This window comes from Elaeis guineensis, chromosome 1, assembly GCF_000442705.2.
Source record: "Elaeis guineensis isolate ETL-2024a chromosome 1, EG11, whole genome shotgun sequence".
NCBI lineage: Eukaryota > Viridiplantae > Streptophyta > Magnoliopsida > Arecales > Arecaceae > Elaeis > Elaeis guineensis.
In genome coordinates, this window is record NC_025993.2 from 176,121,727 (window position 1) to 176,193,815 (window position 72,089).

The 72,089-nt window shown below is 37.4% G+C and overlaps 4 protein-coding genes, 1 non-coding gene and 1 pseudogene across 10 annotated transcripts; 5 read left to right on the top strand and 1 right to left on the bottom strand.

Annotated features, from left to right (window-relative positions):
- Positions 1-5,951: 5,951 nt before the first annotated feature.
- On the top strand, positions 5,952-10,733 carry LOC105039774 (putative E3 ubiquitin-protein ligase RF298). Of its 4 annotated transcripts, none has more exons than XM_010916039.3 (4): positions 5,952-6,167; positions 6,472-6,507; positions 6,742-8,817; positions 10,057-10,733. In XM_010916039.3, the coding sequence occupies exons 1-4, from the start codon at positions 5,967-5,969 to the stop codon at positions 10,573-10,575; spliced, it is 2,832 nt and encodes a 943-aa protein (XP_010914341.2). In that variant the 5' UTR covers positions 5,952-5,966; the 3' UTR covers positions 10,576-10,733. The 4 variants fall into 4 exon arrangements, with proteins under 4 accessions (XP_010914341.2, XP_010914340.1, XP_010914339.1 ...); XM_010916038.3 differs by having other exon boundaries at positions 6,005-6,167; positions 6,472-6,512; XM_010916037.4 differs by having other exon boundaries at positions 6,043-6,167; positions 6,472-6,512; positions 6,738-8,817.
- A 3,980-nt stretch (positions 10,734-14,713) lies between these two features.
- On the top strand, positions 14,714-21,928 carry LOC105039772 (uncharacterized; annotated as a pseudogene).
- Positions 21,929-23,891: 1,963 nt separating this feature from the next.
- LOC105039771 (putative E3 ubiquitin-protein ligase RF298) lies at positions 23,892-28,783 on the top strand. 2 transcript variants are annotated; one of them, XM_073249580.1, is made up of 4 exons: positions 23,892-24,083; positions 24,386-24,425; positions 24,661-26,736; positions 28,102-28,783. In XM_073249580.1, exons 3-4 carry the CDS (start codon positions 24,688-24,690, stop codon positions 28,618-28,620), a joined length of 2,568 nt encoding a protein of 855 aa, XP_073105681.1. In that variant the 5' UTR covers positions 23,892-24,083; positions 24,386-24,425; positions 24,661-24,687; the 3' UTR covers positions 28,621-28,783. The 2 variants fall into 2 exon arrangements, with proteins under 2 accessions (XP_073105681.1, XP_073105676.1); XM_073249575.1 differs by having other exon boundaries at positions 23,893-24,083; positions 24,657-26,736.
- Positions 28,784-33,796: 5,013 nt separating this feature from the next.
- TRNAS-UGA (transfer RNA serine (anticodon UGA)) lies at positions 33,797-33,878 on the top strand. The gene has a single exon. It is a non-coding gene; the product is annotated as a tRNA-Ser (tRNA).
- A 49-nt stretch (positions 33,879-33,927) lies between these two features.
- Positions 33,928-42,045, top strand: LOC105039776 (uncharacterized). Of its 2 annotated transcripts, none has more exons than XM_019847977.2 (4): positions 33,928-34,257; positions 34,346-34,450; positions 34,561-34,687; positions 41,502-42,045. In XM_019847977.2, exons 1-4 carry the CDS (start codon positions 33,946-33,948, stop codon positions 41,534-41,536), a joined length of 579 nt encoding a protein of 192 aa, XP_019703536.2. In that variant the 5' UTR covers positions 33,928-33,945; the 3' UTR covers positions 41,537-42,045. The 2 variants fall into 2 exon arrangements, with proteins under 2 accessions (XP_019703536.2, XP_010914344.2); XM_010916042.2 differs by having other exon boundaries at positions 41,518-42,045.
- A 24,809-nt stretch (positions 42,046-66,854) lies between these two features.
- On the bottom strand, positions 66,855-70,461 carry LOC109505497 (uncharacterized). The gene has a single exon (XM_019848269.3). The coding sequence runs from the start codon at positions 68,110-68,112 to the stop codon at positions 67,309-67,311; it is 804 nt and encodes a 267-aa protein (XP_019703828.1). The 5' UTR covers positions 68,113-70,461; the 3' UTR covers positions 66,855-67,308.
- Between the last annotated feature and the right edge of the window lie 1,628 nt (positions 70,462-72,089).

Here is a 72,089-nt window from a genome sequence, read left to right on the forward strand (position 1 = left end):
AATCTAGAGAAAAATATTTTTAGAGAGAGAAAATAATTTTTTAGAGAGAGAAAGAGAGAGAGAAGAGAGACACTCTCTCTTCTTTTTTTTTCGTATTTTTCTTTCTTTCTTTTCTTCCTTTGTTGTTTCCTTTTTCTTTTTCTTTTTCTTCTTTCTCTCTTGGTGGAACAAGGGACTTTCCATTTCCCTTGTTGCTTGGAATAGAGGAGCTTCTCCCGGGCAATGGTGGTGGCTAGGGATGCAACCCACGATAGCACAAATGGAGAACCATAAATCGGTATTTGTTAGCAACGACTGCCATTGGAAAATCAAGAAGAATGGTGAAAATCAAAGTGAAAAATAAGAGAATCATTCTAAACCCCCTTTTTGACAAAATTTGGTAGTCTGTCGATCAGAATTCGGGCTCTAGCGACCATAGAGAAGAGAAAGAAAGGTAAGTCAAAGGATGTTAGGTTCTTACCATGCTTCCTGGTAATGCTTAGGCTATGATTCTGATGGAAATCATAGAGCGAAAAGCTCAATAATCTAGGTGAACTTCCATCTAATTTGGGATCTTCTGGTATGGAATCAAAGGAAGAAGTGGGGGGTGGGGAGGACATCAAAAATGCTTCTCAAACTCATCTTCTTCCGTCAAAGAAGAAGAAGAGTCCTGTTCGGACTCGCCCACCCTACTTTCCATCATATTTTCTAGTACATGCAATGCATGGGCTAGCTTATGTATTTTTATTTTTTCCATCATTTTTAGATTTGAACAATTGAGTTTGGGGGATCACAATCCCCTTGTCCTTTATCTGCAATGTGGGGTGGTGGTTAGCATCCGTGGTGTGAATCAGATGCTTAATATCGAATGACTTTTTTATATCCCGTGAACTCTATCGTGTCTCCTAGGTGAACCAACTACGAAATGATAAGATATTATAAATATTATATCAATTTGAATTAGACTTTTTCCTTTCTCTAAGGAAAAAAAAACTACGTACAGATATCCACTAGGAAGGACCTCACGTCCTAAAGCAATGGAGGGTGTGTGGGCTATTGCGACAAGGCTCATCTCCCCTAAGAGGAAGAAGAAGAATTTAGAGAAATTAAAGACAGAGTCCAATTCATTCCTGATACTCCTAACCATTCCTAAACAATCGCTAAAGAAATTAAGGATGAAACCCTATGGGTTCTCCTTCTCAAATGAGATAGCTGATGAAGTAATTAGATCCTTGCAAGAGTTAGAGAAGAAAGTTGAAGCCAGCACCTCTAATGCCTTGTTTGGGGGTTTGGGAGAGAAAGAAAAAGAAAAAAAAAATAGTAAGGAGAGAAAAAAAAAGAAAAAAAGTAAATATATCTCTTTCCTCTTGATTGAAAGTTTAAAGAAAGAAAAAAAAATAATTTCTTCGCTTCTTGATTGGAAACAAAGAAAAAAGAAAAAAAATGAAATATTACAATATTCTTTTACTATTATATCCTTGAAAGAAATCCAATAAACTCCAGAAAAAAATCAAGAAAAATCTTATTTTTTAATTTTTTTCATCTTTCTTTTTATTTTCATTGATTTTTTCCATCCACGGGAGTCTTAATCGGATGGAAGGCTTAGGTGGGATGCTTGAAATAAGTCTTAAGATTGAAATATAATATTAATTTTATTTTCTATCATTAAAAGGGTAAGATGGAAAAAAATTCACTAACTCTCAATTCCTTTCTCTCTAATTTTGCTTGATTTGGAGGGAAAAAATATTATAGATTTGCGGAGATTTGTATTTCCTCCATTTCTCTCTTTTTCTTTTCATTCTTTTATAAAAAAACTCCTAAGGAAAAGTAGTAACTTTCTCTCTCATTTTTTTCTTTTCTCTTTTATTCTTCTCTCTCAACCAAAGCGTAAGTGGTGTCTGTGCTTTGGCTCAGAAGCGCATCTGAGAAAACAATCTGATCCTCTTTTTTCTCTTATTGTCATCTTGTTGTTGTCTTCATGTTTGATCTCATTGCCTCAGTGATCGCCCGCTGTATTTATTTGTCTATGGTCCCTATACTTTTCTTTAGTGGTCGTTGAAATTAGGTGAGTAGCTAGGCTCTCTATCTGATCAATTGTGGTTGCTTTCTTGCCTATCATGTTAGTTCTTTCCTAGATGTCCGTAGCTTGGTGGTGCCAGCCAAGAGGTAGGAAATTGGAATTTGTCCTATCCTAGTAGAAACACTTAAGTGCACCCCGATGAAAGAAGATCATTGTGGATCTTGAACTAGACTAAGCAAGCCATAATATAATGAAATTTTGCAAAAATGGATTAAAGGAAACTCTTTCTCACAAGATTGCATTATAATATTTTAGCTTGATTTTACGCTTATACTGTCAAAGTTGGGAATTGATGAAACAACTTATCTTATCCATAGATGTAAAATAGTTATTGTGAAAAATGTAAGGGGTACAGAAAGCGCCAATCAGCCCAATCCTATCCTACCCATCACATATATCCATTTTTCCTACCTTACCCCCTTACCCATCCTACCTTGACTCAACCATTTTGATTGAATTAAATCCATCTTAAACCCATCCAAAGCTAAACTCCAAAATAAAATAATAATAAAATAAAATAAAATAAAGATAAAGATGTTTGGCTCACCTGACTTTATCTTACTATAATATAAATTTATATTTATGTGAGTGACTTTAATATCAACAATGATGCAATCATTATAATAGCAACCATAATTCTAGGATACCTCGACCCATCTTGTTTTGCTACTAGAACAATATGATATCAAGACAAGATAATGTGGATGGGACAAATTGGTAACAACAAATTTTTTTAGGAAAAGAAAGGTCTTGGTTTGTCCCAATGGACTGAGGATATCTCAAGTGTTCAGATGGTGAGGATGGATTAGAATAGATTGGACATCTCGGTTCAAGAAAATTTCATTATCTAGCATGATGAAGGTTACGTGCTAGTATATCGATATCCTATCAGTAAAAATTATACGTTGGTACTTTATTTATTCTGAGCTCATTCTGTCCTAGCCATGAGATAAAAGTATGGTTATAATTCATGGCTATTGAGGTGAATCAAATATTTTGAAAGAAATTAATTTATGAATGAAATAAATTTTGAAAGGACTGAATTTGCATAGATCTTATTTTAATTAGTGCTATATATTTTGATGTACCTTATATATTTATTTTTCAGTGTATTATTATTACTGAATTTATCTAGCCAAAAAATATATTGCTTACTATATTATCTAGCTCATTACTATATATTTTACTATTTTTATAAATTTAGAGAACTAGCTTGACTCGGAGATTCATTATGGAAGAGTGAACTAGAGGTAGATTTTGATATTTTTTTATTTTAAATTAAGATTTATTGAAATTTGATGCAAGACTATGGAATATTATTCATTAAGATATTTGATTTAGTTATTTGAACTAAAATTGAATATTAATTATTTAGATTTTGTTCGATTGTTGCTTTATGATATTGTGATGAGATGTCTTGCATACTTATGAAGAAAATTTTTTTAGAATATGTGACAGTTGCCATGACCCTTGACTCATGATCTTAAGTCGAAGATATAATACTTTCACATATAATAAAGTAATTTTTCATACAATATATATAGTGAAATAAAAATTAATAAAACATGTCCTAAACATATCAATGATTCCAAGCGCACTATGGATAGCACTCCTTTTAGAGTACAATTTGTCCTATACTAGCATAAATATTTGATGATAGACTCATTCAAAATTAGGGATGGCAAAATTAATCCGACCCGATGGGTATACACCCTACTCGAACCCGAACCTGGTCAAACCCGAAAAATAGGGTTTGATTGGGTTTGGGTAAAACCCGAAAACTATAGTACGGGTATGGGTAGTGCTATTTTCTACCCGAACCCGACCCAAACCTATGGATATGGGTAATATCCGAACCCATATTCGAATATATATATATATATATATATATATATATATATATACACACACACATATACATATTCATATATACATATCCGAATATATATATACATATACATATACATATATATATATACACACACACACACACACATATACACACACATATATATGATCTCTCTCTCTTTCTCTCTCTCTCTCTCTATATATATATAATTATATATATGTATGTATGTATATGTATGCATGCATATATGTATGCATATATGTATGTGTGTGTGTGTTAGAAGTGTGTATATGCGTATGTATGTATGTATATATATATAATTGGTAATTCTATTTTTGATTGATAATATGCATAAAATTATTTTACTTTTTTTTTGGTATAGAATGGATGGGTATGGGTTGGGTATGGGGCGGGTATGGATTGGGTATGGAGAAATAAGTTACCCACGGGTATCTCCGAACCCGTTGGGTATGGGGATGGGTATCTCTTTTCTTACCCGATTGGGTATCGGGTAGGGTTTGGGTATAGGGTATTAAGTTCGGGTTTGGGGATGGGTAGTATACTACCCGACCCAAACCCTACCCATTGCCATCCCTATCCAAAATACAATGGTCGGTTACATAATTATCTTTATGCACTCAAATTGTACGGCTCAAGGATGAATTTGAACTAGTCTAAACCTCAAAATTGCATCAATCTTCTTATGCTCTCACTTGAGCAACCTCATGAATCAATATTTACATGTTTTGAAAGGGTGTAAACAAAGAGACATGGTGCTTAGAAGCATCTGCCAATGCAACTCTTCTAATGGAGACCCTTGATAGAATAACTAATATTCACCAAGAGATGCATCTATTTGTTACATCCCAAAACAAAACTAATATAAAATATAAATAATTTTGAAGTGATAAAAGTTAAAAATCAAAAATATGAAAATTCCAACACCATAACTATCTCGATCCCATTTTCATGTCAGAATGGCACCATATCAAAGATGTCATCCTATTCTCCTGGGACCTAAATTCTGAATCACCTTGTCTAGTTTGGAGCTATAAAAGATCTGGCATAGAAGTTTTAGTGGGCAAATCTCTTGATTTGATGATCGGATCCGAGAGAAGAAGAAATCGAGCTGATTACATCTAACCATGATGGTTTTGACTTCATCGTGCTGAAACAAGCATAACTCTTTCATCCGGAGTCAGAATCGTATATAAGACCTCAATTTAGGAAGCTCTTTCCATGCTCTACGAGTCTAATATTTCACCATCATAATTCAGTTTTGAGATTAGATTCAATCATTTGATTGGTCAATGGGAGTCCGAAAAATTCTGGATGAATTAAAAGTCTTAATCTTTTTTCTATTTTATTTCGGATTGCTTAGGCATTGAGTTAGAATTTTTCTTCTATGAATACGGTCCTTTTGGCCAACGTTGTAGTCGGTCTATTTTCTTTAGTATAGAATCAAAACTCAAAAAGAGAATTTTTTCTTACTTTTATGGTTCTTTTTGTTTTGTGCATCTTCCTTCTCTTTTTTCCATCAAAATGTAGTCTTGGCTATATCAAAATCTAAATTGTTCGTGAATAGCTTAGGATCAATTGGCTAATAGACTTCTTTCAACTCAATTTAGCTAGAAAATTAGTAAGCTCAAATAGATTCTTAAGCTTGGCATATAATTGAGCTTGCAACCTAAAGGCTTGTAAAAACACATAGGAATTCAACTTGGCTAATCTAGATAGCTAGCATATTCAAGCTCAACTTAGATATTGTATAAGGAAGCTTGTGCTTGGCTTCAACTTGATTAGTTCTTCCACAAGAAGCCTGCTCCTTTGCAACCCCAGTGTGTGCCAACCCAACTTGAGCTATAAAACCTCTATTTTTATCCAGCTTAAGTCGTGCCCCAATGGAATTCTAAATCGTAAAAAGTTCCATTGGCACTTGACCCCAACCTAGCCAAAATAGATTAGGGTCGGGTCGGACATTTTGGGTCTGGCCAGTCCTAGGGCTTTGGTCACCTACACCACCACAAGCCCAACGTGGTTGTGAGCATCTGTTAACACATGACACCAAGCGGTGGCACGTATAGAATAGCACCCTTGACAACCAAACCCCAAGGCAGCGGAGTAAATACAGACAGAGAAAGGAAAAGGCGGAGGTGTTCTTCTCCGCGACCTCCAGCAGAACCCTCATCGCCCCCTCCGTCGGTACCTCCGCCTGCCGATCTATCGCCAATCGATCCAGTTTCCATTGTTCCGGAACGGGTGGGTGTCGATCGCTCTCAACCCGCTTTTCTCTGGATTTATTCCGATCTATATTCAATCCAATCCTATCCAGTAGATTCTTCTTCTTTCCTCATCGATTTCTTTCATGTATGTTGGATTTCCTCTTTCTCGAGTGCTTTTCTTGATTGATTTTTGCGTTTTATATTGGAAATTTTATGGTAGCTGTTCTTTTTTAGTAATATTGCAACGAATTCATCTTTTTCTCAAATTGATGCATGATTCTTTTATTTTTTTTATGTTTGGGTGTTGCCATTCTTGATGGAATCCGACTGTTTTGATGCAGGGATTTCACCCGGATTATGCAATAATCTCCACATCGGTAAGGTTGGCTCGTTGCCCATCCCTTGCTCTGAGTTATTTAATCACGATGATTCTTTTGATTGGATTTTCTTTTTTTTTTTAATAAAAAAAGAGAGATCTCTTGATAGGTTTTGAATTATAATCAATCGTTGGCACTTCTCTCTGATCATGTTCCTTTTTTGCTTTCTTTTTATATGTTTTTGTTTGTCTGGATTCTGGATTTGGGTTCTGCGTTGATGATGCATGTAGTTAGAGAGTTGTTGAGGGATCAGTTGTTAGAATGGCTACAATGGTGGCTAGGGGTAGCAGTCCTCTGTCTTCCTCGATCCCTATTCAAGAAAGGGGTAGGAGGAACAAGAGAAAGTTTCGAGCTGATCCACCCATAACTGATCCAATTACAGCCAATCTTCCATTGCAAACCGAATGCTCCAACTACGAAGAATTATTCCCTGTTGAGAGGAACTCGGATGATCCCAGCCTTGAGCACCATGCAGGTGCCTGCGAAACATGTGGGACGCTTATGTGTGGTCCTCTAGAAGGGCTAGGATTGGAGGAATTCCAAGACACAGACTGGAGTGAGCTCACAGAAACCCAACTTGAGGAGATCTTGTTGAGTAATTTGGATAGCATCTTTAAGAGTGCAATTAAGATTATCACTTCTTCTGGATACTCTGAGGAGGTGGCAACGAGTGTTGTCTTGAGGTCCGGGCTCTGTTATGGATGCAAAGATACAGTTTCTAACATTGTTGACAGTGCATTGGTATTTTTGAGGAGTGGGCAAGAGGTTGAATCTTCTAGAACAGAGAACTCATCAGAGGATTTGCGGACGTTGGCAAGGACTGTGTTGGTAGACATGATTAGCATGCTTAGGGAGGTCCGACCATTCTTTAGTATAGGTGATGCCATGTGGTGCTTGCTGATCTGTGACATGAATATTTCCCATGCTTGTGCATTGGAGGACAATCCCTTAAATGGTATGGAAAATGGTGAGGTCTCAGGCAATTCTGCTTCTCCCCGAGTGGAATCAGGCTCAAACTTCAATAATATTTCTTCTCCAGCCATTCCTGAATCAAATGCTCCCGGACCTGAGAAACTGAAAACTGTTTTACCTTATCCTAAGAATACTCCACAACCTGAAATGTCCACTGTGGTAGGGATCCCAAATTTACCTTATGGCAGGTTCTTGGCCTCAAGCAATGTGCACGAGATGGTTCCAAATCTTAATACAGGGAAGGAGAATCCAATTTCTTCATCTGGTCATATGGAGGAATCCTCTTCTTCAACCATTTCTCATTCTCTACAAGAAGGGAAGTCAGTAGGTAGTAGAAGGGTCCCTTTAGGTAGTTCAAAGAGGGAATTTATTCTCCGGCATAAGTCAATTCACTTTGAGAAAAGCTACAGAGCATTGGGATCTAAAGCAGCTTTTAGAGCAAGCAAACAGAGTAATTTGGGGGGTTTAATATTGGATAGGAAATGCAATCCCATTTCCAATTCTAAAATGATAAATATGAAGAGCACCTCCATTAAAGTAAGCAAGGCAATGGGAATAGAAAAGTCAAAAGCGGACATGACACTTGACCTTTCTTTTACTGCTGGACTCTCCTCTAGTGCATCATGCAGTGCAAAAACAGTTAGCAGTCCATCTCCAACACCTGCTGCAAACACTGAACTTTCTTTGTCTATTTCTTCTACAAGCGGCAGTGGTGTTGGTTTCAAACAAGACTGTAGTATTGAGGCTTCAAATTGCAGTAGTTTTGCAGGCATCCCCTCCGATAGGATATCTAGGGATTGGGTACCACAGGACAAGAAGGATGATATGCTGGTTAAATTAGTTCCCCGGCTACGGGAACTGCAGGCACAACTGCAGGACTGGACAGACTGGGCCCAGCAAAAGGTGATGCAGGCTGCCCGTAGACTGAGCAAAGACAAGCTTGAGCTGCAAACGTTGAGGCAGGAAAAGGAAGATGTCATTCGTCTCCAAAAAGAGAGGCAGAATTTGGAAGATAACACCAGGAAAAAGCTTGGAGAGATGGAAATCGCAATATCCAAGGCAAATGACCAGGTTGAGAGAGCCAGTGCTGCTGCTCACAGGCTCGAAGTTGAGAATGCCCGGCTGAGGCTGGAAATGGAAGCTGCAAAGTTACAGGCTGCAGAAGCGGCGGCTAGTTGCCATGAAGTTACGGGAAGGGAGATAAAGACTCATAAAATGTTCCAGTCATGGGAGAGAGAGAAGTCATTGTCTCAAGAGGAGCTTGTGAATGAAAAGCAGAAACTCTCTCTGCTGCTGCAGCAACTAGAACAAGCTAAAGAGCAGCAAGGTCAATCAGAGGTCTCTCTTTATCTCTCTCTCTCATGTTTATGTGCCTTGTGCTTGCTCACGTTTTTGTTTTGGTGCATTACTACATGTAACACCCTTTGAACATTCTAAATGCTTTTCATTAATTCATGTGATTATTATTCTCTAGCACATGTTTGAATGTTTCTTATTTTTCTCTAAGTGGATTAGTCTATATTTGTATTGTTTTTTCTTTTCCTCTGTGAAAGTATCTCAGGCTTGAGTCTCTCTCTCTCTGATGTTTATGTGCCTTGTGCTTTTGCAAATGAGTGGTGTGGTGTATGTGCCTCTCGCTTGTGCAGGTGAGTTGCATGGTGCATTACATGTAACTCCCTTTGAGCCATCAAAGTTCTTTTCTTTAATTGATGAGATTATTATGCTCTAGCACAGCATCTTTTTCAATCCTATATCTGAATATCTTGCTTTTCTGTGAGTGGGTTAGTTTATATTTGCAATGTTTTTTTTGCCTTTTCTTGTGTGAAAGTATCTTGGGTGTTAGTATGTCAAAAAGATGGACATTTTTTTGTGTGAAAATACAATGGAGGCTAAGTAAAGCTAAGAAAGGGTAGCAAATTAGATTGAAAGTACATTGCATTGGAGCATTTTTTACTCACAGACAGATGTTTTCTGAACATACGGAATTGAAATCATTCTTCAGTTTCTCTTTATGCCTTAAAGCAACTTTTATTGTTCAAGGGTGTTTGCGGTGATGAAGACTAAGAATGATTTATTCATAGTGATTAACCTTTTGAATAAAAGGATGCAGTAGTCAAGGATTTGGTAAAACATTTTGTAAGTTCACCTGTTTCTTCCACTGATAAAGGATAATTATTGATTTTCATACCCCAAGCTTTGATCTGATCTCAGCCTTATATTGAGCTGTTATTTTCTTGAATTGTTTCACTCTAGCGGTATTTGAAAAAGAGAAAAATCAACAACTATTTCAGGAAGGAAAAGACGGAACCTTTTTTTCTTTTTGATTGTTAAAAATATTTGAGCGAAAAAGAGCATATTGGGAAAATCCATGAAGAGTAGGCATGTATTTGGTATCTGATTTTCCAGTACCTTCTCTTTTTTATTTTTCAATCAGATTTCTTGAAGAGCTGCAATCTTTTATCTTGAATTGCTAAAATCCTTTTCACCATCCATAACCATCTCTCTGTTTTATACCACATTCTTTATATCAGAGTTATCTAATTTTTTTGTCTTTGTTACACATGAAAAATATTACAGGCTAGGTGGAGACAAGAAGAGAAAATGAAGGATGAAGCCCTCTCGCTGTCCAACTCTGAAAGAATTAAGCAAGAAAAAATTGAGAGTTCAGCAAAATTACAGGAAAATGCATTAATAGTGAAAGAAGAAAATGATTTACAAAAATACAAAAATGATATCCGGAGGCTTGAGCAACAGACTGCACAATTGCGGCTAATGACAGACTCCTCAAAGTTTGCAACATTAAAATGGGGCACGAATAAAAGTTATGCGTCATGCCTTTCTGATGGAAGAAAGAGCAGTAATGCACTTTATTTGACGAAGATTATTGTCCAGGACCTGGGATCTGATGATGTACAGCCTGAACGGGAGTGCGTGATGTGCTTGACCGAAGAGATGTCTGTTGTTTTCCTTCCTTGTGCCCACCAAGTTGTTTGCACCAAATGCAATGAGCTTCACGAGAAGCAGGGTATGAAGGATTGTCCTTCATGTAGGACACCCATTCAGCGCAGGATTTCTGTACGCTCTGCTGACTCTTAGCTTGCATATACATTCTGATCAGTTGAGTTAAAGAGTTCAGAAATAATGATATGTGAGACTTTAAAATGAATAACGCATCCTTGAACATTTTACATTGGATTTGGACAAACAATTTCTCAACAAATTGCAATCTTATGGTACATATATTGTTCCTTCTATATTCTGATGTTTATATTAAGTAGTTGATGCCTTGAAGAGGATAGAGATGCCAGTTACAAGTTTTCATCATATAGAAATGTCATGCAAAAAGCATGTCATGTGCTGGTAGTTTGTCATGATCAATTCTTTTCAATATTTTAATTCTAACATCATATTTGTTAGCAATACGATCAAACATCATCCAATTCTGGTTGTTCTTGTTTTGTGCTGTTATATTGACATTATTCCTCGATCTTGTTTTCCCTTCCTTCCCTTATTATTCATTGTTCGAACAGGTATCTGAAGACCTTTTTGGTAGCATGCTTCACTCATTCTGATTTGTTCTCTTGAGGATGTGGTAGTTCAACACTTGCATCTGCATTGACATGCAAGCAATTTTATATGACACTTAGCTAGCACTAGGCTACAAATGACCCCGGGAAAATTTATGTTCATATTATGATTAGCATGTGTTTGTTGTTTGAATGCAGACGTGGGTTTGAAAGTGCATAAGATCTACTTGTGCAATGCATCTGAATTTTTACATGGAGTTTAAACAATATTCTCGGTTGTTCCTGAACTTTGTTGCCTTTAATTCTTGTTTTCCAATACTAGGATTTAGGTGGGAATAGGAACTAGCATGGTTTGCCAAATCGTCCTGAACCGAATGGTTCAGAGAATTTCGAGCTATTTCGAGCTGTACTGGTTACAAACTGGTGCGGTTCGGCTTTTCGAATTGGAACATCGGAGAAGGAAGAGGAAAAAAGAGGAAGAGAGAGAGGAGAGGAAGGAAAGAGAGGATAATACCGTCGAAGGGCCATCGGTGGCCTATCAAGGCCGCCAGAGGACCACGAATGCCTTCGTGGCTTTATTTCGTACGGTAGGATATTTAATCGAGAGAGATAGAGAGAAAGAGAACAAAGATATCAAAAGGAGGCGTAGTCGGTAAAGAGGTCACCGAAGGGCGTTGGATGGCCATTGTGTCCACCGGGCAGTAGAAAGGCACGGAAGGGGTCACAGCCATGGAATAAGGGTGACTATCCTTGTTTATCATATTTTTGTTTATAACAATGATGAATAGTGTAACCAGCTTCATTTGTCGGTTTCACTATTGTCGGATTTTTTTAAAAACATCCTATAAAATAGGGGGTAATCTCTTGTTTCACGCCCGCGAAGTCATGAACCATGATTCATTGTTCAACGACCAATCGGAGGATCATGGTTCAGCGACCAGTCGGAGGTCCTCCGACGTCCTCTCTAACGGCTTCTCCTCTATTCTTTCTCTCTCTCTCTCTCTCTGTTTCTCTTTCTCGGCTATGATTTGGTAGAGGAAGCAAAGGCCTTGGTGGCCCTCCAAGCACATCCATTGGACCACCAGTCTGCTTGTGGCCATAGTTGGCATCTCCTTCAGGCATCCTCTCTCCTTCCCTCTGTCTCTCTTTTTCTCGTCATGAGTTTCTTTCTTCACTTTTGTGTCCGTTTGCTTTAGTTCGATACGGATCCGTGCCGACTCATACCGCCAACCGACTAGCATGGATCTCAATAACGGTTCATCGGTGATTTGAGAAATGGCATAATCAATTATATCCATCTAGAGAATAAAATAGAATTATGGATTCGTTATCCATATCTAGGTATAATCTAAATACTAATTGAATGTCTCAATAATTTTAGTCTATATATTGATTTTCGAAAAAAGGCCAGTAACTAGTAGAGATGAAATTGGCTAGTAGCAGTCACCTTGGTTTTTATTTAGTTATAAAAGAAATACTTGGAATTTTGGAAAATATGATGATAAATGGCCTGTAGGTTCTAGGGCTTAAGTAGCTCAAACCACGAGGGAGAGAAGACGAGAAGATTTAAGAAAGCAAGCCTTAGGTTCATGATAGTGCAAAGTCATCGGTTATGCTTTGCAGTTTCATTTTAGCTGACTTCTATGAGGAAAAATTGCCTAAAAATGAGAAACCTTGCAATATTTTTTTTTTTACGTTTTCTTTTAGATTTAGAGCTTTATATAGTAAGTGAATGGAAATAAGGGTGTGACAACGTATGCGGTTTGTATCATATAACATAGAAATGATTGTTATGAAAAGCAGCTCAAATAACCCATTAACATGTAATCTAGGATAGGATTTAAGTGTTTCTAATTAGATCAACTAGAGCATTGGGTAGATGTATGGCCAGCGGACTTGCATATACTCAGCCCTCTAACAAAAAGGGAAAAAATGTAAGGATCTAACTTGATCAAATTCACCAGCGACCATAGAAATGCTGAGATAATTAGGCGCCATACCGGAGCTGTGCTGAAAACTGAAATTTTGAAGTGACACCATTTGAAATTTAACCATGCTGGAGCTGTGCTGAAAACTAAAATTTTGTAGTGACATTATTTGAAATTTCACTGGGGATATAAATAGCAAATGAACAGCATCTTGTTTGGAAGTCATTAGTGCCGCGACATGCACCTTCAAAAGGTTCCTCACGAGGGAAAAAAAGTCCCATCCCATATAAGTCCAATTTTTTTTTAACTTACAATCAATATGAGACTAATGATGTCCTCCCTCCTATACTATAATATTAATAATTTAATATTTATGATTCATTTTTTTTATATTCTAACAATAATTTTACTCTATAAAGCATATTAATAATTTTATATCATACTAACAAAATATTTATTTTTAAATTTTCAATAAAAATGAAGAAAAATCCCTTGAAAAATGCTGGAACTCATCTAAGTCTTCAAGGACAAACTATGTGCCACGTATATTTTACTGAAATATACCTAAGGATGGGTTTGTGCCCTAAGTAAGCATCGTTGGACAAGGCAAGTACTGGTGAAGATTTGAAGCCCATGCATGGCTCTAGAGCAACATGATCATGGTTGCTGATCGATTTTGTTGCGGCCAAAGGCTCATAATTCAATATATAAGGTATTGTCCACTTTGGTCTAGGGACTTCATGATTTTATCCTTTAAAAAATATCTTATATAAAAAAAAACGATCCATTTTTATATAAGTCAGAGTCCTTTTTGACTCACAACCAATAAGGAGTTAATGATATCCTCCCTTCTACACCACAACATAGCTCCTCAATTAAAGAAGAGTGTGTATGGATGAAAGATGCCATCCTCTTTATCTAGCATACCACGGTTGCGATTAAAGACTTATAGCTCAGTACGTGAGGTATTATCCGTTCTAACTCATAGGTCTCACGATTTTATCCTTAAAAAGATATCTCACATGAGAAAAATGGTCTCTTCTTATGTAAGTCAGTATTTTTGACTAACAACAAATATGGGGCTAATGATATCCTTCCTTCTATACCACAACAGGTTTCATCTAGAAATGCTAAAATTAGTGAGATATAGAGGTTTGTGGCAATTTGTTTTTTTTGATGGAAGAAAAGGTTTGTTATTTGTTGATCTGTCCAAATGGCTAAGGAGATAGGCTTGAAATCTGTTGGGCTAGGCTCGCACAGGTTCGAACCCTGCTTTAAACATATCCCTTTTAAATTTAATTTTTTTATATATTTTTAAATTTTTTTAATAAATTTAATCTTTTTATATATTTTTAAAATTTTTTTAATAAATTTAATCTTTTTATATATTTTTAAAACTTTTTTTATTATTTTTTTAATTATAAAATAGAAAATATTGTCGAAACTTTTCACTCTGAAGTCGACCCTCCCCCCTTTCGCCTTGCCGATCGTGGCCGCGGCACCGACGGCCGCTGTGAAGAGCATGGTTCGAACCCTGCTTTTGACGAACATATCTTTTTTAAATTTAAATTTTTTATATATTTTCAAAATTCTTTTAATAAATTAAATTTTTTTATATATTTTTAATTTTTTTAATAAATTTAATCTTTTTATATATTTTTAAATTTTATTATTATTATTTTTTAAATTATAAAATAAAAAATATTGTTGAAACTTTTCACTCTGAAGTCGGCCCTCCCCCTTTCGCCTTGCGACCGTGGCCGCGGCGCCGACGGCCGCTGGGGAGAGCCTAATTCGAATTCTGCTTTCGACGATTGTATCTTTTTTTTAATTTAATTTTTTTATATATTTTTAAAACTTTTTAATAAATTAAATCTTTTTATACATTTTTAAAACTTTTTTATTATTTTTCCTAATTATAAAATAGAAAATATTGTCGAAACTTTTCACTCTGAAGTCGACCCTCCCCTTTCGCCTCGCCGACCATGGCCGCGGCGCCGACGGCCGCTGTGGAGAGCCTGGTAGTTGTACCCAACGTGGCGAAGCGGCACAACGTGTGGACGCTGGCCTGCAGCGCCACCGCCTTCGGCGTCTCCGAGATCGTCCTTGTCGGCCGCCGCGACTTCAACGCCTTCGGCAGCCACGGCTCCACCTCCCACCTCCGCTTCCGGCACTTCTTCTCCCTCTTCCCTCAAGGCATCTCTCTCGCTCCCTTCCCCCCAACCCCCGCGCCGTCCTTCTTTATGGTTTGTTTCTCCGTTCAATTCCCTTACCCTGTGCTTGTTTTGGGTTTCATTAAGAGGAGAGAGACTGCGACATTCGTGGGTGGAGATCACCGAAGGCACCATCTCAGTGACCCACGATCCGTTCAAGAAGAGCACTGCGTTCCTCCTCGGAAACGAGGTGCTTTCTTTCTTCTTGATTATTAGCATAAGGTTTGCCCTTTTTTTATAGTATTCATTTAGATAGATTTTTTTTAGCGCGGTTACTGTCTTGCTTCCGACAAGGTACGGGTTTATTGGAGAAGGAATGCGAGATACGTGACTTCTTTGTTTACATCCCGCAATGTGGTGGTGGGACTGCATCACTCAATGTTACGGCTGCTGCATCAATTGTTCTGCATCATTTCGGAGGTAGGCTTGATTCGTGATCTCATTCTTCTTTTTTTTTTTAATGCACATGGACAGAATTAAATTGTGTTCATGGCTTTTGATCTCAAGAGCTGGCAAGGGTTGTTAATCAATATTTGTTCTATGCAATTTCTGATGAAAATAAGAATTTTCCCCCGTTCTTTCGTTGCATCAAATGGAGGGAGGTTGGAAAAAGAAGCTGGTCCAAAACGATAAGAAGATTCCCTCTATGACATGAGGTTTTGCGGCTTAGATAGGAATTAATTTCTGATGACAAATAAGAATGCTTGTCCTCTTTTTTACCTTATACCAAATGAGTTTGGAAGAAGAAGCTGGTACCATGAGATAAGAAGATCCTTTTTATGGCATGAGATTTTGTGAATGTAATGGGAAGAAACAACAACCAGTGTATACAATCATGAGAAAAGTGATGGTTGCTCGATTGCCGAAATAAATGCACAAGGAAAATCTGATGGGATTACTCATTGCTTCAATCTAACGTGTATAGGGTGAAAGCAAAATTATACTAGAACTAGAATGGAGCAATGCAAATCTGATTCCATAATCAAATCTTAACATGCTAGTGATTGGAAGTAATCACATTCTGGCAAAATCTTTCTAGTGATTCCCAGCTTCTCTGTCAGTCTCTTCATTTTTGGGGTTTTTCATGTTCTCCCTCTTGGTGATGGACATTCATAGAATGACAAGTGGCAGCTTTAGAACCATATCTGCCGCATCAGGATCATTCAACTTTTCCTTTTGAGATCCCGCTATAGGAAGCTTTTTTTTTTTTATCAGCATTAAGGACAAACGGCTCAGGACTGTCCTTAAAGATGTTGCTGTTTAGGGGTTTTGGTAGACAATTATAGATTGTTGCTTACCAAGAGCTTGTTAAGGCATCTTCAGAACTGGCTTCCTAATGAATAGGAGAGGGAAAGCTTTCATCAGTTGAGATTTCTTGTGAAAAACCTGTGTTTGTGTGACGAATTGATTACCGGGTCATTGTTAATTCATATCTTAGTGATGAATTGATTATTGGGTCATTGTTAATTCATATCAAAGAGCACCGAGCACTCTTGTAGATGAGATGAGTAAAGAAAATGAAATCCTTATATCTTAAATTTCAATCCAAGAAGATGTTTATGTAAAAAACCTTTGTCACATGTCAAGACTCAACATCCCACTCCTCTCTTTTTCTTTTTTTCTTCTTAGAATAATTTTTTATGCACCGCATCCGATGTAGCAAAAATACATCACCCCACCTTATTGAGCCACATAGCCATCGTTTTCCAACACATATTTAATATTTATAATTTTACTTTTTCGTTTGAAATTTTAAATGATGAAAATATTCCTCACCTTTTGAAAAAATTACGATATCCTGTGATTATATTATGACATCCTGCTGTCAAATTATGACTTCGTATATAACAAAAAGTTATAATTTTTTTTTTAGAAGTCATAAAGTGGAAAGATATTTTCGTCATTGAAAACTTGTAGAATTTTTAAATGATGAAAATGCTCTTCTCTTCTTTATGATATCCTGTGATTAAATTATAACTTGCTGTTGTGCAGAAAGTCATAATTTAACTGCAGGATGTCATAATATGGTTATAAAATGTAATATTTTTTTTTAAAAAAAAGATGAGTATTTTTGTCATTCAAAATTTTAAACGAAAAAGTAAAACTGCAGGCATTAAAGACGCGTTGGAAAGCAGTGGCTATATGGTCCAATCAAGTAGAGTGATGTATTTTTGCTGCACCGCATGCGGTGCAAAAAGACTTTCTCTTTCTTCTTATGTAGACCACCATTGAAAAACATGTCTTATTAGTGAGGCTCATATCCAACATCTATTTAGTATGGTGTGAGTCACTCAACATAGGATTTGCCCGAAACACTAGTAAGCCCAACATCTATCAACATGGTAAACCAAGATACTACATATGTATAACCTACAAATATGAATAAAATTTTTATTTTCATAAAAGAATCTATATAATAATAGTAAAATGATATATGGGTATTAAGGATGGTATTCTGTATTGACACGTAAGATTATATGATAATCTCCTGCAATGCCACATATCAAATTTTATTTTTTATATTTTTTATATTTTTTAAATAAAAAATATAAATATAAATAATATGATTAAAAAATAAAAATTATTTTAAATTATTATCTATCTATCTATATAATAATCTGTTGCCACTGAAATCCAAATCTTGATCGGAGTTGTTGGAGCGGTGGTGTGTCCTTTCTGGAAAGTGACCTACAAAGTAAGTCATGATCGGAGTCGGCTCCGATGGAGATTCTCCGATGTTCAAATTAAATTTCAAAGAAATAGAAAAAGAGCATTTAGAAGAGGTCGTGCACGCATACTTTAGGGGTCTTCTGGAGGTCATTTTGTAGACGAGAGCTGAAAAGCTATTTTTGGTAGGTTGTATGGTCAATTTAGATATGATATGGTGAGATTTTCGATTGAAATCTTCGAGATCAGATAATTATATTTGTCTTTTTTATTTCGAAGCTAGTTATAGTGTCGCAGGCACTTTTGAATTTGAAATAAGAGCATAGGTAAGATTGGACTGGCTTCGATTGAGGAGGCTTCGACATGGTCCAATGAAGATGGATGTCGAAAGAAGGAAATGGTTAAGACCAGTCGTGCTCACAGGAATAAGTATCGATGGTGTCTGAAGCTTACCTGCCATCGAAGTCAGAGATCGACCTATCTAGATGTCAGCTATTGCAGAGACTGGGATCAGTTGGGGAAGTCTAGGCTTGAGACCGAAGTCAAGATCAGCTAGACTTGGATATTCTGCTTAGGAAGATCGTCAGAAATCGAGGATTGTCAGGATCCAAAGTTAGGATCGGAGAGGCTCAAAGTAATGTACTGAATGATCTCCTTCGGACAACCCTCTCATGGTTCGAAAGAGACATATCTACCTTCGAGATCGAATACCTTCATCTCCAATAGTACTGTGACGTCGGTCCTGTACACTTCATCATATGCCCTTCTGCTGGTTCATGTCTTCAGCCTAGATGACAAATTATCCCCCAATATAATCTATATAATACTAGCAAAGTGATACACTGATATTAGGGGTGGCATTCCATATTAACACGTAAGATTATAGGATAATCTTCCACAGCACCACATATCAAGTTTTATTTTTTTATATTTTTTAAATAAAAAATAAAGTACAAATAGTATGATAAAAAAATCTATCAATATAAAAATAATAAAACGATATACGGATATTAGGAGTGGCATTCTGTATTGACAAATAAGATTATAAGATGATCTCCTGCAACGCCATCTGTCAAATTTTATTTTTTTTATTTTTAAAATTTTTAAAATAAGAAATAAAAGCATAAATAGTATGATAAAAAAATAAAAAATATTTTAAATTATTATCTATCTGTCTATATAATAATAATAAAGTGATACATAGGTATTAGAAGTGGTATTCTGTGTTGATACATAAGATTATAGGATAATTTTTCGTAATGCCATATGTCAAGTTTTATTTTTTATATTTTTTTAAATAAAAAATAAAAGTACAAATAGTATGATAAAAAATAAAGAATATTTTTAAATTATTATAACTCAATTTTATGCTAAAAAGAGAAAAAAAAAATAAGAAGCAGACAGAGTCTCGACCGTTAAAAATCAAAACCCCTTCTCCTGTGCCGCCACTAATGCTACCTTCGAAGCTTTTGTTCTCCGTCTATCCTCTTCAAAAAATTGAATCTTGGTGATGCCAACTATGGTAGAAAGGTGAAGAAAACTCTTCAGAAGCAAACGAAGCAACTATTTGGATCTATCTCCATGGTGCCCGAGTCTCCACCAGAAGATGTCGATGATATTTTCAAGAAGATGAAGAAGATAGGGCTCATCTCTAATATAGTTGCCATGCTTGATAGGCCCTATAAAGATGGATTGGTTCAAGAAGCAATGAAGCTATTCGGATTAATGCGTGAGAAGGGATTAATCTCTGAGGTTGTGATTTATATGGCGATTGTGGAAGGCTTCTGCAAGATAGTAAAGTTTGACGATGTAAAAAGAATTTTTAGAAAAGATGCAGAAAAATAGGATATGCCGAATATTTTTAGATATGCAGTTTTGATTCAAGACTTGTGCAAAAGAAAAAAATTGGAGGATTCTATTGAGTACTGCATAGAGATGTTGGATGCCGAGCATTTATCAAATACAGCAACATTCACTGATTTGGGAGGCCATCTTTGAAAAGAAGAACTCTCAGAGAGCTTTTTGATATCATCATAGGATTAATTGGTGAGCGCAATTTTTAATATAAAATGTTATCATTATTATCAATTGAATTTTTACAACGCAGAGGTTGAGTGCTAGTTAATATTGCATAGAAATAACATTGCAAGCACTGAGGTCCTATTTGGGATTGCTGTTGGCAATAGAGCTTTTGAAGCTTTTAGAAGTAGAGCTTTTGAGAAGTAGAATTTTTGGAAGTAAAATTTTTATAAAAAATTATTTGCTGTTTAGTAACCATATTGATAAACTGCTTTGGGAAAAGCAAAACAGCTTTCCTACATTAGTTAGAAAGTATTTTTGGAGAAAATTTTAAAATATAATTTTTTTTAAATAAATTTTTTTAATTTTCTGACAAAATCAAAATAATTTTTTTATAATATTACTCTAAAATACTTTCTGAAAATCATAAAATATTTTTTAGTATTTTAAAAATTTAACCAAACAGAACCTCAGTCTGTACTTCCCCGTAGAATTGCCTCACGTCCAGGTATCCTCACGATTCAGCATGGCCCCTCCTCTCGTCCTTGGTCATCTCCTTTTCAAATCCATGGCGATTGCAGCCCTCCTTAAACCTGGATGACTCTCTCTCTCTCTCTCTCTCTCTCTCTCTCTCTAGCCGCCAAAAAACCTTTGACCTCCGACCTCAACACCAGCAGCTTCTCCGAATTCTCAACCATTGCCGCATGCGACAACCTAAAAAGGTTTTCCACTCACGAATTTGATGATTGACGAAAGGAGCAGTTGCAACGGGAGAGGATTGATCTGGTGATATCCTTCTCATCAAGCGTGAGAAGAAGGGTGTAGAGGTCTTGGAAGAGGGTGGTGACGTAGTGCTGCAAGCTGGGGCGGTGGGGGTGGCGTCCATGTCATTGACCAAATGCTTGAGATCGAACGGCTTTTCATATCCCTGATGGAGATGATAAGATATAAATACTATATCAATTTGAACTAGGCTTTTTCGTATTTCAAAAGGAGAAGAGACTATGCATAAATTTCCACTAGGACCTTGAGATCTAAAGCGGTAGGGGGTATGAATGCTGTCACAGCGAGTCTCATCTCCACCAAGAGGAAGAAAGAAGAATTTTGGGAAACTGGGGGAGGAGGAGCCTGGTGCGTCCCTGCTGCTCCTAAGCATTCCTAAACAGTTACTAGTCGGGTTCTCCTTCTCAAAAGAGACGATGAAGTAATTAGATCCCTACAAGAGTTAGAGAAGAACAAGCTTGATGTCAGCACCTATTAGTAGTGTCTGCTCTCTGGTTCGGAAGTGCATTTGAGCATCTGATGCATTTGGAAAACAATCCGATCCTCTTCTATTTCTCTTATTTATCCCCTTGGCATTGGTTTTGTGTTTGGTCTCATCATCTCAACGATCATCCGCTTTGGCCCCTATACTCTTGTTTTATGGTCTTAGAAATTAGGAAAATAGGCATTCTACGATCCAATATGGTTGCTTTCCTGCGTTTTTCCATGTAAGTTCTCTTCTGGAATGTTCATGGCTTAGTGGTGCTGGCCAAGAGGCAGAAAATTAGAGATCTGATTGTGACGTTGTCTTATTGCAGGAATCAAAAATCTCTGCCCCTTCTGATGCTTTCCTCAAATCCTTGGGAGGTGGGTGAATATCGAGCTGGATCCGCTGCGATGCTATTGGCCTTCAACCACAATTCCACCTTGGTTGACATCCAATTTGAAAGAGCATCAAGGCCGAGGCTCTTGTGCTCAAGCGGTTGAAGATTAAACCATGGAAGGCTCAATAAACCCAAAAAATGTTGCTATGATTAAGTTTCGAGCTCAAGCAAGCTAAGATTAACCCAATTTGACACTAAACAAGTATAGCTTGAGTTGATTCATGTTGGCTCAACCCGATTAAAGTCAACATATAAAATTTTAAAGCAAGTACAAGTTGACCCAGGCTTGCTCATGTATGTCGCATTTGGACCCCTTCTCTAAAATTGCATATTAGAAATAATTAAAGTATCCAGTAAGCGTTTCCATTGCCTAAGCAATACTAGGTCTAGTGCAACCATAACCTGCATCAAAGTATTAGTCTATAAAATATTTTCAATAAGATTAGAATTTATCCTGTCCTAATATAAACAACTAGTGGTCTACTGCTAAAATAACAAAACCACTTCAATCTCCATGTCCTCCATAAAGTGCACCCTAATGAAAGAAGATCATTGTTAAACTTGAATTAGTAGGATTAAAATCAGATTGGATACAGATCGGATAAAAATATATTCATATCTATATTTATTTTGTTTAACGAATACAAATATAGATATAGATATTAGTCAGATACAAAAATTTATATCCAAATTTATTTTAAATAAATATGGATACAAATCAGATAGTAGAAGTATGCATGTAAATCCAATATAAATTGGATAATTAAACTTTATAATATAGAATTAAAGATATTACTAAATGAAAGATAAATCAACTTAGTGGCATAATGACATGGGATACCATGGCTACTCTGATCCAAAGACCATAGACAAGTTTAAAGTCAAGTCCATCCTTCATGATACAACAACAAGATTTCATGGTTAGGCCTAGCTTCGCACAGGAATAGCATAGATCTAGTAGTTTCTCGTATGTAAGTATTTGTCAGATCAACCTATCATTCATCTTGACCTTTGTTGCGGGGCCAATACTCTTGGAGATGTCAATAAGAATACATACTTGAACATAACCCCATTTAGAAGAACTCTCCATCTATTTATCAAGGTTCATTGGAGTTTTTGCCGCAGCAGTAATTTTGAGTATCTTCTCCCTATCCCATAGCTCGAGGGAAAGATTTAGTAACTGTAGCCATATCCTAGCCTGCTAGATCTGATCCCCTCCATGCTTAAACTTAGGTCACCAACTTTTTAAGGCAAGGAGTTGGCCAGCCAGGATCCAAAGACCTCACTCAAGTATATAAGATTTGTTTTTCTTGAAAGGACAAAAGTAAACCCTCTAAAAGAGATGGAGCCTGATGAACCCTTTATAAACCTTCATCTTTTTTTGGACAAAATCAAGCAGGAGACCCTTCCCAAGAAACTTACCAATTAACGTCTTCTTCCACCGCATCGATGACTGATCAATCTCCTCTATAGAGGAGATAACTTGAGTAAAAACCTTTACTCTAGCACCACCACCTCTTTGTTAGTGGCCCTCAAAGTCTCCCACGAGGTCATTAGATAACTTGCAATCAAGATCTAGTAGCTTCCGGCAGCCATCCCCCTTCAAATGCTGAGCATTTCTTGGAGATGAACTTTTCTTGCCCTTCTCCAACAGATCTGTTCTGTCCGATGCTTTCGACAAAGAAAGCCTTCATTGGTTCGGGTTGATCGACATCTATCATAGTTGATTTCCTCTTCATCGTGGGGCTCGATGGAACTCTAATTCTAGTTATCTCACAGTCACTCGTATCTTTTACTTTTCTAAAAATTTATAAATACTATATGAAATAAAATAAAATTATAAAAGAATTGGATATTCAAATATTGGATAGTTATCCATCTATATCCATATTTTTTTTATGGATGTGGATTCAGATATAGATATTAGTTGAATACTCAAATTTCTATCCATATCCAAATAAATTTAAATATAAAAATAAATCTGGATGGATATTATCCAACCCACTTCACCCCTAACCAGCTAAGTCTAAATGTAATGAAATTTTGCAAAAATGGATCAAAGGAAACTCTTTCTTAACCTTAAATTTAAATCTAGTCATCACTTGAAATGGTCAAAAGGTAGTTTGTCCGGTTGGTAGTTGGTGCTTATAAGATTGCATTATAACGTCTTAGCTCTATTTTACACCGATACTGTCCAATATGGGAATCGATGAAACGACTAATCTTTTTTATAGATGTAAAAGAGTTGTAGTGACAAATGCGAGGGGCACAGAAAGCACCAATCCTATGCTACCCAACTTGACCCGAACCTAGTCAAAATAGATTAGGGTCAGGTCGGACCGTTTGGGTCTGGTCAGTCTCAAGGTTTTGTTCGCCTCCATGACCACGACCATCGCTACGAACCCAACGTGGTTGAGCGTCTGGTAACGCTTGACACCGAGCGGTGACACGTAGAGAATGACACCCTCGACAACCAAACCCCAAGGCAGTGGAGTAGAGACAGAGAAAAGAAAAGGCGGAGGTGTTCTTCTCTGCAAGCTCCAGCAAGCCTCATTGCCCGCCGATCTTTCTTCAGTCGATCCAGTTCCTGTTGTTCCGGAACGGGTGGGTGTCGATCCCTCTCAACCGGCTTTTCTCATGATTTATTCTGATCTATATTCAATCCAATCCAATCCAATAGATTCTTCTACTTCCCTCATCGATATATTTCTTGTATGTTGGATTTCTTCTTCTCGAGTATTTTTTTTCATGGATTTTTTGGGTTATATATTTGGAATTTTATGAAAGCTATATTTTTTTTAGTACTATTGAAACGAATGCATCTTTTTATCAAATTGATGCATGATTTTTTGATTTTTATGTTTGGGGATTGCCATTGTTGATGGAAATCGACTGTTTTGATGCAGGGATTTCACTCGGATTATGCGATAATCTCCAATCGATAAGGTTGGCTCGTCGCCCATCTCTAGCTCTGAGTTATTTAATCACAATGATTCTTTTGATTGGATTTTTCTTTTCTTTTTAAAAAAAAAAAAAAAAAAGAGATCTCTTAATAGGTTTTGAATTATAATCAACCGTTGGCACCTCTCTCTGATCATATTCCTTTTTTCGTTTCTTTTCATATGTTTTTGTTTGTCTGGATTCTGGATTTGGGTTCTGCGTTGATGATGCATGTAGTTAGAGAGTTGTTGAGGGATCAGTTGTTAGAATGGCTACAATGGTGGCTAGGGGTAGCAGTCCTCTGTCTTCCTCAATCTCTATTCAAGAAAGGGGTAGGAGGAACAAGAGAAAGTTTCGAGCTGATCCACCTATAATGGACCCGATTCCAGCCAACCCTCCATTGCAAACCGAATGCTCCAACTTCGAAGAGTTATTCCCTGTTGAGAGGAACTCGGATGATCCCAGCCTTGAGCACCATGCAGGTGCCTGCGATGCATGTGGGACGCTTATGTGTGGTCCTCTAGAAGGGCTGGGATTGGAGGAATTCCAAGACACGGATTGGAGTGAGCCCACAGAAACCCAACTTGAGGACATCTTGTTGAGTAATTTGGATACCATCTTTAAGAGTGCAATTAAGATCATCACTTCTTTTGGATACTCTGAGGAGGTGGCAACAAGTGTTGTCTTGAGGTCCGGGCTTTGTTATGGGTGCAAAGATACAGTTTCTAACGTTGTTGACAATGCATTGGCATTTTTGAGGAGTGTGCAAGAGGTTGAATCTTCTAGAACAGAGAATTCATCAGAGGATTTGCAGAAATTGGCAAAGACTGTGTTGGCAGACATGATTAGCGTGCTTAGGGAGGTCCGACCATTCTTTAGTATAGGTGATGCGATGTGGTGCTTGCTGATCTGTGATATGAATATTTCCCATGCTTGTGCGTTGGACGATAATCCCTTGAATTATATGGGAAATGGTGAGACCTCAGGCAGTTCTGCTTCTTATCAAGTGGAATCAGGCTCAAACTCCAATAGTATTTCTTCTCCAACTGCTCCTGAATCAAATGCTCCTGGACCTGAGAGATTGAAAACTGTTTTACCTTATCCTGGGACTAATCCACGACCTGAAATGTTCACTGTGGTAGGGATCCCAAATTTACCTTATGGCAGGTTGTTGGCCTCAAGCAACGTGCACGAGATGGTTCCAAATCTTAATGCGGGGAAGGAGAATCCAATTTCTTCATCTGGTCATATGGAGGAATCCTCTGCTTCAACCATTTCTCAATGTCTACAAGAAGGGAAGCCGGTAGGTAGTAGAAGGGTCCATTTAGGTAGTACAAAGAGGGAGTTTAATCTCCGGCAGAAGCCAATTCACTTTGAGAAGAGCTACAGAGCATTGGGATCTAAGGCAGCTTATAGAGCATGCAAACAGAGTGGTTTTGGGGGTGTAATATTGGATAGGAAAAGCAAGCCCATTTCCAATTCTAAAATTATAAACATGAAGAGCACCTCCATTAAGGTAGGCAAAGCAATGGGAATAGATAAGTCAAAAGCAGACACAACAGTTGAACTATCTTTTACTGCTGGACTTTCCTCTAGTGCATCATGCAGTGCAAAAGCAGTTAGCGGCACATCTCCAACACCTTCTGCAAACACGGAACTTTCTCTGTCTCTGCCTTCTCCAAGCAGCAGTGGTGCTGGTTTGAAACAAGACTGTAGTATTGAGGCTTCACATTTCAGTAATTTTGCTGGCATCCACACTGACAAGATATCTTGGGATTGGGTCCCACAGGACAAGAAGGATGACATGCTGGTTAAAGTAGTTTCCCGGCTACGGGAACTCCAGGCACAACTGCAGGACTGGACAGACTGGGCCCAGCAAAAGGTGATGCAGGCTGCCCATAGACTGAGCAAAGACAAGCTTGAGCTGCAAAACTTGAGACAGGAAAGGGAAGATGTCATTCGTCTCCAAAAAGAAAGGCGGAATTTGGAAGATAACACCAGAAAAAAGCTTGGGGAGATGGAAATTGCAATATCAAAGGCAAATGACCAGGTTGAGAGAGCCAGTGCTGCTGCACGCAGGCTCGAAGTTGAGAATGCCCGGCTGAGGCTGGAAATGGAAGCTGCAAAGTTACAGGCTGCAGAAGCGGCGGCTACTTGTCATGATGTTACAGGAAGGGAGATAAAGACTCATAAAATATTCCAGTCATGGGAGAGGCAAAAGTCATCATGTCAAGAGGAGCTTGTGAGTGAAAAGCAGAAACTCTTTCTGCTGCAGCAGCAATTAGAACATGCTAAAGAACGCCAACATCAGTTAGAGGTCTCTCTCTCTCTCTCTCTCTCATCTTTATGTGCCCTGGGCTTGTTCAAGTTTTTGTTTTGGTGCATTACATGTAACTCCCTTTGAACAGTCTGATTGCTTTTCTGTAATTCATGAGATTATCATGCTCTAGCACATGTTTTAATGTTTCAATCCTGTATCTAACTAGCTTACTTTCCTCTAGGTGGAATAGTCTATATTTCCATTGTTTTTTCTTTTCCTGTGTAGAAGTCTTCTTGGTTTGAGTATCTCAAAAGGATAAGGTGAAGTTCTAGTTAAGTACAATGGAAGCCTCTCCGTCTCTCTCTCTCTCTCTCTCTCTCTCTCTCTCTCTCTCTCTCTCTCTCAGAGATGTTTCTGTTCCTTGTGCTTTTGCAAATGAGTGGTGTTGTGTATGTGCCTTTTGCTTGTGCAAGTGAGTTGTGTGGTCCATTACATGTAACTCCCTTTGAACGGACAAAATTCTTTGCTTTAATTCATGAGATTATTACACTCTAGCACAGCACCTTTCTCAGTCCTGTACCTGAATATCTTACCTTTCTCTAAGTGGGTTAGTTTAGATTTGCAATGTTTTTCTTTTACCTTTTCTTGTGTGAAAATGTCTTTGGTGTATGTCAAAAAGATAAGGACATTCTTTTTGTGTGAAAGCACAATGAAGCTTAATAAAGCTAAGAAAGGGTAGCAATTAGATTGTAAGTGCAACGCATAGGGGCATTTTTACCCACAGACTGAGATGTAGTCTGAACATATGGAACTGAAATTATTCTTCAGTTTCTGTTTATGCCTTAAAGCAACCGTTGTCCGCATTCTTGCTGCCAAATTGCTCGAGGGTGCTTGCAGTGATGAAGACGAAGAATGATTTATTCATAATGATTAACATTTCGAATAAAAGGATATGCTAGCTGAGGATTTGGTAAAACATTTTGTACATTCGCCTGTTGTTTTCACTGAGAAAGGATAGTTATTGATTTTCATACCCCAAGCTTTGATACGAACTCAGCCTTATATTGAGATGTTATTTTCTTGAAACATTTCACTCTAGTGGCGTTTGAAAAAGAAAAAAAATCAGCACTATCTCAGGAAAGAAAAGACAAAACCTTTTCTTCTTTTTGATTGTTAAAAATATTCAAATGAAAAAGAACATATTGGGAAAATCCATGAAGAGTAGGCTTGTCTTTGGTATCTTATTTTCCATTACCTTTTCTTTTTTCTTTTTCAATCACATTCCTTGAAGAGTTGTGACCTTTATGTTGAATTGCTAAAATCCTTTCCATCATCCATAACGATCTGTCTGTTTTGATATCATGTTCTTTAAATCAGAATTCTAATTTCTTTTGTTCTTATTACACATGAAAAATATTACAGGCTAGGTGGAGACAAGAAGTAAAAATGAAGGATGAAGCCCTCTCACTGTCCAACTCTGAAAGAACTAAGCAAGAAAAAATTGAGACTTCAGCGAAATCACATGAAAATGCATCAATAGTGAAAGAAGAAAATGACTTACAGAAGTACAAAAATGATATCCGGAGGCTTGAGCAGCAGACTCTGCAATTGCGGTTAATGATAGACTCCTCAAAGTTTGCAACATTAAAATGGGGCATGAATAAAAGTTATGCGTCATGCCTTTCTGATGGAAGAAAGAGCAGTAATGCATATTATTTGACAAAGGTTATTTCCCAGGACCTGGGATCTGACGACATACAGCCCGAACGAGAGTGCGTGATGTGCTTGGCTGAAGAGATGTCTGTCATTTTCCTTCCTTGTGCTCACCAAGTTGTTTGCACCAAATGCAATGAGCTTCATGAGAAGCAGGGTATGAAGGATTGTCCTTCATGTAGGACATCCATCCAGCGGAGAATTTCTGTACGTTCTGCTGACTCTTAGCTTGCATATACATTCTGAGCTCGATTGAGTTAAAGAGTTCAGAAATAATGTTATGTGAGACTTTAAAATGAATAATGCATCCTAGAACATTTTACACTGGATATGGACAAACAATTGCTCAACAAATTGCAATCTTTTTTTGGTACATCTATTGTTCCTTGTATATTCTGATATTTATATTTAAGTAGCTGATGCCTTGAAGCGTATAGAGATGCCATTTACAAGTTTTCAGTATATAGAAATGTCTTGCAAAAAGCTTGGCATATGCTGGTAGTTTGTCATGATCAATTCTTTTAAATATTTTAATTCGAAGATCATATTTGTTAGCAATATGATTAAACAACATCCAATTCTGGTTGTTCGTGTTTTGTGCTGCTATCTTGTCATTTTTTCCTTGATCTTCTTTCCCCTTGGCTTATTATTCATTGTGCCAACAGGTATCTCAATTTTTTTTTTTTGGTAGCAAGCCTCACTCATTCTGAATTACCCTCTTGAGGAAGGGGTGGTTCAACACTTGCATCTGTATTGACATGCGAGCAATTTTGTATGATCCTTATCTAGCACTAGGGTGCAAATGACCCTTGGAAAATTTATGTTTATATTATGATTAGCATGTGTTTGTTGTTTGAATTTAGATGTAGATTTGAAAGTGTAAGGGATAGACGAGTAATGCATCTGAATTTTTACATGGAGTTTAAACAATATTCTCAGTTGTTCCTCTATTTTGTTGCCCACTAATTCTTGTTTTCCAGTGCTAGGATTTGGGCGTGAATAGGAACGAGTGATTCACAAATCTGACCTTCAGATAGGTGAGAAATGGCATAATCAATTATGTCAGTCCAAAGAATAAAATAGAATTATGGATTTGTTATCCATATCTAGGTATAATCTAAATACTAAATGAATGTCTCAATAATTTTAGTCTATATATTGATCTTCCAAAAAAGGCGAGTGACGTGTAGAGTTGGAATTAGCTAGTAGCAGTCACCTTGGTTTATATTTAGTTGCAAAAGCAATGCTTGGAAGTTTGGAAAGTATCATAATAAATGGCTGGTAGGGTCTAGGGCTTAAGTATCTAAAACACAAGGGAGAGAAGATGAAAAGACTTCAGAGAGCAAGCCTTGGGTTCATGATGGTGCAACCTCATTGGTTATGCTTTGCAGTTTGATTTTAGCAGACTTCTTTGAGGAAAAACTGCCGAGAAATTCAGAAACCTCGCAATATATATATATATATATATATATATATATATATATATATATATATATATATATATATATATATATATATATATATATATATATATTACGTTTTCTTTTAAATTTAGAGCTTTATATAGTAAGTGAAAGGACAAAAAAGGAGTGACAGCATATGCGGTTTTATGTCATATAGCATAGAAATATGAAAAGCAGCTCAAGTAATCCATTAACATGTAATCTTGGATAGGATTTAAGTGTTTTTAATTAGATCAACTAGATCATTGGATAGATGTATGGTCGGTGGACTTGCATATACTCAAAAAAAGGAAAAAAAAAATGTTTTCTAATCATCTCTCTCTCTCTCTCTCTCTCTCTCTCTCTCTGTGTCTTTGTGTGAGAGAGATCGGTCTAAGAGGATCTAACTTGATCAAATTCACCAGCGACCACAGAAATGCTGAGATTAGTTGTTACCATACTGGAGCTGTGCTGAAAACTAGAATTTTGAAGTGACAATATTTAAAATTTTACCAGGGGATATAAATGGCAAAAGAATAGCATCTTGTTTGGAAGTCATTAGTGTCGCCACATGAAATGCATATTTGCTATGAAAGGGGAAAGAAGGGGGAAGAAAATGATAACATTGCCCAGTAATTAACTGCCCTGCTACTCATATATGCATTGCAGTAGCTACTTGAAGTTAAAATGATGACATTGTCATGCTCCTAGAGCCGCTACTTGGAGTAGCATGGTAGTTTGGTAATTATTGAAGTGTTGGAGTGGCAAAGGGGTAAGAGTCCTATCCCACTGCTTCCAGTATAATAATAGGGCATCTACATGCATGATACATGTTATCATTTACATGCATAATGTCTTTTAGTATTGTTCATTTGCCAACTTTATGATATTTTATGCTTAATGTTTGATTTTTCAAATTATAATTTTAATGTATAATTATGTTACTTGTGTATACTATGTTTCATCAGTCTACCGGAGGTGGGCGGCAAAATCATGAACCTTTCATGTACAAACATCCAAAAGAATTGCAATTAATTCATGACAAAAAATGATAAATTGATGGATTCCTAGTAATTTTGTGTATATAAATTTATTGTATTTGAAGAAAGATAAAGGATGTTGGTAGATGATAAATTTAGTGTATATATCTATTTTCATTTTCCTTGGTTCTCCTTCTACCTTCAAAAAAAAAAAAAAAAGCTACTGATATCTTTTCCAAGTTAGTAGTTGTTATATAATGGCATTATTCATTCCTTAATTTCTCTCAATTCATATTAAATATATGGGAAAACACTTATCCGTATATCCCCAAAATGAGGAGTATCTTAGCCGTCAAACTTGTTCTCCATGACAGATTGCTAGTAATTGTTTATAGTGTATAAATTCTAGTTGTTGTCTCCAAATATGAAAGGAGAGATATCTGAAGTAAGAATTATTGAACAAGCTGCACAAATATCTGGAGAGACTTCTGAGAATCTAATTTGTGAAATTGTTGATGTAGGCATCATTTATGCATCTCCATGTTTAGGGCTACTTTATAACATATTAGAGGATCACCTGATAGATCTGATTTGAGAATTTAATTTGATCATTTTGGACTTTTTCCATGGTCTCCTGCACGACACGGACACAAACGCTGATAGTAGATAAGTAAAGGATCACCTAATAGATTAAGAGGGTGTTTGGTTCACAATCGAAATCAGAAATGGGAACGAAAATCAGAATGGCTTGGAATCAGAATTGGAATAGTCAAATCCCCTAAGCGTTTGGTTCATTACTGGAATCGAAATCGAAATTGAAATAAAAAATTGAATTCATAGAGAAGAGTAGGCATTGTGTTCTATATAGATTGAGCCATTTCCATTCCATCTCAGAATTGGAATAGAACTCTTCCCAACTAAATGGTTAGAATGGGAGTCACCCATTTCGAATCCAGACCCTCACTCTTCTTAACTAAACACCTCTTAAGTATCCTATAACACTCCTTTTGAATCTCTTATTTCAATTATAGTCAACATCATCCAAATTCAAGAATTCTCTCTTTACAATGTGAAGTCAGTGGTGCATGCTACATGTGGTTGCTCAATATAAATTGTAAAATATATATCAAACCAATATTACCTATAAAATCTTATGAATAGGACCTTAAAAAGTCATAGTTAAGTTTGAATAACATAATTGAGATGCATTATAATTATTTGTAAGTTTGAGGACCCCTTCATTTGAATGTTATAAGTTTCTCTAGAATTTAACTGGACATTAAGATACTATAAAAGGAAAAACTAAATCAATTCAAATTGACAAAAAAAAAAAAAAAAAAAAACTTCATTATGGCAGGTCTAGCATTTAAAAGTAGACTTTTGGTTGTCAAATGTTTCCTATAGCCAAGGAGTGCCATCAAGTAGCCTCCCACAACTAGAACTTGGAATAATATTTAAACTATATAGATCTCATCACTTCTTTATCGTCACACGATGTCGAGTTAGCAGAAATAGCATGTCAATGTAAACTGCATCACTTTCGCATATTGTTGTCTACATACGAAAATGTACCTCATTAATGCTTGATCTTAACAAATTGAACTAAAAATATGATGCATTAAGAAGCTTTTGAATCGATAGATTAGTATGTAAGAATAAAAATGTTCTTCGTTCATGCAATATTCAAAAAATATGAGTATGTTCACCCAGTCTAAATTCAAAATAATAGTCTTATCAAAAAAAAAAAATTCAAAATAATAGTAACTAAAAAAACCAATAATCGTAAAAAAGAGTGCAACTAACATATTATGTACTTGTCTAACAAAAAAAAAAAAAAAAAGTCTACCTCGTGCTAGAAATACAAAATATTTTTTAATAATTTCAATACTTTATGATTGTTTTAACAAAATATTAGGGAAACTTAAGGGCACTAAAAATCCTTATGATTTGGAAGGTTAAAGAATCTTGAAAGATCTATTGGTTTGTAATCTACGTAATTTAGAAATATTTTGCATTCTAGTTATTGATCAACTCTAGTTCTTGACAAATGTAAATTGCTTCTTTTACAAATTCTTTATGGTAATACATGATTCTATATATAAATATAACAAGAAGTGAAATTCTTTGTACACCATTCATGATGTAGAAAATCTAACGTGGAGTACACAGCTTCATCTTATTGAGCCACGTAACCACCGCTTTTCAATGCGCATTTAATATTTGTAATTCAATTTTTTCATTTAAAATTTTGAATGACAAAAATATTTCTTTAAAATATCGGGATAAAATATCATAATATCGGTACAAAATGTCATAATTTTTTTAAAAAAAAATATTTTCGTTATTCAAAATTTTAAATAATAAAATAAAACTATATATATTAAATTAATATTAAATATATATTAAAAAATAATAACTATACGATTCAATCAGACGATGTATTTCCTATCGAATTTTTTACACTACAGTATAAAGAATTTCTCGTAACAAGAAAGCTAAAGTCAGGGTGTGGCTCAATATAAAACCGAGCCCCCGAAAATCTCAACTTCGATCCACTCAAAAGTCAAAACTCGCTGGATAGAATGGGCCCACTTTGCATGAGTCCAGTCACAACCCGCTCACATCCGAGGCGTCTCTGTCGTATACATAACGCACTCAAAATATGCAGATAGAGTGCCAATCACCAAATTTTGTATGCCTTCACCACTGGCATCTTCACCGCCTCCCTCTGTCACATTGTCTGTCTCCTCTACCTTGCCACCACCAGCACTCCATCATGGTCCCTTCCATCATCGGCTTCATTCCCTCTCTAACATCAGAATAATTAAATACGGGATGGGCTTGTGCCCTAAGTAAATTTGATTGGACATGATAGGTACTGGTGAGGATTTGAAGCCCATGCATGGCCCTAGAGCAAGAAGACCGTGCCTACTGACTGGCTAGTTTTAAATAAAGCTTAGAACGCGCAATTTCTTAACAATTGTCGATATGTCCGAGTGGTTAAGGAGACAGACTTGAAATCTGTTGGGCTACGCCCGCGCAGGTTCGAACCCTGCTGTCGACGAATGGAATTCTTTTTTTAAATTTAACCTATTTATACATTTTTTTTTACTATTTTTCGTGATTATAAAATGGAAAATATTGTCCAAACTTTTCACTCTGGGAGGCTATTAACTTTTCACTCTGGGGTCGACCCTCCTCCTTTCGCCTCGCTGACCATGGCCGCGGCGCCGACGGCCGCCGTGGAGAGCCTGGTAGTTGTACACAACGTGGCGAAGCGGCACAACGTGGGGACGCTGGCCCGCAGCGCCACCGCCTTCGGCGTCTCCGAGATCATCTTCGTCGGCCGCCGCGACTTCAATGCCTTCGGCAGCCACGGCTCCACTTCCCACCTCCGCTTCCGGCACTTCTTATCCCTCTCCCAAGCCCATCTCTACCTCAAGGCATCTCTCTCGCTCCCACCCTTTCCCCCACCGCTTTTTTTAGGGTTTGTTTCTCCGTTCACCCTGTGCTTGTTTTGGGTTTCATTAGGAGGAGAGGGACTGCGACATTTGTGGGGTGGAGATCACCGAGGGCGCCATCTCAGTGACCCACCATCCGTTCAAGAAGAGCACTGCTTTCCTCCTCGGCAACGAGGTGCTTTCTTTTTTCTTGATTTTCAGCATAAGATTTGCTTTTTTTTCTTTTTTTGAAGTATTCATTCAGATAGAGTTCTTTAATGAGGTTTCTATGTTGCTTCCGAGAAGGGTACGGGTTTATCGGAGAAGGAATGCGAGATTTGTGACTTCTTTGTTTACATCCCGCAATATGGTGGTGGGACTGCATCACTCAATGTTACGGTTGCCGCATCAATTGTTCTGCATCATTTTGGAGGTAGGCTTGATTCGTGATCTCACTCTTTTTTTCTTTTTTTTTTTTTATGCACATGGACAGAATTAAATTGTGTTCATGGCTTTTGATCTCAAGAGCTGGCAAGGGTTGTCAATCAATACTTGTTCCATGCAATTTCTGATGAAAATAAGAATTTTCCCCCGTTCTTTCCTTGTTCAAATGGAGTGAGGTTGGAAAAAGAAGCTGGTCCAAAACGATAGGAAGATTCTATCTATGACATGAGGTTTTGCGGCTTAGATACCAATAAATTTCTGATGATAGACAAGAATGTTTTTCCTCTTTTTTACCTATAGTAAATGAGGTTGGAAGAAGAAGCTGGTACCATGAGATAAGAAGATCCTCTTTATGACACGAGATTTTGTGAATGTAATAGGAACAAACAACAACCAATGCATATATATAATTATGAGAAAAGTGATGGTTACTCGATTGCCAAAATAAATGTACAAGGAAAATCTGATGCGATTACTCATTGCTTCAATCTAACGTGCATAGGGTGAAAACAAAGTTATACCAGAATGGAGCAATGCAAATCTGATTCCATAATCAAATTGAACATGTTAGTGATTGGAAGTAATCACATTCTGGCAAAACCTTTCTAGTGATTCTTAACTTCTTTATCTGTCTCTTCATTTTTGAGGTTCTTCATAATCTCCCTCTCGGTAATGGATGTTCATAGAATGACAATTGGCAGCTTTAGAACCATATATGCTGCATCAGGATCATTCAACTTTTCCTTTTGAGATCCACGTATAGGAGGCTTTTTTATCAGCATTAAGGACAAACGGCTCAGGACTGTACTTAAAGATGTTGCTGTTTGGGGGGTTTGATAGACAAGCATAGATTGTTGCTTACCAAGAGGTTGTTAATGCATCTTCAGAACTGGCTTCCTAATGAATTGGAGGGGAAAAGCTTTTGCCAGTTAAGATTTCTTGTGAAAAACCTGAGCATGGGTGACGAATTGATTACTGGGTCATTGTTAATTCATATCTTAACTTGTTGAACTTTTCAACATAGTCTACCATGATTATATTTGTTTAAAATGAAATAGCTGCTTAAATATTTGATTCTTTTAATCATGGAGTTCGTACCTTTTCTTTTAAACCTATGCTCCCACTTTAGAGATGTGCCTGGAATAACTAATTCTGTTCTTGTGTACTTGTTTGAACCAAAGTAGTTGCTTGAACATTTGGTTCTCTGAATCATGGATTTCATGCAGTTCTTTTTATACCTTATTTCTTCCAAGTCGGTATTGAATTTATACTAGCTAGTTTTAGTTCTTCTTTGACTCTTTATTGGGTTTACCCTGGGGCTTTGAACTTATATTAATCAGACTCAACACATTGACGATGAGACATTGCAAAATCTATTCGATAATCAATTAATCATCAGTAAAATCTAGCCTTTCAGAGATCATGTCTAGGTTTGGTTTCTTTTAGAACTCTGGTATTGGTTGATCCCCCTTTTTTTTTCTTCTACACATTCAATCTGGAAGCATGAAACATGTCAATCCTATTAGTTTCGGCTGTCAATCCTCCTAGAGTTATGACTACATCGGCTTGAGCAAATGTTCATATTCTTGATCATCATCATGCGGGCTTAAAAATACTTCATGAGGGATTATAAACATTGAGCTCCTTTTTGACTGTGGGTGGGGACAAGTGGCGTTTATCCATTTATGCGGTCAAAGATGAAGCTTTAGCCAGGAAGTCTTTATTGTGGTCAACAAATCATTAGTACACTTAAGTGGGCTAACTTGATTGTGTGAGGAGTGAAAACATATGTTTATCCTGTGCAAAAGGTCCTTTCCCTATTAATCATTTATTCTCAAGTTAACCCGCATTCCAACCAAATAGCATTTCCACTTAACCTGCAATGTTACCCGTAATAATATGACTTTGACGAAATATGATTTAGACTTAACCTAGAAATAGAAGCACTTCAAGGTGATACTTATGGCCATGCCACCTTTCATCTTGCAACCAAATGAAGCCTTGTTAATTTTCTTCTGGGTTTACCATTCCTTATGTTCCTTGAGCTAGTCGATGTAAGTCGAATGTTATCTTTCCACTTTGTTGACTCATAATTGCTAGTTGAGTTATGCTTCCTCATACGTGCATGTAGTGTTTGGAATCATGGTACAATGTTAATGTTGGTTTTGTAGACCCATGTACTCACTATGGGGTACATAATGCATGAATACTATTTAGGTCGCACTAGGAGTTTGTTGCTAGAAAGCTTGGTAATTTTAGAGCATGAATCACTTGAATGTTTTGATTGCTTGCTTTAAGGATAGTCAATAGCATCTCTTATACGAATAATAAAGCATCGTGCTATGGCCAAACCATAATTTCAATCACTCTAGTGCTTAGCTTTGATCAAGGATTACCACATTGTGTATAATATCCTTGCCGATGTGTTTGCACAGTACACTTATTTTGCAGCTTAATTCGGGTACATTACAGGTACTAGTATGGAAAATGAGGAAGTCTATTATAGTTTCACAACTAGCATGCTAATGTATACCGTATATATTCTGTTTCTTTGAAACATTTAGCCCATAGACATGATCTATTAGTCTTAACTAACCTGTAGAAATATAAAATCATAAATCATTATATATATTTGTGACTTTTGCAGTTTAACTTGTGCACTGCATGACTTCAATATATGTCATATAAAATGGTGTCCTGCCTTTTTACATTAACAATAGAAGTAAGCTCAACTATGTGATAGAAACTACAAAGGAATGTAACTTGCTCTGTAGAGTAATATATCATTTACAAAAGGGATATTTTACTATTAGAAACTCAAATAGTATGGAATATCATGTTTCATTTGTATATCAGATCCTTAAATCTTCATGTTATGTAAAAATAATGAAATTCAACAGGAGGAGCCTTTGCCTATAGGGTCATAGTTTTGCAAAGATGCTAACCTTAATCTTGGTTTTAGCCAAAAGAAAATAATAAGGTTCCTATAATATTTTGTAATTCTCTTTAATGTTGTGATGTTGAAATCAAGTCATAAATCATAGAGTGAGTTAGATCGAATCAGATCATGGATTAAATTGCATACTGTTATTTTTTTTTTCTAATTTCTTTTCAAACTATTTAAAGTATAAAAGAAAATGTAAGGATTTGAAATCTGAGTCAACTATAAAATAGGTAAATAGAGGATAAAAGGCCATGCATATATGGTCTAATATTCACAATCATAAACCTATATATAGTTTGTATTTGTAATCAACCATTTTCTTTGTTTATCAAAGATTTTTGTATCCTACCTCTCAATACAGTTATCCCTTTTTATTGGTAAGAACTTCAATTATTCATTTAGATAAAATGTTTTAGAAACACAAGGATGAGATTTTAGAATATGGTTGTAAAGAGTGTTGTCAAAGGCACTTAGGTGCTCACGCGAGGCAAGGAGGCCCTTGAAGTGAGTTTACAAAGGAGATGCCTGGGCAGGTGCCTAGGGCAGAACAAGAGGTGTTTAGGCAAGTGCCTCTCCAATGTCCATTGGTGTTCTTTCTATCCATTTTTTGCCCATTGTTCTAGAGTTTATTAGCTTTGTTTTGACAGTTATTTTGGTATATTGGAGTCCTTGAAAATAAAAGGCCTCTCTAGGTTATACAATGATTTACCTTTTGATATTATGTTTGATTTGGAAACATCAAGGAAAGTGGTATTTACTATCATATTTGAATTTTGAATCTTCTCAAGAAAGTCCAGTAGTTTATTTTAGCTGATTTTTGTTTAAAAATATGGCATAAGGAGTGGTACTTTGATGTGATATTTTGAAAGATGTGAAGTAAGATAGCTAATGTACAAGACAATTATGATTTTGCTGCTGAAATTTGAATAAGTAATCTTATAATGCTCACGTTGTTTTCAAATGCATGTAATATTTGTGTCTAATATATTTATTGAACTTCTTTAAATTAACGCCTTGCTTTCTTCAGGCGATAGGGGTCCTGTAGCCTTAAGTGGGCCTTTTGCTTTTGACAACCCTTTTTATAGCAGTGCAAATGTTCATCTCTTACTTGTATATCCATTAACTCCAACAATAGGTTTGCTATCTTTAGTAGTCAAGAATTACTAGCGATAAGTAGGATTGCGAACAAGTTGAATGTGAGCAAGCTAGGCTTAGCTCAAGCTCGGCTTTGAATAGATAATTCCTACATTGTGTGTAGCTGAGCTAGGAAAATTGTGCTCAACTCAGATTATTAGACAAGCTAGCTTCAGCTTGGCTTGGTCAGGCATAAATGAAAAAAAAAAAAAGCCAGGCAGTGGATAGCTTCATTGACTAGAGGCTGTGTAAATCACTATGGGAGAGGTTGAGAATGGAAGGCAGCAAAGATGGAGATGGAGGTAGTGATGAAGCACCAAGGAAATCTAGGCAGCAAATCGCGTGACAAAAAAGGAGGGAGAGATGGATATCTTGCATGAGTGGAGATGAAGAGGGCTAGGGCCAGCATGCGGTTGCTCCCTTCTCTTTCTAAGAACAGGCTCAGCAGTCATTGGATCAAAAGATCTAATGGCTGCTCATCTCAAGTTGCAAGGGATGATGACTAGGTTTGTTTTATCACTGTTTGAGAGAGTGGAACAGAGTAAGGTGATGTGGTGAGGAAAAAGATATCAGAATTTTCTGGAAGACCTCTAAAGATGAGATGCTATAATTTGGGAGCAGCTTCAGATGAGGTTAATGCCATGAAGTCCAGTAATTCAAAATAATAGGTATATTTATAATTTTATAATAAGTATACGTAACAATAATGAGCAAATGTGTTTTGAGACATATTGAGCCAGGCACAAACAAGGTACGGTTAGCTTGTGCTCAGCTCATGTGCTAATTGAGTGAGCCCATTTTGAGCTGAATTTCGAGCTGATGAGTTGCTCACAAACAGCTTCCCCCACTTTGACAGCCCTGGTGACTAGATACTGTTAAAAGCCATTTAGCTAAATTTAAAATGTACTTGACATGATATTTATGTAAATAGCATGATCAAGTTGGACTTATGATCCAAAGGACTATATAATTCATTATACAAATCTGGATCCTACGATCCTAAGTCATAACTGATCCTAATTCAAGGATGAGATCCAGATTGGTTGGGGCCATTTGATCCAGATCATAAGATATGTATCATGAACTGTAAGATTTTGACAACAACTGTTCGGTCATTTATCCTTTTCGTTTTTTCACCTTATTTTATTATTCGGTCTTCTTTTTCAGTTCCCTGAATGCCTGAAACCAGTTCATAACATACTGATTGTTACAATAGCCTAAATCCTAGGTCCCACAACTGCACTAGATTAACCCATCAACAAATGGGTCCTGTTGAAACTGCTTGTGTTCTCACCTTGCATCCCAATCAAAGGCCAGCTCTATGAAGAGATATATATAAAATATTTGCTGACCATCCTTTTTTAAATAATTCAGCCCAAAGGCTAATAAAACACCATAACAAGAAAGATACACCACACTGTGTTCTCTCGAAACATCATTATTTGATGTCCTTGTAAACCAATTGAAGAAGCTGTACCGGCTTCTGAAGCAAGTCTCCTTGGTATATATGTTGCCACCTCCTCTTCAAGCTAGTGTTTTGAAAGGCAGCTGTGGTAGGACAGTCAAAGTGACCACATAGCATGGATGCGATTAGTATTTTTATCTATAAAACAATAAATAAAAGACATAAAATACAACAAAATAAGAATAATAGTTGCAATATTTTTTGAATAAATGATATTAATATGAATAATAATAATAACAATCAGTGCTTACTATTTAATACTAATAGCTTTATAACATAGTTGAAACCCACATCCAACCCAACAATCGGTTTTGCAATGTTCTACATCTGCATAGATCACATAAGAGTGGACCACATATTTGGTCCCACAATGCTAAATAGGCCATATATGCAGCTGCATAATGATAATTAATATATGGCTGAATGGTATTAAGTGGATTGCCTTTTCAGCTCGTATGTGGTAATTCCTACACATAGTGCATTCCGGAGCCCAGATCTACATATGCAGCCATATGCACTGCATTTTAAAATATTGCTTCAAACTGTTCTAGTGAGCCCAATATCTGTTTTAATGTCTTTCATCTTGCCTGGCCAAACAGCTCTGCTATTAATGTAATAAATTGCACCTTGAACCCCAGATTCTAATGAAATGTTTCTCACAGGTGATTGAAGAGCTATTCTGAAGCTATCTTGCATATCAATTCGTTAATTTTTTTTTTTTTTTGTTTTCATCCACAAAGGTCAAATTTGCTTTGGCCCATGCCGGACTGCACATTTCATCCCTAAAACCTGCTCCTTCGTGTTGCATACATGGCACAATTACATCATGCCATTTCCTCAAAATATTTCACCATTTCTATCCTTCCAAATTCCCCAAGGCCATGGCTACTATACATTTCAGACTTAAGATAATCAAATGACTATTTGGCTGGGTGAAAGTTTGCTGAAACTTAATGTATGTCGATTATGGCTTCTAAGGCAGTGTTAAATTAGTTGGAAAAGCTTGACTATGTAAGGAAGGCAAGAGACTGGTTTGCACATTTGCCTGGGTTAAGGAAAATGCTGGTCCTGTAACATTTTCTCTGAATTCTTGATTGTTAGGCATCACTAGTAACAAAATAAAATATGATTGTTTAAGTACTAATGATCAATATCTTGCAGCCCCATCTTACCATTAAAATATATAAGATGTTTATCCTCCAAGCCCTAGTGCTTGGGCAATGTTCTAACATGTTTTTATTTCCTCTGTAATTCCCTAAGCATGGCTTCCTTCCAGTTTGGGCAGGCTTTCCTGAAAGAAGCCGAGAGGGAAACAAGTTCACTGTAGCTGAGAAACCTCTTAAGCAGGTTAGAAGGAACTTTTGTGCAGATTCAATTGAATCCGTGATTGAGGAAAGGAAGACTAGAAAGGAAACTGCTGCCTGTGATATTTTTGAAGGGAATGGCGCTAATGACTCGCAGGCAACAAATCTTCTAGAAGCACTGTTTCGTGGCGAAGTACAGTAACTGCTGCCCCAAGAATTTTGTTTTCCAACCGTGGTAGCCAGCGGTGAACCAAAGAAGGTTGCTGTTCATGTGACTAGGAGGAGCTCCATATACACTAACAAACTGAAGAATGATGCTAGTCGGTCATTCCAATCCGTAATGATATAGAATTATTTACATGATGTTCTATTTCTCGTGTGTGATGTTGATGTCAGGATTTTACATGTTTTAACATCAGGTTGATTAGTAAGGATTCAAATGACTACACATGTTTTAACATCAGTTTTATTACATGTCACAAAATCAGGTTGATTACTAAGCTTTTAACATGTTTATGTAGTACGCATGCCCGTTAACTTTTTATGGGGCTTCAAATGACTGATCCCTAAGGATTCGTCCAATGTATCATCAATATGGTTTGACTAGTAATGCATGTTAGTAGATTGCGTATCAACATGTAGACCCGCTACTTTCCATCCTGACTCATCCATTAGAACATATTGGCTTAAAAAAAAAAAAACAGAGAAAAAAATGTAGCATTTTATTTAAACTAAAAATTTAATGAGGAATATAATTGCAACAACTGTGAATAAAGAGGAAGTTTCTGTAACTTTTTTTTTTTGACGCATAAAAATAAGATACGTAAGGTTGCCGTGGTCCTGCTCTTCACCTAATGTCCTCCAATAAGTTGGCATATCAAAGACCAACTTATTACGTATCGGACATGTGTACCTTGGTAAAAGCCACGAAGCCAAAAAGAATTCAGGTGGCAGAACCATAATTCACAGATAAACAACAAAGCATATTTAGCCTGATCCGTAGGTTAGAGGATGAGTCAATAGGGCATATTATTTTTTATTATTCAAAGATGAAGCTGATATGGAGGAGGGCGGATGGTCAATTTGGAGAGGCGAGTAATGGCCTTTGGCCAGAAACTTTTTAAGTGCGATCCGTTCGAGAATGATATAGAGGATGATCTTTATTTGAGAGAGTAGAATGGCCTATCTCACCTACTAGATCTGACTTTTCAGAAATAGCTTAATCTTCGAAAGAGATGTCATACCTGCACAACGGATGCTAGACAAAGTAATCTGCTTCGTTATAAGGTATAGTTACTTTGACACTGCTGACACGTCCCTTGACTCCTCTGATCTTTGAGACCCCTTTGTTGCTCCTGTAGTGATCCGACGGATTATTTTCATTTTTTAGAAGCCCCCTCCTTCGGGGTTTGTCAAAGTGAACTTCGATGGCTGTATCCGGGATGATCGGAGTGGTGCGGGCTTTATCATTCGAAGTCCAGATGCTAGGCTATTAGCAGCAGGGGGCTCCTATGTCTTTGAGCCTTCTGTCCCAGAGCAAAACTTCAAACAATATGGACGGGTATCATGTGTGCCAGACAGAAGTTGCAGACGGAGAGGATCCTTATTGAAAGATATTTTACTACCGCCGTTAGATAGATCTAGAACAGCACGAAGCAGCAAGGTACCCATCCACTCCTCTATGACGTCTGGATTGTTCTTCATCTTTTGGTAGCAGTGTCGATCCGATATGTTTACTGGTAGACGAACAGTGTAGCAGATTGGGTCGTATCGTATGTGGCAAAGCACTCTAGGGATTGAACTTGGAGACAAGATAAGACCTACCTGCAGGATTTGAGGGATATTTTGTATATTGACTTCATAGGCTACTCTTACACTAGAATGATGTGACCGTTCGTATATATTAAAAAAAATAATAAAGTATATGAAGAAAAGCAAATAAATCAATTAAAGAGGTAAGGCCTTACTGTGCATGTTCCGTCGTCTCATCAAAGCATTCTCCAAAAATATGCAGTGCCCACGTTTGATTTCATAGTTTATATCATGAGTCCTAGGTTCCTAGTTGTAATAGAATATAAATGCTGCGTTATAAAACAGTGAATTTAAGCAGCAGGTTTTGGTTATAGTAATATTGAACTATAGTTGTCAGGATATCAATTTTTCTGACCGTACATATGAGGCATAACGGTAAGTAAGGAGGCCAAGAAGGGACAAATGTCAATATCCGTGACTATCATGAGATGGCAAAAAATTTGCATACTCTACTTGATAAATGGTCCAACACCTTAAGAACCTTAAGATTTATCTTAATTAAATACAATGAAAAACAATGCAAAATAACAATCCAAATCCAATGAAAAACGATCAAATATCAGCAATAAAAACTTGACACCAAAATAAAAATTAAGAAAAAATAATATATGCATATCTTCATGAAATTTGAATCTACTAAAAATCTTCTTTTTACACACTCTATAACTAGATTTCGGAATGTAAACATCTCTCAATCGATTTTCTTAATCGATTTGAATTCAAGGAATATCAAGAGATGTGTTGGAGATTTGGTACCACTTATTATGGTAGAAAAAAAAAATAAAAAGAGAACGCAATCAAATATATGGATTAGATCAAGATCTACCTCTACGGGGCATGCAAAGGCTTCACAGTGAAAGAAAACAATTACAAGAGGAGATCATACATTCTCAACTCCAATAAACCTCTTTCTTTTAACAATAAGCACTCACCTCTCACCCTCACAAAAATCCCCAACGAAACTCAGACCTGCCGTATCAGGGTCCTCTGATGCCCTTGAATGTTTTCTACTGCTCTCAGCCGCTACTCTCTATTCCACAAGGCGTTCTATACCTCTCAGCCTATCTGTCCCTAATAAAAGGTCTAAATTTCAGTCTAGAATAAAAATTCTTTTTCAAAAGAACACAAATTACCTTCTTGGCCGTTGGATCTTCCCCACTTGCATCCTTGACTGTCAAAACACGTAAAACACCCCTCTGATCGCACCACAACTGTCGGATCACGTAGAAGGAACCTGCGAGCTGCGATTTTTGGACTGTGGACTGGGTTGGTCCATGGTGCTCGCATGGACCATGCCATCCCATGCGGTCCACCATGGACCACGCCAATCCAACTGTAGGAGGTCGCTGCGTGGGTGCGCATCTGCCTGGGCCGCACGCCCGCGCTTGGGCCACATGTCCACACCTTGGCTATGTGCTACTGTGGGCCTTGCACGCTCGTGGGCCATGCCTGCAGGCCTCGCACGCCTACGGGCCATATCTTCGAGCTTCTCGCATCTGAGTTTCTTTTGCAGGTTTCTCTGTCTTGAATTTTTTTCTATAGATCAAATTCGAAGTGTCAAAAACTCAACAAGCTCCATTTTGACTCGACATTCGGCCTCCATCTAATTTTGAGAGCTTTTGGATGATCTCGTCCCCTTGCCTTGGGGCATATGCCTGGCTGCTCATGGATGGGCAAATATAGGAGTCAAGCCAAACCGCTCGATCCTATCTCCATCGTGTGCTGTAATCCATCTGATCTGAGACATGCTCGAGGTAGCCTCCTGCGATATAACTTCACCTTGTGACATCGTCTATCATCCTCCTGAGTCTCCCATCTCATATCCAATCCATCTGTTTCTGGAGCTTTACCTCGTACTAGGCTCCCACTAGCTCCTAAAGCTCCACCTCGTGTTGAACTTCCTGCCAAAATATAGTGTCTTCCATACTTTCTTCCCTTCATCACAACCCTATTGCCACACATGACCTTCAGGATTCCATCATTAGCTCTCCATCTGTAGCCACTTGAATTCAGTCTGCTCAGTTAAATTAGATTATTTTTGAAGCTGGATATATATCGGACCTCACCCAACTTCCTCACGCTCTATCATGCATCTGTAAGCTGACCATCTCACTATCCTTGATCTCACAGCTCGATCCATCCGACAAGTGAACAATGCCCTCACTGCTCTCTAAGATATCGAATAGCTCTTCTCTGCAACATACATGATGCGAACAAGCATAATCTAAAATTCACTGGGGGGAAAAAGTAGATCCTCATCTGATACTAGAAAAATATCATCACTTTCTTCTATATTGCTATCTGCCATCGCCACAGTAGCCTTCATCCGATATCTAAGCTGCGGATAATCTCTGACTCGATATCCCAACTCATCACATCGGTAGTATCTAATCTTACTCGAGTCCCTTGACTTGGATTTGGACCACCCACGTTATGATCCTTTGCCGCTTCGTCTTTTACCACCACCACCTTTGGTCATCACCAAAGTCGAGTTGGCATCTGAACTTGAAGCTCGGTTCTTCCATCTTAGAATCTCATTCTGGAGTAGTACAGAAGTAATCTCCTCCATCTTGATAGTGCTATTTTTCACTAGAAGAACAGTCACCAAGGACTCAAAAAAAGATGAAAGCGATGAAAGCAAGACCAACGCCCTGATCTTCTCTCCAATTTTCTTGCCAATACTGAGGAGATCGACGAGGATCTTTTCAAAATTGCTGAGATACTTTTGCACACTCTGTCCCTCGCTTATCCGTAGCTGATAGAACTGCATTCAAAGGAAAAGTACATTGGTGAGTGACTTTGCCATATACATCCCTCGAGTTTCGTCCACATCACCATCGAAGAAGTTTCACTGAGCACATGAATCGTCACATCATTTGCTAAGTATAAGAGGATCGTACTCACCACCTGCATCTACAGTTGCTTTCAATCCTTCTTCTCTATGGTAGTTAGTTTCTTCTCGTATATAAAAGCATCGATCAATCTTTGTTAGATGAGCACATCCTTCACCCTCGCTTGCCATAGGGAGAAATTATTCTTTCCATCATACCTCTCTATTTTGATTAATCCTGACTTCTCCATCTTCTTCAATCTTGATTAACACTGACATAACTTAGACAACTGCATGCTGTGGTACCACCTGACTCTGATACCAATTGTTAAAAATCTAGTACCATTTATTGTGGTAGAAAAAAAAAAAAAGAACACAATCAAATATATGGAGTAGACCAAAGTCTACCTCCACGGGATATGCAAAGGCTTCACTATTAAAAGAAAACAATCACAATAGGAGATCACATACTCTCAGCTCTCATAACCTCTCTCTTTCAACAAGAAGTACTCACCTCTCACCCCTTACAAAAGCTATCACAAAAATTTTCAAGGAGACTTAGACCTACCGTACCAGGGTCCTCTGATGCCCATGGATGCTTCCTACTGCTCTCAGCTGCTACTTTCTGTTCCACAGGGCGCTCTATGCCTCTCGACCTGTCTGCCTCTGATAAAGGGTCCAAATCTCAGTTTGGACTGAAAACCCCCTTTCAAAAGGACTCAATTACTTTCCTGGCTGTTGGATCTTCTCCGCTCATGTCCCTAGCCGCCAGATCACGTAAAACACACCTCTAATCATCCACAGCCGTCGGATCATGCAGAAGAAACCTGTGAGCCGTGATTTTTGGATAGTGGATTGGATCGGTCCACAGTGCCTGCATGGACCATGCCATCCCATGTGGTCTACCATGGACCATGCCAAATCCAACTGTAGGAGGTCACCGCATGCCCGTACCTGGGCCGCATACTGCTATGAGCCTTGTACTCCCGTGGGCTATTTCTGTAGGCCTTGCACACCTGCGGGCCGCATCTCCGAGCTTCTCGCATTTAGGTTTCTCCTGCGGGCTTTTCTATCTCGGGTTTTTTTTTTTTTTTTTTTTTTCTGTAAATCGAATTCGAGGCATCAAAATCCTAACAAGATGAGATGTGGAGCTTTGGCATGATGATGTTGCCAATGAAACTAGGATTTTGCTAGAGATGGATCAGGTGGTGTGACGGCATGGCGAGATAGAAACAGAGGCTAAGGTTTTGCCGAAGAGGATACTGGGCAATGACCTTTTCCTTGTTGTGTTTATCCCTGCTGCCTCCAATCCCTCTTGCTTCCTTGCCCGTCATAGCTTTCATCGCCTCGATAGAGTTTTCTCCGTCGACATGAAGGGGTAACAGGATTGAACCCTGAGCCTGACGGGGGAAATGCTATTGGTGCCACCGACCAAACATTGAAAGAGAGGAGCATACTCCATGGTTGTCTTCCTCAAGAAGGCCATGCTAGAGACGGATGGAAGGACGGCCTTGACCTAGCTCCTTCGAATTATTGTGTTTTGCAAGATGAGCGATTCTATCCTAAAATTTATAGCCTGCTCAAAACGGATGGCAGCAAATCTGGTCTGATGTGGTGATGTCCATGCCTAAATCTTAGCAAATCTGGTCGGACATGGTCGTGTCCATGCATAAATCCTAGCAAATCGGGATCCATGCTCATCTTTTATTTTCCCTTCACAGCAAATTTATTAGAATATCCTCACCAAAAATGGAAGGAAGTGATGGGCCCATATCCAAATCCAAATCCAATATGACACCCATGCTGCATCCTAGAATATGTCAAATCTGGTTGAATTTGAGATAAGTTGCATATAGAATTAACAAAAATTTTGAAAAGTTATAGTGGCACCCTTGCAACTTTGGATTTGTCCGAAAAAATATCCTCTCAACTTTAAAAAGCTACAAACAAATCTTTTAACTTTCCAAATTGTTCCAAAATAACCTTTTCGCTCATCTCCGTTAACAGGATGGTGGCAAATAGTATAAAACTGTTATAGAATTAAAATATCCTTGATATGTGCTGAATAGGGTGGAGTTTCAAACGATCTTCCATGCAATGCAAACCTCAAAGTATCTTTAGTATATGATACATAGTTAAGAATCAACCATCGCATATATTCCAAAGAAATCCAAATCGCTCCTACATGGATCTCAAAGAACTCTTTGTGTATAACCTATAGTTAAGGTCAACCCACCGCATAGATGTCAAAGCACTACAAACTCCTTCATTCATACACCTGCAGAGATGTCGAAGCACCCTTAATATATAGCCTATAGTAAAAGATCACACATTGTATAGATATCAAAGCACTCTAAACTCCTTCATCCATCCACTGTTGCACAACTCTTAAAGCATCCTTAGCGTATGGCTGATAGTTAAAGATCACCCACAACACAAATCTCAAAGCACTTTGACTCTTTCATTCATCCTCTTGCATAGTTCTCAAAGTACCCTTAGTATATGGCTCATAGCGAAGGATCATTCGTGAAATAGATTTCAAAATTCTGTGAACTCCAATCATTCACTTGTATAGGTCTCAAACTATCATTATAGTTAAAAATCACCCATTATGTAAATCTCAAAATAGTTTGAACTCTTTTATTCTTCTGCTGGCACAAATATGAAAGCATCCTTAACATAAGGATCACTCATTGTGTGGATCTCAAAGCAATCCAAATTTATTCATTCATCTATTTAGACAAATCTTAAAACATTCTTAATATATAGCCCATAGTTAAGGAATACCTACTGTATAAATCTCAAAACATTCCAAACTCCATTCATCCATACGGTCTAAAAGATATTCGTAGATGTCTGTAGAAGGCGAGCATATTTTGGTCATTTATAACATCATGCTAACAACATTGACTAGTTGGAGAGCTCGAGTACTTTGGAATGATTCGAAATTTTGAAAACTCCATTTGAAACTATAATTATTTTTTTTTGGATCAAAGCTTGAAACTATAAAATTGAGGGGGTCGGGTATCTCTAGGACATGTGCAAAATTAAGAGAGTATTACTATAATTTTCTCTAAAATTTTTCTAAGCTTGGGTCTAGCCTAGCCAGATCTAAAATCTAGAGCCCAAACTAGATCCAATGTCACCCGCGCTTTGCCAAGCTTGACCATGGAGCGATATCAGCACCTCCACGGCTTTGGCCAAGCTTGGGGCAAGACAGTGAGTTGGGGAGCAATGCATTTTGGAGGACTAATCTCCTCAAACTACATATAATTGTTAAAGACTTGTTATAGTCCGAGCATATACTAAAAACTAAATATATAGCAGCAGAAAAAGAGTTCAATCTTTGCTGATATTTTTTAGGGTTTTACGATAGTACTCCTTTATAATATTTTATTATGAAGGGTATTTTAGATATTTTATCTAGCTCCTTCCTCCTACCACCTATCCCACCCCTACGCTGCACACACGCCCACCCATCCAACCCTCCCCGACGGTCTTCCCCCCTCCCCCCATGCTTTGTGCCACCCCCCCACCCCCCGACGGCCTTACCTCTCCTCATCGGTGCTTGTGCCGCCCCTCCCATGCTTATGCTGCACCCCCACCCCCCTCCTCCGCCACAGCATGCCCCGCCACCCCTCATTCTTGTCTTCTCCACCGCAGCATGCCTTGCCACCCCCTTGTTCTGTCTTCTCCACCGCAGCATGCCCCACCACCCCCCCGGCAGCCCCTTGTCGGTCTTTCTTCCTCTGCTGCAACCCCCCCTCTGTCTTCTTTCTTCTTCTCCACCGCCCACCCGCTGGTTCTCTCCCGCCCGGGTAGCTCTGCCATCGTGGCCCCCTCTCTCGCCCACGGTGCCCCCACCACCCTCCACTGGATCCTCCACCCACCGGTGCTCCGCCCTCCTCTCCCTCCCCACCCCTCTCCCTCCCCCCTGTCTTCTTTTTTCTTCTCCACCGCCCACCCGTGGGTCTTCTGCCCGTGTGGCTCCGCCATCGCACCCCCTCCCTCGCCCACGGTGCCCCCACCATCCCTTGTCAGGTCCTCTACCCACTAGTGCTTCACCCTCCTCCCCTGCTCCCCGTGCAACCCGCCCCCTCCACTCCCGCATCTACTCCACCTTCGATGGCACCTGCGGCTTCCCGTGCCACCACTCCTCACTACCCATGGTTTCTTCATGAAACACCTCCCATCACCATCCCCTCGCACTCCTTCACCACCTTCGGTGGCACGGAGAAGAGGTTGTTGGAAAAAAAATCAAATAATCTTTAAGTTTGAAATATTTACTGTACTAGTCATGCATCATGATCTTCATCTAGTTAAAATTTGAATAATCTATATTTAATCCGACGGTTAAAAATATATAAAAAATAAAAAAAATTAGAATGTCCTTTGAAGCACCACCGCAAAACTCAATTTTCTAACCTCCGATGGCTGCATAGAGATCGACATGACTACTCAAGTCTGCTTAATTGGTCTATCATATATTGCATCTGTAAAAAGCATTCTATATCACAGGTGAATTTGTGCAGCAGAGTACATGAACTATAGATGCAAAGGAAAAGAACTAGCTGCAGCATAGAAAATATTACCTGAATTATGCTCGGTGATGTGCAAGTAAGATCGAAATCGAGGATTCAAACAGAGGTCATGGTCCAGATAAAGGTCACAATACAACCTCAACATCGTGAGCTGCTGTTGCTACCATAAACATCTCTTCCCAGATATCAAAAGAATTGGCCACGATAGACAGTAAGACAACTATTCATCATGCTTTTCAGTCTCTTGTGCCTCTACTTTTCATCTCCTTATATTTTTCACTAGAAGCACATATTGGGAAATTCTTTCTAAAAATTCTGAAGAGTCCTACGCAATTGAGCAAGCCAGCCAACTATAGAAGCAAAGTTTGGTGATATATGCAGATATTGTACTGCTTTTCTAGTTATGAACCCTTCCGATTTCTTTATGCATGCACTGAAGAAGTTAAATTTCTGGTTATGAAGCCTTCCAATTTCAAAAATTAATTTAGCTGTTCCATTAAATCAGGTAGCTCGAACGAACCATTCGGTGTATTATTTAACACTTTTCCTTCAAAATTTGTCATGCAAGGTAGGAAGGTTTGGTTCACCATGAGGACAGCTATATCTGGCCAAAGTCTCTGTAGAAATAAGCATTCTATTATATTTGTATATCTCACATTTGTGATGACAATGTCCAGTGTCCTTAAGCTGGGCGAACACAGGTCCCATGATCAGCCTTAATTTATACAAAGAGACTACTCATGCCTGGTCAGCTTCGAAACTCCCAAAGAAGGTTCTATCTTGCTACTGCTCATGGCTTCCATATTCAGTGCAACTGGATCCAAGGCCATAATCCTCATCTTCGCTTCCTCGGATATATATATTCACCAAATCTCTAATCGTAATGATTGCTGCCGTCATAAATTTTATTTTGACTAAAATATCAAGATCCAATGTTTGCTGCATCAAATCTTGATGGGATGCATCTTCTGCATCCGAACATAAAACCTTCAATTCTTTCCAACACATTTTTTAACCTGATCTGGCCCCTCCGCTAATCATATCCTTCCCTGCTTTCCAGATTATCGAGTTCATTACGTAAATAATATTAAAAAAAATTATTTATTAAATTAATATATTTTTTAATTTATTTATTAAATTAATATAAATTTATAAAATATCATTTGAAATAATATTTTATAGTGTCCACGTCGCCCACTCTCCATCCCACGTAGACCACCACATCAAAAAAAAAATATCGCCATTTGAAATGATATTTTCAAAATCATCATTTCAAACGGTGACTTCAATTTTTATCCAAAACAATCTGAAAAAAATTACTATTAAAAAAAAAATATGCCATTTGAAATGGCATTTTCAAAAATATTATTCCTTTTGATGTTTTTTGCTGTAAATATCAAAAAAAACTTGAAAAAAATATGAAAAATATTAAAATAAAATAAAATAAATTTTAGTTTAAATAAATTTTAATCTTAAATAAATTTTAATTTTAAATAAATTTTAACTATTATAAAATAAAAAAATTAAATTTTAAATAATTTCAATGGCTTCAAAAAAAAAAACTTGTACCAATCCAAATTGCACTGAATCGAGCGGTTGGTGCTTGCATCATACCATACTGATGCCTTACGAACCTGTACCGGCCCATATCATACCATGGTATGGCATTGCTACTGGTCAGTACGGTGATGATACGACACAGGTAGTGGTCGGCACCACTATGTTTGTTATTTCTTTCTTCTTTTTTTTGGGAGGATCATTGAAATTATTTAAACTTAATTTTTTTTTATTTTATAACAGTTAAAATTTATTTAAAATTAAAATTTATTTAAGATTAAAATTTATTTAAACTAAAGTTTATTTTATTTTACTTTAATTTTTTTTAGATTTTTTTTGGTATTTAACAATAAATTTTGAAAATATCATTTTGAAAAAAAAATTACTTAAAAAAATGCTATTAGAAATGATATTTTTACCTACTAAATACCCAAAAAAAATTAAAAAATATATGCCCGTTTCCTATTTGAAATAGCGTTTTCACAATCGCAAGCAAAAATGAAAAAAAAAACTAAATCCTAATTTAAATAAATTTTAATTAAATGATATTTTCAAAGCCGTTCAATGGCCTACAAAAAAAAAATCAATCCGTGTCATCTCCGTATCGACCAGTATCGATGCCGTACCGACTTATTCCGACCCAAACCGCATCGCACCGAGCAGTTGGTAAAAGCACCATATCGTACTGGTGCCTTACCGACTTGTACCAGCTCATACCGCACTGTACGTAGTGGTTCGTATCTGTATCATATCGAGATGTATCAGTGCGGTCTGGTTCATCTTATTTGCTTCAAAATCGACCTGAACTTTATTGGTTCCCCACTAACTTGTATGATTTAGCTTATTTTTAGATATTTCAAAAAATATAATTAAATTACTCGACATATTATTATTATTTATATTATAATTTTTATAGCCCTTTTAGCATAATTTTTTCTCTCCTAATCTTTTGAGACACATGAGACTATGTGTATCCATGTCCACAAAGTATAACATCCGATCACTTGAAATTAAAATAATCTTTGATAAAAATAATAATTAATAATATAAAATAGAATAATAAATATCGAGCATAAAAAAAATAGTATAATAAATATCTCAAAAATATTAAGTATAAATCTAAAAAATACTAAGTCGCATAAGGACGTTGCGGTGCCCATGGTCGCTTGGACCTTCTTAGGAAGGTCCTCAACGGCTGCTCCTGCTCCTGTATCTGCTGTGATGGCTCCTCCCCCATATCAATGGAGGTCTACTGGTCATGCTGCTCAGAAATAACCTCCTCAATCCCCTCAGGAATGGTCTGCTGTGCTGTCGAAGCATCTGCGGACTGAGTAACACCCTCAATCTCCTCATCTGGATATACGGATGGCCCTGAAAAGAAAGTGTCATACTCATATGGCCAACTGGTACCCGATGATGTCATCTGGGGTATGTAGGAAGAAGAAGGCCCTGCCAGCTATGGATCAAAAGGTGGTGGCATCTGTGCAGCATGTAGTGATGACATCTACAGAATATGCGGTGATGGCATATGTGAAACATATAATGACGGTATATGTGAAACATATGGTGACGGCGTATGTCTCATATGTGGTGCATCGGTTGCTCCATACCAAGGCGTACAGTTATCTACGTCAACGTCAATCATCATCAATATTTTCGAACATGTTCTTTCCATCTCACGCAGTATGCAGATCCGCTCGTCCTCATCAGCCGTAGATAAAGCACGACGAGCATCCAACACAAGATTTGACATAGAATCAGTCTACATAATAAAAATAAAATTAACAATATATTATAAAATATAAAATAAAAATATAACAAAACTACATAAAATATTTTTTAATTTTAATTATTAGAAATAAAGATATTGATATAAAATATAATTTTTGTGGTCTTACCAAAAGACGCACAGTAGAACTCTCACCCTCGTATTTTGGAACTACATATCGAAACTATCCAATGATTCGCACTGTAATGCTAAGAAATCAAGCCATGTAGTCCTTGGTATATGGACGGCCTCTCAAAATGAGATCATCATGAACTATATGATCTCTACGTGTATCCCAAATGGCGATGTACTCTGCATGTCTGATACATCAGTCAATATGAGCTCTTCTTCATCGATCAATATGATGAAGTCTTTGGCTGGTATCAAACTGCTCTGGGATGCTCTGAATCTGACCAAACTGCCGCATGACATGATCGGAAAGATGCTACTCCACCACATCAAAATAAATAAGTGATACTCTAGCAGTCCATATATCATGTCCAACTGTACACATCTGTGGCAATATAGCCAATATCTCATCTGTATATGACTCCCACAAAAACTGATAAAATTAAAATAAAAAAATTAGTAAGCTAAAATTTTAATAGATTATTAATACCATAAAATGATATTTATAAGTAAATCAAATTTACCTGTCTATGTGTATCAACTAATGTATCCAGCTGGCACTTATAAACCCGTGCCACTCTCATCGATACGTGATGAATGTTAAATGCAACATTCTATCTACTTCACAGTCTACTCATGTTAAATAAATTTTATCGGATATAAAACAATACTAAATTTCAAGTAAAAGAAGTAATATTTTTATACCTATATCCTAATGGTCTGTCTAGTCTGAATGGAATATCAGAGTCATGCTGCTCTGGTGGCATCTCGAGTAACTATCATCGTAATGGACTGATAGTCGGCATCCGTTTCGATACCCAAATCTATAAATTTAAAAAAAATCATACATGATATACCCAATCTGAGCTACAATAGAATATTAAAAATAAAAATTTTTAATTCATATATCTGTAATAATACAAGATAACCATCAATCTCACTCTGGTCAGTATAAAAACTCTGACACATAGCCCTGTACAGGCAAGCTAGTACTGCACTGCCCCAACTGAGCCTATAAGCGAAGTCTAAATCCTCTAATAATGGCAAAAATATTAATTTCATCTTGTTCGATGAAGTATCGGATAATAAAATACCACCTAACAATCGCAGTACCTGATCCCTAACATACTGCTGCACCATCTCCTCGGGTGCATCATCCCCAATATGAAAATATCGATAACGATCATCCAAACACTCTATCCTGAGTCGTGAATGATCGAAAAACTAGATGTCGGGCTCAAACCTTAGCAAGTGGAAGCACAAAGCCTGCCACTCTGGAATGGTAAGTGTGGGATCAACTTCGGTAACTGAATCGCCATCAACTGGTAGTCCGGTAAGGATGCTGACATCCTGTAACGTGATGGTCACCTCACCAAATAGAAGATGAAACGTGTGTGTCTTTGGATGCCATCTCTCAAGCAAAGCAGTAATAAGACCAACGTCCATCTGTATGTGACCAATCTAATATACTTTATAGAATCCAAGATATCGTAAATAATTCATCACTCTATGTGGGATGTCCTCTGTCCTCCAGAAGTCTGCATCGAATCGTTGTAGACGAAGGTGTCTGGACTCTTGCAATAAGATATAATAATTAGATAATGTATATAACTTTTCAAAAAAAAAATTATATAGTAAGAGTAGGATTAGAATGTTTACGCCATCATCTAAAATAGTCTGTGATCGATGGTGCTCCTACAATGTAAAAATACTGCTGTCTTGAGGGTCGGGATGTCGCGGATCGTAAGCCATAATACGCTAATGAATCTAAAATAATGGTATTACCACAAGTGTATTAAAAAATGAGAACTATGATAGCCATTCTTTTTATGAGAAATATATTTTAAACACAATATTGTCACATAATACAACTTAAATATATAATTCAGATCATCTCTGGATATACAATAATAATGAAAATATAATCCACAGAAATATATAAAATAATAGTGAAAATACATCTTTAGAGCCTTTAATTTCTTCTACTACTTGAAGTTGAAATATGTTGAAGTATCCTAGGATAACAGTGGCGATCATGACCCTGTTCCTTATAAATGCCACAGTGGTTCTTGCTTCTTATTTGTTTATCATCCATCTCATTTCGTAATCTTGTTGACTTTGGTCTACCTTCCTGCTTGGGTCTCAAACGATGATGATCAAGAATACATTTCAACATATGTGTATGCATCCAATAATCTTCATATAGTAATGGATTAAACTCGTCACTCCAAGCATTCATATATGCTGTAATTGTATATGCATCATCCACAAACCTACTAAAATGTATAGCAATTTCTTGACACACAACTAAAATGTGTGAACATGGATATTTGTACATGCTTCACTTTTCACAAGAATATTTTCTTTCAGTTAAAGTAACAGTATAAAAAATTTTTTTACCTCGTAACCCTACGCTTGCTCTTCTTGTAAGCACTTCATATATGCTTCTTTAAAGGTTGAATACTGTTACTTGATGCTGGTTAGCTTTAACTTGATCTTCAGCAATCTTAATAGCAACATAAGGAGTAAAAAGATTATTTGGATTCTTCTATACATATCTTAAGGTTTGGGCATGTTTCGTATTGAAGTATTTCACAAGACGATAAAATATCATTCGAACACAAGCTGTAATTGGTACATTCTAGCTCCTCGTAAAATACTGTTAAAATTTTTTGATAAATTTGTAGTTAAGACAGCATAGTGCAGGCCGTCATCATGTGCCAATGTCCACTTCTCTTTTTCTAACTCAGACAACCAACTCCAAGTCTTTTCATTCACTGTTCTGATTCTACCTATAATAAAGTTAAACTTACGAACTTGATGAGTGCTTTCTACTTGCTATACTGCTCTTTTGAACTGCACATTTTTCAAATGAGTATTGAAATTACTGCAGATATGTCTTAAGCAGTATCAGTGATAGGCACGTGACAGACTCCATCCAATAGACTCATCCATGATGGTATTTAATATATCTTGATGCCTGTCAGAAATTAAGCATACTCCATTTCTATCTTTGACGACATGTGTTCTGAGCTGGAAAAGAAACCAACTTCAACTAGCAGTCATCTCCTCATCCACAATCGCATATGCTAATGAAAATATCTTATTCTCTGCATCAATTCTTGCTGCAATTAACATCTTATCTTTAAATTTTTCATACAAGTGCGTGCCATCAATGCTGATTACAGGATGGCAGTGGCTAAAACCCTGGATAGATGGTTTGAAAGTTCAAAAAATAAAATTTAAAACCCGAACATTGAAATTGATAGTTTGAAAAAAATTTTATGAAACAACAGTACCGGAGTTTGCATGTTGGAGTGCAGCCATATAATAGGATAATTTTGCATAAGACGGCTCCCATTCTCCATAAATATCAACCAATACCTTCTGCTTTCCACATCATGCTTTTCTGTATGACACTGTGTATTGAAATTGATCATTAACGGTTGCCATAATAGCTTCAACTCTAACACCAAGATCCTTCTCAACAATATGTCGGACTAGTGTGCTAATTATCCTTCCACTGATATGTTTGTGATCTCGACTCAACCCCATAAACAAACAAGTGTGAGGACCCTCATATTTTGTGATTTAAAAATATCTATATTTTTTCAATAATACAGTACGAAGTCTCCATTTATAATTTTGAACATTACCTGATGATGCACATCGTATGAACCACAACTTTGAATGTGATTGAACTGTTGGGAATAGTGTCCCAAAGCTAATCATCAGTCTGTTGACGATTGTGCTCCTTTTGTATTAGTACATGAATTATAAATAAATAAAAGTTATTTTGATATTTTTTCATCACAAATGTTTCATCTTCTAATGAACTCCTGTGTTGTGGTGAAGTCCTTAGGACTATTTAGACTCGACAAAGGAGGATTTGTCGCTTAGTCCTTAAACCTGTTCGCGACCAAATGATACGTTGTTACCAAGGACGACAACGTTTATCGAGCATAGGTCGTTGTGTGCCATATGGGTTGGTTGTCCTCATAACCAAAGAGTGTGGAGACACTGGTATGGCATACAGGTGAGATGTAATGGTACATCTGCACTGAACGTGACCGACTCCGGAGCTATTTCTGCTGTCAAGATTTGCTCCGATGGGATATGGGTATAAACGTCTCACCGACTTGAGACCTCTATGGTGACTTGCAAGCAACTCACTGCACTTAGGCACTGGACTATCTGAATTTCTAATTCAGTGACGGAAGGCTGCTGGGTGTAGTCAAGTACTTGACTTGTCGGTGCGTGTATCAAGATAAGATTGACCACTCTAGTTTAGGAGCTGTGTACAGTCGTGTTTCAATTTAGAAAAATCTTGACTATGGTAGTCCTAGTGAGGAGTCACAGGACTAATTGAGTTGAGCATGATTCGGATGATCTTATCAGGGTTGACAGTTTAACCCTGAGTCGTCCTAAACACAGGGGTCAAAAAGGATGAATTATACGGTAACCATATTCACGTAGGTTCTGAATATTGCGATTGCGACTATTAGCCCCTATCCGATCGTCAGGTACCATTGCTAGATAGTCACTTCGATTAGTACAGGAATTGGTTCCTGTGCTACCGGGTTAGGTTCGAACCTGCGGGGTCACACACATTAGAGGTTCCTTTCTGATCTGATGGCTGATTTTGAGTCTTATGTATCTGAGACTCTATGATTGAGAATTAAGATTCTCTGATCATGAGTTCCATACATTTTGGGTACCGGGGTCAAAATTTTGAATTTCAAATTTTGAATTTGAACTCTTTGATCAGGGTTTCATATCGATGGTCTCTGATGCCTAATTGCCCATCGGATTTGGACTCAATAATTATGAGAAGTTTTATTAGTGATTTGATCGCTAATTAACTCAATTTGATTGAGTAATTATTTTTGGATCAAGTCCAATTGAATTGGATTCAGTTGGGTTTGATCCGATTAGGTTAAGAGTTGACCTAATCGTCGAGATGGTTTGGTCCCTGATTTGATCAGGGATTGGGCTTAGTTAATTTCTGATTTGATTAGAATTTTATTGAGCCTAATTAAGCTTAATTAAGTTAGATTTAATTTAGTCTAATTGTGCTTAACCTATTTTGATTAGGTTGGTTCAATTAAGATCAAACCACCATTTGAATTTGAATCCCTGCACCACCTTAAATCTCTGCGCCCATTTGAATTCACGAGAAGAAACTTCTCGTGAATTTTTTCTCACACAAAGCCCTTCTCACGCCCACTCTTGTGCGCCAATATGGATGGATAAAGCTGATTAGTTAACCATTCAAATTTAAAGCGTGTTTGAATTTGAATGGATAACTTATCTCTTTTGCCTTCAAGCTTATCCATCTTGTGTGCCACATAATTCACACGAGAAAGAGTTTCTCGTGAAACCTTTCCACGCACAAAGAGTCCACGCCCTTCTCTTCTCACGCCACAAGTGGATAGGGATGAGTTGGTTTTAGTTTGAATTCAAATGTGTAACCACTTGTCTTTATCCTCTCACACGGATAAGACACGTTTTGAACTGTTTTAAAAGAGATAGGGAGCTGCGGCGTGCGTAGAAAAAATTTGAGAAAGAAAGTGGGGTGTGAGGAAGCCTTGTGCGTGAGGTGAAGGTCCAAAACCTTCCGAGAGAAAAAAAAAGAAAGAAAAAGGGCGTAGGGTTTTTGGTGTGTACCCTAGGGTTTCTACCTAGGGTTCGGGAAGTGAGATTGGTGTGCCACGAGTGTCGTGAGTCCACCAAATTTTAGAGAGAGATCCATCGGCCTCTCAACCAATCATGTAGATGATCTGGAGCATCCGAGGAGTCGGCACACATCGATCGAAGGAATTCGATCAACATCAGCCATCAAAAGGGTGAAATCACGAACTAGCATTTGTGAGGAGCCGATCAGACGGGAGCTTCGTGTGGATGATCCGCAGAGGCCAGACACTAGTGTGGCTACGACGTGACGATCAGAGCCCTCCGATGGTGATCAGATTGCGGTGATCGACTACCCGCAAAAGGTGATGTATTCTGAACACAGTACAGTAAAAAGTTTACTGTTTCAAATTTAAATTTCAAATTTAAATGCATGCTGTTGTATCATATTTAGATCCTAGTGTAGGGTTAATTAGTATTAATTAATGAGATTAATTAATAATTCTATTATAAAATAGTAATTTTAAAAAAATTTTAAAATTATCATTTTGCCCCTGCACTGAATTTTCGCTTCATGAACTACATTGTATGTCCGATGCTTCATAATGTGATAAAGATCAACAGCTCTCTTTAGATAATCTTTACTTTCAAACATTAGATCTTTAAAAAATTCAGTCATCGAAGAGTCCCAAAATTGATAGTCAGAATTTAATCTTCGACCAGCACTAACACAACCACCATCATTTAAATTTATGTTGTTAAAAAATTATGGAGGTTCGTGCAAACGAGATTGAGGTTCTCTGATATTAATATTAGGCTGAACATCTTCATCACCATGCTCAACTTCTTCATCATCATCATGACTGCCACTGTCCTCATCCATCCAATAGTCTTCATCATCATTTTCATCTGACTCAAAGTCTAGATTATCAGTATTTATTCCATCACCTACCCAGTCATCATCCCCTATTTGGGTATCGTATCCCGCACTTACTACTACTTCCACCATAGGAGAAGTCACCATAAGATTTTGAATAATTGGACAACTAGGACCAGCAGTAGTAAAATATTGTTTTACAAATATGACCTCAACACTATCGATTTGCACCATAAGAGTTACAAAAAGTGAGCAAGGCCCAAGAGTACTGTCCGCTTGGGTTAAAAGCCGACTATAGTATCTAAAGCTCAGTACATCTTCCTTTTCAATATATAATTTTAAAAATTAACATTCTGAATATTTCAAAAAAAATATCAGCATTTTTTCGATATCTTCATCGTCATCAATTGGAACTAAGATATACTTGCTCTGCATTAACTATCCCGATAGATTAAGAGATCTACATTTTAATTTTATTTCATATTTTTCTTTGTCTATAGGAATACTACTGTATAAATGGTCCAATAACTCTTGACATGATAATGATGAAGATACCCTAATCATCCGATTTGCAGGGTGACTATACTGCACGCCAACTACGTCATTCTGTATTATGCCATCATAATACAATAGTAGACGGATCTGAGTACTGACCATTTTCTCAAAAAAATCTATGACTATATCAAAATCATAAAATTTAGTATTAGTAATTATTTTATCGTTTCAAAAGATTTACATGATAAATACATCCTATCATCAACTAATAGGCACAGATAGATCCTATCATATTCGAAAATTGCATCAATTCTATAGGTTAATTACAGTAATCAAACGATACGCAATAGGGACCGAAAGATATTTCGACAGTATTTTTCCTTAGTTCTCCCCACATGGTTGAAAATGTATAAGGAGAACTAAAGAAAAATACTATTCGAAATTTCTCTCGAACCCTCTGCATATTATTTGAATAATGTAATTACCTACAAAATTAAATGCAATTCTCAAACTATCTAAACTGGACAATCAATTGATCAATATATATATTTTATGATATCCGTACAAAAGTATATAACTAAATATATATTTTTTATGGATGTTATAGAATATCCTACATTGGTCAACTGACGGGTCTACGGTTCTATGAAATGCAATATATTTAAAATTTTTAAATTAAGCTCGCATCGAATTTTAAATCAAGACCAAATCTATTTCTAAATAAAATATAGTAAATAATAATATTAATGATAACTAGTAATAATGATAATAATGAGATAAGAAAGGAGGGGCGCGGGGACACCTCCGAGCCAAGGAGGTGGGGGGGGGCGGCTGCCGCTGCCGGCCGAGGAGGGGGGTGGGGAGGGGGGCGGCCGCCAATGGGCCACCGTTGGGCGAGGATGGGGGAGGGGCGTGGGGCCGCGTCGGGCCAAGGAAGGGGGGTCGGGTGGGGAGGGGGCGGCCGCCGACAGGCCAAGGAGGTGGGGGGCACGCGGGGCCATCGTCGGTCAAGGAGGGGGGAGGGGCGCTGGGCCACGTCGGGCCAAGGAAAAGGGGGCGGGTGGGGAGTGGGTGGCTGCCGGCGAGCCAAAGAGGTGGGGGTGCACGCGAGGCCGCCACCGGCGGGCCATGTAGAGGGAGAGAAGAGGGAGGAAGAGAGGAGGAAAGAGAGAGAGGGAGGAAAGGAGCTCACCACCGCCGAAGCTCACCGTCGGGCCAAGGAAGAAGGTGCTGTCAGAGAGGGGAAGGAAGCCCGTCGGAGAGGGAAAGGAAGTCCACCGGAGCTCACCGCAGGTATGTTTTTCTATTTTTTTTTGGTATTTAAGGGATGAAAACTTCAGAGGGGATGGTGTTTTTGAAATCGCCATTTCAAATGGTGTTTTCAAAAACATCATTTCAATTTATTTTTTTGGTAGTATTTTTTTGGGGGGAATATGGAAAATATCAAAAGAAATGACATTTTTAAAAATGTCGTTTCATATGGCGCTTTCAAAAATACTATTTCATATGGCGATTTTTTTTTTTTTTTTTGTAGTAGTCTACGTGGGATGGAGAGGTGATGACATGGAGACTATAAAACGTCATTTCAAATGATATTTTATAAATTTATATTAATTTAATAAATAAGTTAAAAAATATATTAATTTGATAAATAATTTTTTTTAATACTATTTAGATAATAAACTCCCAGATTATCTCATATATCACATGTTGTCACTGCTCCATTTCTTGCTTTTAAACATTTCTAAACTCAGAAACAGTAGATCGTAAATCTTTCGGCTGGCATTAAGCAAAAGCAAAAATATCAAATCCGATCTCTTTGATGGTTTCCAACCGTCCGGGAGAAACAAGCCAAAAACATGACAAAATACGGTAACAAGAGAAGGGTTTCATGATGGTGCAGAAAAACCACCCAAGACCATTAATAGAAAAAAATATACAAAAATTATAAGAACAAAAACATATATATTTAGAAGAATGGAACCTGTCTGCTTACACACTGTACAACTAGATTCCGAAATACATGAATCCCTTCAATCTTTATTCGTAATCATCTTGGATTCGGAGCAACCTTATGAGGAAGAAGAAGACGAGATATGGAGCTTTCCTTCACATGGTCATATATGTCGCTGATCATGAAGGTTCGGTTTTGCCGGAGACTTATACGGCGGCAGCACGGCATGGAGAGATGGAAATGGAAGCTAGGGTTTTGCGGAAGAGGACATCTGGAAATGCTCTTCCCCTTGACGTGCTGTTCCTAATTGCTGCCTCCGGTCCGTGTTGGTTCCGGGCCCTGATTTCTGGCCCGTTGGAGCTTTGATCAACTCAGCGATCGCCGGCAAATTTCCATTCATGGACGGATTTTTCTCCGTCGAGAGGAAGGGATGATAGGATCGAAACCTGAGCCTCACGGGAGAATGCAAAGTTGCTGCTGTTGGCACCAGCGCCCAAACATTGGAAGGGACCGGCATACGAGAGACGAAGGGACGGCCAAACAGACCATGTCCCACCGTAGAGCTGTCGACCGGCCGGCCGGATCCAGACTCAAAACCCGTGGATATTTATCTGACGGATCCGGATTTGATACTAACATTGGATCTATTTATCTGGATCCAGATCTAAATCCGATAAATCATAATATAAATAGATAAGATCAAATATTTAATGATAGATTCGAAATTCGAATAATATAATATAATAATATTATATATATTAAAAATATTTTGAGACGTTAGATCAAAAATCCAACAGTCTAAAATTTTCAAAGGATAAAAAAGCTTTAGATGACTGAGAGTTTGAAATCGTGATCCCAATTTCTACATCTCCATTCTCGAACTCTTCCATCTCTCTCTCAATCTCCCTCTCTCTGTCTCTCGCTCTTCCTCTCTGCTGAGATCCCTCCACGAGATCCGATCTCTCCGACGGCACCGAGCTCTCCTTCCTCTCCTGCTCCCGCTTCCTCTCCCTCTCCATCGAGATCCGATCTCCTTTCCGCCTCTCTCCCTCCGCTACTGCGTTCCGCGGCTCCACCGCTTCGTGCCCCCCTCACTCTACCTCGCATCATCTCCACCGCCATCCGAGCCGCTTCTCCCTCTCCATCGCTGCCTTCCGCCAAGATCCAATCTCTTCGCCACTGCCCTTCACCATCCTGGCTTCCTCTCCCTTTCTACCGTTCGTCAAACCCTAACACCAAGACCGTCTTAGCTGCTGAGATCTATCACGCCCATTAGGTATTTTTTTTTAGACTTTGAATATAAGTTTTGAATCCTGAAATCCGATCGGGTACTTCAAGATCAGACCCATCGGATATTCGGATCCGGATCCAGTACCAGTAACTAAGATCGGATCCGAATTTAGATATCTAGATTCTGATCCGAACTCGATCCGTTGATAGGTCTACTTCACTGAGTTGATGCATTCCACAGGATGTGATGTGTCATCGTGTCCTAAATTTATAGCCTAATTAAGAGGGTAACACCAAATCGCATCTCATATTTCCATATAAGAGATGGATCATATTAAAATATATTGATAAATAGAATAATTAATTTAATATTTTTCAAAATAATTAGATTAAAATTAAAAAAATATTTTTATAATTTTTTAAAATAAATGGGCAAGAGTGTAATAGTGATGAGTAGTCAATGCCATCTGCTTTGTTAGTGATGGTAATTAATTTTTTGATACAAAATTGGAAAGCTTTTTCTACAGTAGACCTAGAGAATTATATTTTAATATATTAATTGAGGAGTGCTCGCCATTAAAGGAGAAAGGGAGGCAAAAAAAAATTGCTGACTCTTAACTCTAATAAAAATAGAGAATAGAGAGATGGTTTCTTTGAAAACAAAGCCCATTTCTTTGCTCCCCACCCCTCCAACTGTGCTGCTTTTTGTCAATCTTTTCTATATAGATAATGAGAAGGGAGAAATTATACCCATGAGGAGGCCAACCAACGTTGGAGAGAAGGGGAGATGCGAGGAATAAAACAAGGATACATTTGTCTGTTTAGCATTACATCCAACTATATTTAAGTCATTCTCTCACTTGATAAAAAGTATCTCCTATTGACATGAAGATATGCCATTGAGAGTATGGATGAAAATGGTATGAATAATATCTATCCAAATTTATTTTCATATTTCAATCAATTCAAATATAGATAAAAATTTAAAGATTTAACTAATATCCATATCTGTTAAAGAAAAATAGATATGGATATGGATAGATAATTATCTGATCCATATCCGAATATCTGAATCATCTGTAATCCTATATAATTTTATATAATATTTATTAATTTTTAAATATATATAATATTATAAATATATTATTAACTTGATTTATTATCTATTTAATAATATCTTTGATTCTGTAGTCATAAAGTTTAATTATCTAACTTATATTTATAATTTTATCTATACTTCTAGTATTCGAATTATATCCATATCTATTTAAAATAAATATGGATATAAATTTTGTATCCAATAATATCCGTATCTATATTTATATTCGTTAGACAAAATAAATATGGCTATTGATGTATTGGTATCCATCCATATTCGATCTAGTTTTAGCCCTAGCTGAGAGTAGTATTAAACTCATTTGGTCTCTTCATAAGTGATGCCAGGTGAAAGGATATTTTAGTTTATGGCCCGACAATTTATACTAATGCAATAAATGGCTTCAAAGAGAAGTATGTGAGCAGCAAGTCTAAAAGATTATATTTTAATATATTAATTAAAAATAATAATATTGTTATAAAAATGATAATATTAATAATACTGATAATACTATAATATTTTAATAAAAATAATATTTTTTAATAAATAATATTTTTAGAGTATTAATATTATTGATTCTATATATATTATATTAACAAAATTATATTTTACTAAAAACTAATAAAAGAGTTTATTAACAAAATAAATATTTTGCATATTAATAAAAATATATTATTTTTAATAAACTATATAATTAATAAAAAAATTATATTTTAGAGATAGTATATTTTTTAAATAAAAAAGATATTTTCTGCATCGTGCCATTTACATGCTAGTATATATATACTAAAATGAAGGTTCTACTTGTGTACAGCTCTCCATCTGCTATGTGCATGGCTATATTAATGATATCAATAATATGGTTTTTATTTTGCATAACAAAAAAAGCCTATTATATCCATTCTAATTAGTTATATAATTTAATATCTAATATGTCTAATATATATAATAAAATGAATGCTCTGCTTATGGGGATCTCATCATGGGAGTGCTTATACTAATGATTGATGATATCTGTAATATATTTTTTATTTAGAACAATAAATAAAGCTCTTAGATTCTATTTAACTATATAATTTATTATTTATTTATGCATCTAATATATATGCATACGCTTGTGTAGAGCTATCCATTCATTCATCGTATAGATGTCTATATTAATGATGTCATTAGTATTGTCTTCATAATATTTGCTCAAATCAGACCAAAACAAAAGATATTAGAACTAAAAAAAATGCTTTTATTAGTCATTAATGGTAAAATAGGAAATGATTGATAATAACAGCTAAATGGTAATGTGTTTTCGTCATTATTTGTAAAATGTAATGGTATTTTCCATACCATCCTGAAAATGCAAATTTTAGAAAGATTTTTTATTCAAATAATGACTACTCCTCGCTTTATACCAGAGCGATTATAACAAAATAACACCTAAACAATTCAAATAATTGTTTTTATAACTAAAAACCATGACCTGGAATATTGTCTACAATGCACGGAAACAAAAAAGTGAAACATCAACCAAAAAGAAAAAAACAAAAGAAAATAAAAAAGTACAATATTCTTGGAGAACCCTAAAAAAATCTATTTATTGATTGCCAAAATTGTTGGGTCCCTAAAATACTATCATTTCTTATTTCTTGTAGAGAGAGAGAGCGGGGGGGTCGTTGGGGCGAATATTCCAGAGACGAGGTATCAACAAGAAGGTCCAACACTGAGTGAATATGTGCACGTCGTTTGCTCCGCCGTCAGCCCTCCGGAACGTTACGACTTACGACCTCGAAAACCCCACCAACCCTGCCAGCCTGGCGAAAAGAGGTGACCACAGCGCGACCCCCTGACCTCACGCCGTCGTCACGAACTGCTGATTCCACCACGGCGGCAGAACCTCGTGACTGCTCACCGACCCTTGGCACCGCCGTACTCCCTCTATTTCCCCCATCCTCCACTCCCACGTCTCCCCCCTATCACCGTCCTCCTCCTCCGCCGATGGCGCCACCTCCGCCTCCGCCTCCCCTTCCTCCTCTCCCTCTGTCTCGGGTTCGATCAGATGCAACAAGAGCCGCCCGTCCTCGCGCGTGGTGGCGAAGATCTCTGGCCAATCGAAGGTCTTCAACTTGATCACCAGCCGTCCGTCCTTCCTCTCCGGCACCAGATATTTGCTCCGCCGCCCCCCATTCCCGACTAGCCAACTCAGCGGCGGTGGGAACACCCTCTCCTCCCTCCGCCCCCTGGATCTCCCCCTCCTGGATCTCCGGCCCGCCTCCGCCTCATCGGTGCCGGAAGAGCTCTCCTCCAGCTCCACCGCCGGCTCCTTTTCCCCCGCCATCACGCTGCCGTCGCAGCAGCTCTCGGACCCGAGACTCTCGGTGCAGAGCCCGAGGCCGTCGTCGTAGCAGCACTCGTGGAGGCCCCGGGCGCCGGGATCGGGCTTCGCCGGCGGCCTCCCTGAGCCCATCTTCTCCACCAGGTTCGCCGGCTTCGCCGTCTCCCCGGCAATGATCCTCAGCCCCTCGCCGTCGCGCGATGAAATACTCCGGCACCGCGACAGGGTCGGCGGCGGCGGAGCCACCGGCGGGGTCCGGCGTTCCCCTGGATCCGGAAACCCTAGCAAGGTATGTACGCTCTTACAAAAGCCTATGATCATTCCCCCTCCTTTTTTTGACAATAAATAAATTAAAAAAAAAAACGAAAACAACTTCGAGGTCAGAATGTCATGGCATTGGAGTTTCGACGGGAAACGAAGACGGGACTGGGGATATATATAGGGCTGGGTGAGGATGATTAATTAATTTAATTTAGTATAAAATGTTGAAGAGCAGTGGAATTTTACTAAAACGTGGGGAATAGGGATTTGTTGGGATTGGGATTGGGTTTGCGTTTGGGTGAGAGAACGAGCTGGAGATAAGGAACACAGAGATGTCCCAGCTGGCGCTGGACTGGCGTGAGGGATAGTACACGTGGATATATGTAGGGCCACTGGTTTTAAGTGGGTCCCATGGGTAATAAAAGGTGGGTCCCGGCGGTGGCACCTCAGACGAGATGGCACCGACTGCGGGAACGTTGGGCGAGGGCATCATAATCCGAGACCGGCTAATTATGGATAGATAATGATAATTAGGATTTGAATCTGTTTGGATTGTTTTGGCCACCTGTAATTTGGATTTGGACGGGAAAATACGCGATGCTTGGCTGTAAAGGTTGGTAGGAGTGTCCGGAAACAAGGGGCCGATGAACAGATTCCTGCTGCTTAGAGCATTTATTATGAGTGAAATGATTCTTAATATCGATACAAAATTCTATACGTGTGGTGGACATGAAAACAATTCATGGTTCATCAAAAATAAGGAAGAAAAATGCTTTGAATATCCCTGACAAAGCCTAGAGAGGGTGTAAGTTTATAAGTATGGTAAAACAAGTTCGAGCCATAATTTTTTGCGCAAAAGAAGGATCGATCTTCTTTCATGACATCGGTCGTCAGTTTGTAATCTATATAGATCTTAAAGTATTTCGAATCTTTCCATTCATTTATCTGTGGAGATCTAAAAATTATCATTATGCGTTCTAATAATGGATTCATACAAAGGAGGATAAATCCTTCTTTCGATCGAAGGACACAAATCTATTTCTAATAAAAGGATTATATATATTAGATGCTTATCATTTGCAAAATACAGAGAGTTAGAAATGGACAATATTATCCTCTAATCTAAAATCCGTGATATCAATATCACAATGGATCAATCTTATCATGTATCGACAACATGCAAATACATAAGTACACTATCATTAAACGAAATTCCTACATTATTTGCCCCTGAAACCAATATAGGATGATTTTAAATTTAAAACAAGATCCTGGCCAACCTCTAATGCTCTAAGATAGTGTTTGGTAGCCAAAATAGTATTTCTGAAATAGGAATACCAATTCTCCAGAATACCTATTCACCACTCCTATTTCAATTTTGTGTTTGGTCGGAAATCCGCGGGATCCACCGGGAATAAGGTGGTATTATTCCCCAATCTAGAATAAGGCAAAATTATTTCTCATGATGTATCTAGAATGAGCTGTTCCATGGTCTAACATGGAATAGTTTAAACCAAATAGAAGGGAATAAGGTGCAATTAATACACTTTTGATTGGAATTGCTAAACCCATAGGCTCCATCATCATTTTATAGTGTGTTTGAGGGAATAAGATGGAATAAGTGCTTATTCCATCTTATTCCTAGCAACCAAACACTACCTAAAAAATTTTGAAACTTTATTCTTTTACTGGACTGTAAGGGGGCAAAACTAGCATAGTGGTCTACAAATAATCTTAACTTAATGAGTTCATAAATGGTTGAAAACTTCCCAAGAAGATGATAGAAAACATATATTTGATACCAAAAGGATTTAATAAATTGATTTTTAATGGTGAAAAAAAAAATGAAATCAAAGTTTCAAAGGTGTCACAGGGATGGTAAAGATCTAGTAATTGGTTTGAGTTGGCTCACTCATGCGAATATCCTTATTTGTCACATCATAAACTTCTCGTAATTATTTTTTATGTAATTGTTAAATACTTACGATCAAAATATTAATATGATAGGGAGCGCCTATTAGTTGAGTTGGTAAAATCTGCTAGTACTCATGTACTTGACACAAGCAATTAATTTTTATTTGATTGGTTGGCAACACAGCCTATTACTCGGTGGAGCTTTAACTCCTACTTTCTTTGTAATTTTTCTCTAAAAAGAATCGTGGATTGATCAATGAAACATCATAAACCTTTTTACTTGATCATCTTGGTACTCAACTCAGGCTCTCACACTCCTTGCACTCCTTCCTTGATCCTTGTCGCCGCTTAACTCATCTCTCACGTATGGTATTGCATTACATCACACGTCCTATGCGATGATTACTGTTTATTATTTCAGCAATTTTGTACCAATCCAAATTTTCAAAAGACTACTTTCGAGACAAACTCATATTCTCCAAGAATATTAGGGAATCCCTTCCAGTGCCCGTTTGCTTTGCCCAATATGCCTCTTTTACATTAAATTACACGTTAATGCAGGATCTAATTAAATATTGTTACATGTAAATTGTTGTGAGGTCGAAGTTCTTCGTCGGTGGTGGAGCATTGTTCCAAAAATACTTGGAAATGTGATCCCACACTGCACCCTATTACTTCCAATCATTGTTTTCAATAATTAGGATTCTCTCAAACGTACGGGGATTGGATTCCCCACGGATGGTCTTCTGCAACAAAAGCAACAGAATTATCCAGCATCAGCTTAAAAAATTGAAAAGAAAAAAAAAAAAAAACAAGAATTCGATAACATCGCGAACGCTGAGCAGCGGTGCTCCCTCGTTTCATATAACGTAGCGAGTGATGTACCGACCCCTTTCCGTGGTTATGACTTGTCCAGGATTGCAGCTTTGCTTCAAATTCTGAATTGAAAACAGAAAGCCTTCTTTACTCGACAAAACAATGCCTCCATTGTGGAGTTGGCATTCGTAGTTTTTAAACGTACCGGCTGTTATGATACTGTAAGAACCATATGATGTTTTAAGAAAAGTAATTCTAGTGGGAGCTCAATTTGTATCCACAACGATTCTCAAGCAAGCTAGCGTAAGAAACCTACTTAGATTGTCAAGTTTCACCCCAGCAATTTTATAAAATTTAAAATAAATATGATTTATAAAAACAATTTTTACTTGCTTGTTCATTATTTTTTGTCAAAATTGACTAAGTCATGAAATCTGAAAACTCAAGTATTTATGAAGAAAACGAAAAATTTTCAATTCTTCATGGAACATGTTTATAAAAAAATATTTTACAGCTATATTTTTCAAAGAAAGATGACAGACAACAGTTTGCAAAAGAATGAGTATACTTCATAGAAATGGGTATAATATGGCAGGTTGGTTAGCTATCAAGTTTGGCTCTCTGTGTTCGGTTGGTAATAGCTTTACAACAAAAACAACTGATGGTTTTTGAAACTTTCTGCTTTAAGAAATAGGGTGGGATCATCACCAACGGTATTTGAACATCTATCAGAAGAAATATATCAAATGACTAATGCAAGATTAGTTATCATTTTTCAACATGGATCCTCTGCCGCAATGCACGATAACCATCGTTAGAGGATAGACGGCTTTCAAACAACATATGTGCAATAGCAGTCCATCCGCTATGTGCCCCACATTTTGCGGTGCCACATGCGCACCTTAGAGGATCCGCACTTTTTTATTTTAAATTTTTGATATTTTTACTATTTGAAATTTTGAATTAAAATCTCTGTCAAATAAGAAAATAATAATTTATGATATAGATGGTAAGTAACTAAAGAATAATTAGACCAGTCCCTTGGTTCAACTAGTTTTAAATGTTTGGAAATTAGAATTGGACTCTTTGATTTTAATGGCTTTTTTCCTCTTTGGTTCTTTGTCCATCCGTAAGTCTGTCTTAAAGAGGTATGCAATAAGACATAAATTATGCACAAAAACAAGGTAAAAAGCAAATGAGAATTGATGGTTAAACAAAAAATGATCAGCTAATCCTCACGTAGCAATCAAATTATTGTCCTACCATTTTGTTTGTTAGGTAATGTTATTATAGTGATAATAATACAT

What these genes read in the sequence shown, in the direction of transcription:
- LOC109505497 (XM_019848269.3), bottom strand. Translation starts at nt 68,112, where the DNA reads ATGATCATAGGCTTTTGTAAGAGCGTACATACCTTGCTAGGGTTTCCG.
- LOC105039776 (XM_010916042.2), top strand. Translation starts at nt 33,946, where the DNA reads ATGGAAAATATTGTCCAAACTTTTCACTCTGGGAGGCTATTAACTTTT. An exon ending in CTTTCCTCCTCGGCAACGAG is followed by an intron (nt 34,451 to 34,560) that starts GTGCTTTCTTTT and finishes GCTTCCGAGAAG; the next exon opens with GGTACGGGTTTATCGGAGAA. An exon ending in TGTTCTGCATCATTTTGGAG is followed by an intron (nt 34,688 to 41,517) that starts GTAGGCTTGATT and finishes GCTTCCTTCCAG; the next exon opens with TTTGGGCAGGCTTTCCTGAA.
- LOC105039771 (XM_073249580.1), top strand. Translation starts at nt 24,688, where the DNA reads ATGGCTACAATGGTGGCTAGGGGTAGCAGTCCTCTGTCTTCCTCAATC. An exon ending in AACGCCAACATCAGTTAGAG is followed by an intron (nt 26,737 to 28,101) that starts GTCTCTCTCTCT and finishes AAAATATTACAG; the next exon opens with GCTAGGTGGAGACAAGAAGT.
- LOC105039774 (XM_010916039.3), top strand. Translation starts at nt 5,967, where the DNA reads ATGACACCAAGCGGTGGCACGTATAGAATAGCACCCTTGACAACCAAA. An exon ending in ATGCAATAATCTCCACATCG is followed by an intron (nt 6,508 to 6,741) that starts GTAAGGTTGGCT and finishes GCATGTAGTTAG; the next exon opens with AGAGTTGTTGAGGGATCAGT. An exon ending in AGCAGCAAGGTCAATCAGAG is followed by an intron (nt 8,818 to 10,056) that starts GTCTCTCTTTAT and finishes AAAATATTACAG; the next exon opens with GCTAGGTGGAGACAAGAAGA.